The following is a 72,089-nucleotide window of genomic DNA, read 5'->3' on the forward strand; positions in this document are numbered from 1 at the left end:
ATAACATAAATATAAAAATTTAAAATTTTACTTTCCTTTATTTTTTAAGTTCATCAATTAACGCTAAGCAAGTAACAAGACATTTCTAATGATCAAATTTATTCTTTTATGTACAATTTTCTCTCTCTAGGTTGATATTTGCTAGTTTTAGACAAAACTTTTGTCAACAAGCATTTTTAGTTTTGTACTTTTGAGCACTTTAATTAAGAATATTATAGTCTATGACTCCATGCACTAGTTAGTATTCAAACCGAATAAACCAAAGTTACCGAACCGAAAGGAGAAAAACTGAACCATACCGAATTTAATTAGGTACGGTATTGGTATAGCATTTTAAGAAACCGAATACCGAAAATACCGAACCGAAATGTCTAAATATCGTACCGACCGACCGATGAACACCCCTAGCTTCATCGATCCTCTCAAATTTTTTATCTTGTTGAAGGTTTATAAATCATTTTCCCCAAAGATCGAGCTTACCTCATCTCGGTTCGATATGCTTATGAACCTGAATCATTTGCTGAAGCCTCCAAATCTGCAAGATTTCTTCCTTTGAAAATTCTCCCAATACGTGGGGTTTCTTATCTTGTTTGGTGACATACTCAATCAAGTTTGCAAATTTTTTGTGAAAGGTTAAATTACACTGTCTTCCGTCAAACTGATTAAAGGCTTGCCTTATTCTTGTAGTTGCATTGTTCTTTGAAGCATTGGAGTTCTTTATTGTGACGTGTACAGTCACACAAGGAGTCTTGGCCGGAAAACACCATTTCCGACGAACTTTCTTCTCTTCTTTGCTATTTAGTCGCATATGATGATACAAATACATTGTATTCTATACAAAGTCACTCAAACACATTGTATTTTTGTATAAATATTTTTTTTGCTTGTATTTATATATTTCGAAGGTCTGTATTTTTTTAATACAGCTGAATGCATGATATAAATATTGAAATATACTGAATACAAATATTAACATAGAACTATAAACAGTGAATATATTTAATTTTAAAATACAGTAAAATTCAGTAAGATACACTAAATACAAGTAGAAATACAGTGAATACAACCAATAAAATATATTGAATACAACAGTACTAACATGTATCAGGAACAACTAAAATATTGTTAATATAAATATATTTGAATACACTGAATATAAAATAGTGAATATTGTAAATACAAATATTGAATCTAATGAATGCAACATTAAAAAAATTGAAACACACTAAATACAAAAGTTAAATACAACAGTTATATACAACTGAAAAATCATTCTAATTAATTGCATTAATGAGGCATGTTAGAATTGATTTTGTTGAGTTATATCAGGAGTGTATCATGTTAATTGATATTATTTCGCTATTAGACAGCTGGACAGACCTATTTTTAAGGTGGTTGTCGTTATTGTATTCATGAATATATGACGTGAATACAACTGGACTGCCGGAATTTTAGGTGCTTTTTGCTATTGTATTCATGAATACAACATCGTGAATACAACGAATATACTACCGTAATAACTGAATAGTAACTATAAGAAGTAATTATATATATCTGATAGCTATAAGAAGTTAATAGCCACTAAATAATAGTGATTTTCCTCTTAATTTATAGATGGTACAAAATAGAGAAATTTTCATAAAGCACTATCTTTTAGTGGTAATTAGCTATCTATAGATACCATTTGCTATATTACGGATTGTAGATACATTTTCTGTTGTTATAAGATGTATTAGATGCATTTAAGCTATTGTATTCATGAATACAATAGCAAAAATAGATGTGAATCAGGGAAGTCCAGCTAATCAGTTGTCGTATTCGAGTGTATTCGACTGTATTCATGGCGTGAAACATGGGATTACAGCTGGATAAATTATGTATTTGAGTGTATTCGTCTGTTTTCATAGCGTGAAACATGAGATTACAGCTGGACAAATTATTGTATTCGATTGTATTCACGGCGTAAAATAGGGGATTACACTGTTTTAAAACGGAAAGCGAATCAATTAACATAATAGACTCCTAATATAACTTAACAAACTCAATTATAACACACAAAATTTGTATTTCCAGTTATAAAAAAGATTCTCAACTGAAAAACACCCCAAAAATATAGCAATCTTTAGAGAAATTATATAATACATCTGGATACATAAATTATATTAATAAAAAAATATGAATACATTCATGGAATATAGCGAGACAGTAAATAAATGAAATACATAGAATACAACGAGATATATTGAAATACAATGAAAAAAAAGATAATGAATACAATGAAATACATAGAAAACAGCGAAATAGATTGAAATACAATGAAAAAAAGAAAAGACAATGAATATAATGAAATACAACGAGATACATTGAAATACATTGAAAAATATTGACAGAAAATTTAAGTTACTCAGCCCTCAACTCCGTCGTCTTTGTTCAAGAACAACCTTAATATCATCTCGTTGAAACAACATCAATATCCAGTAGCTAATCCTTACAATTATTAGCTTTCGGAAGTATGTGTCGACCCTTGGTTCGAAAGCATCGAATTACCTTTCTTTCTTGTACTGAGATGGAGTTTCAACAGTTGGTTTCATTCTTGCTATTCATCTCCTTCATCTTTCTTCTAATTCAAAAATGGAGGAAATCAAAAAAGTTGCCAACTAAGAAATTTTATGGCTGATTATTACTCCCTCTGGTCCGTGGAGGCTACCTATTATTGAGAAATTTGAGGGAAGAGAGAAAAATAACACAAAGCTTATTTTATGGCTTAATGATAGAAGATGACCATAAATAGATATTTGGATATAAAAAATCAAAAGATAACTATGGAATATAATTTTTTAAAAGGGTATTTATTTAAAATAAATAAGGTATCAGCCTTTTCTATATGAGTTAACTAATCCTACAAAATATGGGCCCATATATGGAGACATGTATATCTAACAACTTACAAAATTTAAAATTTAAAGACCTCAAATGAAACTTAAAAATCAAATGATTGCTCTCAAGTATCATTTGAGTTTGAAATGATAAATAAGTTTGAGTGGGCTATCTTTTATTTCGCGGTCCTTATATATTAATTTCCGCACTATATAGTAAAGATTAAAACTTCGAAATACATAAAATCAAATTTACTTCGAGCAAACAAGTCTAAGGTAATAGAGTTTGAAAAAAAAGCATTGGAGATGTGGAAAACTTGTGTGTAATTTATATTTCAAAATAAAACATTGGTAACCAAATCAGGTAAGATTCCAACCACTGGCTTTACTAAGTGGGCGTTTGTACGTAAGAATTGCAAAATTTCGAAAACGGGAAAAAATAATTTCAAGTGAAAATAATATTTAAAAATTAGAGTTGTGTTTGGATATGAATATAATTTTGGGTTATTTTTAAATTTTTGTGAGAGATTTGAAGTGAAAAAATTGAGAAAACAACTTTTTGAATTTTTTAAAATTTTCGAAAAAATTTTGAAATTCATTGTCAAGTAAAAATTAAAAAATTGATGCCAAACACTAATTTGAAAAAAAGAAAATTTCCGAAAAAAAGTGAAATATTTTTATGGCAAAACGGCCCCTAAAGTTCCTTCTCACATTCGCAGTTCAGTTATGCAATTCACGTACTTCGCACCAAATCATAGGAAAGAATTTTTCAAAAAAAAAAAAAAAAAAGAGGAAGTCCCCGTGGCATCCTTCTTTTATCTTATGGGTGTCTAACGGATGGATCGGGCCGGGCCGGATTGGGTAGGGAAAATTAGTAACCTTACGGGTTGTGGTCCGGGCCAGTTACGAATTGGGACGTATCGAATTTAACGGGTTCGGATTCATTCGGGTAAAAAATGAACCGTAAGGGTTACGGGTACAAGGGGCCGGGTTAGTTTTTTTTTTTTTTTTTTTTGTATTTTGTATAACTATTGTAATTTATATTAATATAAAGTAAAAATATAAAGAATACAATGTAGATAGAAAAAAAAAATTGCACTTATAAATTGCAAGTTCTACATTTATTTCAAAATTCAAATTTACAAATTGAAAGGTTTACATTTTAACAACAAGTAAATTAACGAAAAAAGAATAAATTCAAAGGTTTTGCATTGCCTTAGACTCTAAAACCTTAAAAAATAAATAAAATAAAAATGAAATATAGCTTTTAAACCGGGCCGGGCCGGTTAACCGGTTCAACAGTAATTTACGTTGACCGATCCAGTTAACCGGTTGACAAAATGTGAACGGACCAAATCCCCAACCCCTTTAATCCAGCCCCACCCGGTCCTCTTGTACCGGTCCGGACCGATTTCGATTTTAACCGGTTTGGACCGGTCCGGAAACGGGCTGACCTGGCCCGTTAGACACCCATATTTTATCCTCTCAAATTAGCAGTTGCAATGAAACGGCTCATAATACTGTCGCATTAACCAGCCGTTGGATCGGAATCCTTTAAACAAACCCTACTCAGGTTAAATCATCACCATGGTTAGCTTGGGTAGATCGGCAAAGAATTTGCTAACTACATGCTTATACTTTATATTATTTACACGGATACCCTTCTCCTTCTCCTTGCTATAAATTTAGGCTTTGAGACACGCTAGGTTTGCCAAACTGAAGAGCCTAAGGGCCCTTTAGAAGAAATCTATAGAAACAAAATTTGTTTATTATAGATTTCTTTTACCAGCTTCCTTTTTCTCTTTTTCTTCTTCCAAAAAATTATAGTCAAAAAAAATCTTACTGTCTTCAATGGCGACATCTTCTAGAAGATCAAGCGGACCGGTTTTGCCGATTAGATCGGCCTTCCAGAGGTCTATCTCACCGACTGGCCGGTTCTGCAACTCAACGACAGTGACTGATACGTCAACGTTTTCGTCATTTGCTTCTTCGACGAGTTCTAGCTTTTGCTCGTCTAGTTCCACAGGTATTTTCCATCGATCGGCGTCTCCGACGCGCGTGAACCTTCACGGTTTTGCTCCACTGGCTCCTACGCCTTCTGTTAAATTTTCGATCGACAGATCTATATCTCCTCATCGTTCGATGGCGGTTTCTTCCCGAGATCAAGTAGTTCGAAAGCAGAACAATAATCCGCTGACAAAACTTCCAAAAAGGACGTGTATGTGCTCTCCTACAACGCATCCTGGCTCGTTCCGGTGTAGTTTGCACAAGAATATGAATACTGCTCCGTCGATGTATTCGCCTAGCCGATTGAATGCTCGGCGATCGGCGATGACGAACTCGCTGGTTCGTATTGGTACTGTTGAAGGAGATCTAGTGAAGCGTGCTTTAGCAGCTCTTATACGGCCTTCGTCGCATCATCAGAGGCGTAGAGCCGATTTCCAACCTCGTCCCAGCCGGCTTTCCAGGATGTCCAAAGCTGAGGATCTGTGATGTTGTGTTTAGGTTACAGGTTTGATTTTTTTATATAGGTATTTGAAGCTATTCAGTTGAGAGTTTCCGGCGATGGCGTCAGATCCCGGCTGCGGTTTTTATAGTACTCCGGCGAATCGAAGGCCCTGGAAGTTTTGATACTCCGGCGAAGTTGAAAAAACAACAAAAATTCTCCCTTGTACATATGATTTGCAGCAACTGATTGCAATCAAAGGACTTTTTGGACTTCTTTTTTTCGACATCCATTTAAACAAAACACTAACTAACAAACGAACTATTGATTAAAATGAGTTAAAAATGAATTTGATGTATTTTGAGCAATTTGTGTACGAATTGTTGTGTAATGGAGAGTTGCGTGACTCGTTTGGTTTTGTCTACGTTCGCAGCTTTTGTTTATCCCGTCGTGCTTGCCGTTCACCGTGCCGTTATGCTTGCCGTTTACCGTCCGTTTGCCGTGAATTGCGTTCGTCGTCATCTTTGCGTTGTGTTTCTTCCGAGGTATACCTTTTACTTCTTATTTTATTTGTATTTGGTTATTTGTATTTATTTTATTTATTTGTTTATTTATTCTTAATCTGTTAGTTGGATATATTAATTCTTTTTTCTCTTTTGGTTATTTGGCAGGTTTGGCTTGATTGATTCAAGTCGTGGAGTTGAAGTTTGATTATGGACTTGGACTTGGTGTTTATTTATACCTTCCATTAAAGGTGCACTATTTCCTTTACGTTGTTTTCGGAGCGAGGGACGGTGTTTGCTGGACATTTTAGGATCTTGAAATGGACTATTTTTCAAATGGACAATAAAAAGATCTTAAGATAAATACGAAAATTATAAAAGTAATTAAAGGAATAGAATATTATACTAGAAATTAAGTTGGGGAATACGAAGTTTTATGAAAGCAAACACTAGAAGATGGGAGACAGGCTGGCTATGCATTGGAGTGTGTGGCCCATATTGGACACAACTGGTTCTTACAATGCACTTTTCTAAAACTGGTGTGAGGAATAATAAATGGGAAAGGGAAAATGATTGAGCGGCCAGAAAAAGAAATGATTGAGCGTGAGGTGGAAAAGTTTTAGAAGAATCAGAAGATTATGAAAATTTACACAAAAAGGTTGCACAAGATGTTTGCAAATTTTTTTGCTTTTATAGTCTACACTCTGCACAGAAATTGATACCCCCTTTCATACAAAGGTTCAGTAAGATCTTGTTGAGCTACCCTAGTTGAAATATCCGTTTCACAATGAATGTATATATTTTAGGGTGAAATAAAAAATTTAAAGTGTTTTTGTAAATTTAAAAAGTTATTTCTTAAAAATTGAACTTCTTTTTTAAACGAAGGGAGTAGTAAACTTGAACTAGCCTTTTGCTGTGCATTTTTGCACGACTAATTAATTCGATCTTTCTGAGAAGCTAAACATAATATGAGAAGCTAAACATAATATTGTGCATAGTTTGGTCGTGAAACAATCTCATCTCTTCATTGTACATTAATTTATCTCTAAATAAAAATTTATCTTACATTAGACACAATTTGATAGCAGTAAATTTGTTACAGATTAGATCATATGTTAAAAACCGGTGTATTACTCCAGTAAATAGTAACCATGAATAGATAGGGGGCGTTACATATTTCCAATTTTAACAATACCACTCTTTGTAACACGAAAATTCCTATTTCTCTATGTTTTAAGCATTTGTCTATTTTTTTCTAGCTATTATAGTGGAGCATTTTAAGGCCGAATAATCAACACTTGGACACTGACAAAATTACACTTTCTACATCTAAGTAAAACTAAGATCATGCGGTAAATAAAATTTGAACACTTGTGTAAATCTTGCGCTACTAATAAGATATGAAATTGGAGAGACATAGTAAACAAAATACGGCGCATTAACTTGATTCTTGAAAGCATTTTTCTCACAAGTTTGACAAATAAAATGTCAAAGTACTTGTTTACATTGTCCAATACGCCGTTATAATTGGACATTTCAAAGGAGCATGTTTAGAACGCTTCAATGAAATCACATTTCAGCTATTTATTATTCCAAAAATCTTATCGTCATAATAGAAGAAGAATAAATTTTAAATCTCGACCACCAAGAGGGTATTGGATCGGAGGATTGATTCCCTTGATGGCTTTATATATCCACCGACAAGATGCCTTTAGTTCGAGCTCTGAATAGGAAAAAATTTAATTTGATATGAATTCGATTTAGTCACGTCAATTAGTTCCAAATAAAACATTGTCTTGTTATAAAATAAAGACGTAAAGTAAAGACAAGTATAAAGAGAAACTGATATATTATTCGAATTCAAACTGATGTACATAATGAACTGAAATCTCTTCTATTTATAAAAGAAAGGAAGCTTCTATGTAAGCTGCTACTATACTAGATATGGATAATCTTCTACTGAGAGCAATGTTTATCCATAACGGAGTACTGAAAGGATAAGCTTATTATACCCGATATGGATAATCTTCTACCGGGGGTAATGTTTATCCATAATTGGGTACTGAAAGGATAAGCTTATTATATCCGGTATGGATAATCTTCTACCGGGGGTAATGTTTATCCATAATTGGGTACTGAAAGGATAAGCTTATTATACCCGGTATGGATAATCTTCTACCGGGAATAATGTTTATCCATAACTGGGTACTGAAAGGATAAGCTTATTATACCCGGTATGGATAATCTTCTACCGGGGGTAATGTTTATCCATAATCGGTATCGAAGTGATAAGCTTCTTCAGGAAGCTTATTTCCAATAGAGTACTTAAATAGATAAACATATTTACGGTGGAGTCCCATATGGATAAGCTTCTTCAGGAAACTTATATACAACGGAGTACTAAATGAACATCCATAATATAATATATTTATAACACTCCCCCTTGGATGTTCATTAAAAGATATGTGCCTCATTAAAACTTTACTAGGAAAAACCACGTGGAAAAAAACCTAGTGAAGGAAAAAGAGTACACATATTTAGTAATACGCATTGCTGGCTGCCTCATTAAAAACCTTATAAGGAAAACCATGTGGGAAAAACCTTAGTAAGGGAAAAAGAGTACAACGCGCATTTTATTCCCCCTGAAGAAAACCTTATTTCAAATATTTGTGTCTCCGCATTCCAATCTTGTATACCATATTTTCAAAAATTGATGTTGGTAAAGACAATCTGTTGGATTGTCACTTGAACTAATTTGATGCACATCAATGTCACAATTTTCCTGAAGATCATGTATGTAGAATAATTCTGGTGAAATGTTCTTCGTTCTATCTCCTTTTATAAATCCTCCCTTTTATAGTGCTATGCATGAAACATTGTCTCCGTATAATATTGTGGGTCTTTTATCACATTCCAACCCACATGTTTCTCGAATAAATCACTGATCTCAATCATATGCACTCTCTGCTTGCCGGTTTGAAATCGAGCTTTATGGGTATCGGATAAATAACCTGCATCTGCATTACCAATATGATCTGCACCACTTTTGTTAGCATTAGCAAGATAAATAAGTGCACCATCTACACCGAGATAGAGTATTTCAGGACCAAGGAGCTCCTCATCCTCTTCTAGAGGTTGGAACGGATCCTTATTCACTTCAAGTGATTGAATATTCATTGGTGTACTTAATGGGTACACTTTGTCCATGTAAAAGTATTTTTAAGACCCTCTTGGAGCTCTTCCGGAGTTCCAATAATATTTATGTCACCAACATAAACAACAAGTGTAACAAATTTTGATGACATTTTCTTTATAAAAATACATGGACAAATAACATAATTTATGTAACTTTCTTTCAGCAAATATTTACTGAGGTGATTATACCACACGCGCACAAATTGCTTTAAACCATACAAAGATCTTTATAATTTGATCGAGTACATTTCTCAAGACTTTGAATTATATGCTTCAGACATTTTCAATCCTTCAAGGACCTTCATATAGATTTAGCCAAATAAGTCATATAGGTTAAGACTTGTATCTAAATGGTATGACATCTTCAAGTATCTGGACTGCTAGTCCGATCCTCACAATCTTTTACAATATTGTGCACTATATTGTATTAAATATATCGTCGACGATCATTTTGTGTCAGTTCCGAAGCGACATAACTTGTGGAGATCTCATCACTTTCTTTATTTTCAGGTACCTGAACTTTTTCGGGAGTTTTATGAAATGTTATGTCGTGGGCTCTTCTAGAGCTTATTTCCTCCTCATTATGATCATTTTGATCATTAGCTCCTACTATTTTTCAAGGATTATTACCTTTGGAACCGATTGGTCTACCACGCTTCATGCGGAAAGTAAACTCTATCCTTCAGGGACTTAATTTTAATAGGAGCATTTGCAGCTGAAATATGATATTTAATTTTGGATCAGCAAATGCTTCTGGCATTCGACTTGAATTATCTTCTAAGTGAGGATCATGATAATTCGATTCATATAACATATTTTTCAACTGTTTATTTCATCCCCCAAATGTTAGATAAACTAACATATATCCCCAATCATCTTTGGGAAACATATCTTTGTGTATTATGGTAGAGAAATTAATCATATACCACACAACAAAAGATAGTAAAAATATTTGGTTTCTGATCCTAAACCAATTGTGAAGGGAGGACTTATCATATATTGTTGATCTGATGCATACAGGTGCTGCTATTTAGAAAATCTTAGACCAACACATGAAGCTTTGTTCTCATAAGCAATGGTTTAGTCATTAATAGGAGGTATTCAATGCTAAACCAACTTGGATATAAACCAGCATTATCAAGATGAACTGTCTTGATTTCATAATCTGAAAATTATGCTCTTAATCGAGAAAAGCAATTCCAAATGCCAAACTGCAGGTTGACAATAATTACACATGTAACCATCTCATATATGCACCTATAAGTGGTTTACATGATAGGTGAACGAGCCCATATTCACCTTTTATATATTTCAGAATCAGGGATCTTAGTCCCAACTTTAGCTGGTATAATCAATTCATTATGAGAACAAGCAACACATGAGAATTCCTGAAGAATCTTCTAGTTCTTTAGTATATGCTTATCTGAATTCTCAAATAGCTCATTTAAAAATGGCAAATGAAAACTTCAAGTTTATCATGTCATGTGCTATCTCTTAGTAAACTTCTGGTTTACTATGGCATAAACTTTTGCTTTAGTAAACTTCTGGTTTACTGTGATACATAATATAGTACAAATTAAAGAATAAGGCGGGTAACTTCTCACATACATATTCTTTTACCCCCTATGATTGTGAAAACATGAAGATTATCAATCTTCCAATCATTTGTAGTCTCAATATGATAGCCATTTGTATTAGTAAACTTCAGGTTTACTACAACATATGTTTTGACCATAATCATATAATATGAATGACATATTTGTATATAAGCTCTTCGAGAGCCTTTATTTATTATCCACAATCTAATATTTATCTGGCACTACTGGTGTCATGTATTCTTTAGGCAAATATTTAGCTCTTCAGGAGTTGTTGATACGTTTTGTACTATCAAATATTGCTCAGACACTGCTGGTGTCATGAGAGAAAATCACAATCAAATTAACAATGTAAAACAATTGTTTAAGCACACGAAAACTCCTCTTCATAATATTTTTCCACTTCAGGAGGCAATTTCAATTGTGTTACTTCTTCGCAAATTTAAAATACGAAATATTGAGTATATATTCTCTCAATTATATTAACTCTTCTGGAGGTGAATTGTAATGTATTCACATCAAGAGCGCGTTCATATTTACCCAACTTATTAGTATTGTCACATTCACTTCAGGGAATGGATTAATATTATCAAAAGTTCTCATCCTTCAGGAAATCGAACATAATTATCTGAATGCGCATTAATCACATCAAATTGTGATGCCTCAACCTCTTTTAAAATATTTACTACTTCAGGAGCAAATCGAGGCGTGCATTTAATATAGATAATATTTATGTAGCTTATCTTCAATTGTAACCATAGAAAGCCTAAATAATCACTTCTGGTGATCATAGGTATATACCACTTCTGGTAGTTAACAAAATATAGTTACAATGAGATATATGAAATATAACCACTTCTTGTGGTTGTATATTTCTTGCAAACTATGCTAGAGTTTAAGTTGATCTAATAATGTTATCCATATTCTTCAAAATGACATAAACAAGATATATTATAATAAACATCATTATCAAATCATAATTTTTTTTATGTACAACAATTACATAACCATACTATCTATTACAAATAACAAAAATTAAAATATTTACATTTCTACAGATTCACCACCGATTATATGACTTGTTTCTCCTTCTGGGAGTGCAAGGTAATCAGTTACATCCAAATGCATGAAGTCTAAATTATCTTTAGAAATAAAATTTGCTTCAGCATTTTTCTCTGTCTTCTTTAGGGAGGCTTGATAAAGCTCAACCAGGTGCTTTGGCGTACGACAGGTACGTGACCAGCGCCCTTTTTCTCCACATCTATAGCATGCATTTTCTGCATTTGGTGCGTGCACCGCTTCATGCTTTTGTTCCTTCCTTTTCCACTGCTGGTGGTGAGGAGTGTTCTTTGGTGCATTATTATTACCATGATTAGAGTTTCTTTACCGACCACGACCATGACCACGACTGGGGCCACGATCTTTTCCACGTTTAGCCTGGTGGAAGTTCGTCTCATTCACTTCAGGGAATGGACAAGAACCAGTAGGTCGGCTTTCATGATTTTTCATTAATAGTCCATTATGTTGCTCGACTATAAGAAGATGTGAGATAAGTTCAGAATACTTTTTAAATCCCATCTCTCGATATTGCTGCTGCAGGAGCATATTCGAGGCATGAAAAGTGGTGAAAGTTTTCTCCAACATATCATGATCAGTAATATTATCACCACATAACTTCAATTGGGAAATAATTCTGAACATAGCAGAATTATACTCACTGATAGATTTAAAATCTTGTAGCCTTAGATGAGTCCAATCATATCGTGCCTGTGGAAGAACGACCATCTTCAGGTGGTCATATCTATCTTTCAAATTATTCCACAGTATGACTGGATCTTTAACAGTAAGATATTCCATTTTCAGGCCCTCATCAAGGTGATGGCGTAGGAATATCATTGCTTTGGCACGGTCTTGGTTTGATGCCTGATTTTTGTCTTTGATGGTGTCTGCCAGACCCATCGCATCAAGATGAATTTCAGCATCAAGCACCCAAGACATGTAGCTTTTGCCCGATATATCCAGGGCTACAATTCAATTTTAGAAAGATTTGACATTATTTAGGAAAAGAAAGTTCTTACCTCAGATACTTTCAAAATATTTGCTCGAGATGACAGAGTCTCGTGCTGATAACGTGTTATAAAATAAAGACATAAAGAAAAGACAAGTATAGAGAGAAACTGATATATTATTCGAATTCAAACTGATGTACATAATGAACTGAAATCTCTTCTATTTATAAAAGAAAGGAAGCTGTTGTGTAAGCTGCTACTATACCAGATATGGATAATCTTCTACTGAGAGCAATGTTTATCCATAACGGAGTACTGAAAGGATAAGCTTATTATACCCGATATGGATAATCTTCTACCGGGGGTAATGTTTATCCATAACTGGGTACTGAAAGGATAAGCTTATTATACCCGGTATGGATAATCTTCTACCGGGGGTAATGTTTATCCATAATTGGGTACTGAAAGGATAAACTTATTATACTCGGTATGGATAATCTTCTACCGGGGATAATATTTATCCATAACTGGGTACTGAAAGGATAAGCTTATTATACCCGGTATGGATATTCTTATACTGGGGGTAATGTTTATCCATAATCGGTATCGAAGTGATAAGCTTGTTCAGGAAGCTTATTTCCAATAGAGTACTTAAATAGATAAACATATTTACGGTGGAGTCCCATATGAATAAGCTTCTTCAGGAAACTTATTTACAACGGAGTACTAAATGAACCTCCATAATATAATATATTTATAACATGTCTAAATATATCCAAATTCTTAACCAAAGCTTTATTGCGGCGGAGGTTATGTGCGGTTAGAATGGTTGCCTGTCTGGTGTAATCATTTGATAGGCTTTAGAGCTCCAATTATAGTCCATAAAGACTAGCGTTATAGATGGGAGGTGGTTGTGAATTCTTTAAGTACCATATATATGTTTAGTTCCTGTTTAGCAACGTGGTAGATTTGTAGTAATGTGAATCCAACAAATAAATAGAAGTCACGTAGTGCTTCTCACTTCACATAATTTATTTTCGGCCACATATTTATGTAACGTAAATAGATTAATGAAGATAGTCAAATTTATGTTTTTCATACTTGCAGCAACTTTTCAATCTTATAGCTTCATAAATGCTATTATCAATAATCAAATCACTTGTACATGACTTTTATCTTACAGTATCATAGGTAAAATGTCTGACACCAGTGTTCATAATCTGTTTCCTTCTCACTAAATAGGCAAATTCGTAAGCAGGAGGAGTAAAGAAAGAGGAAAAATTCACCCACTCTGTCATATATTCTAACCTTACTCTGTCATATATTCCAACCTTTTCATCTATCTCCAAGAGTTAGGACTAAATATTAATTAAAAAAAATTCTAACTCTTCAACCATACATGGAAGTTCTTTCATATGGGTTTTTATATCATTCTTCTTTATTTTGACTTCTAAGCTTTGTAAAAGGACTTTGACTGAAGTTTAAAAATTGTACCTTTGAAAGTCAAATATAAGCAAGAAGCAAACATAAAACTGCCCCAATAAAGTGAACTATAAAAATATAAGGCTTATAGGCCCACAATAATCTTCCAAAGACTTTAATTCCAGACCAGTTGCTTTGGATGGCCTATTCAAAATTGAAAATTTGCTGGCTTAGCCGACATTGTGTAAGCAATAAGGCAGCTTTTCTTCGAAGACGTTTTCTTTGCTTGTGGGGCACTCAACTTTAGGCAACTAAGGAAAGGAAGGGAAGCCAGAAGAAATGGGTTGCAACATAATTGTTTGGTTTGAGCAAAGAAAGAGAAAATAAAGTGCCCCCAAGTAACCACACAAGAGAAAATACATTTCTTTATGGACCCACCATTTTATTTCAGATAGTGATATTCTTGGGCGCTTGGACATAAGAATCCTTAAAAATTCAAGTAAAAATAGTATTTGAAAATTAGAGTTGTGTTTGGATATGAACATAATTTTGGGTTGTTTTTGAAGTTTTGTGAGTGATCTGAATGAAAATTTTAAAAAAAATAGCAGTTTGGAGTTTTTCAAATTTTCGAAAAATTTCAAAATTCATCTTCAAGTGAAAATTGAAATGTTTATGGCCAAATACTGATTTCAAAAAAACGTAAAACAAATTTCGAAAAAAAGTGAAAAAATTCTAATGTCTAAACGGGTTACTCTTGTACTTCCTCTCTTGAATTGCCAAGGATGGCAAGCTTTTGCCTAAAAGAATTGAAGATTATATTGTATTCATGTCTTAATTATATATGCATTAGTTATTCCATAATGATAGTGGTATAAAGTTATATTAAAATTAGTGTATAACTTTATACAAGGATTAACTATACACTAAGGAGTCGTTTGGTATGAGTATAAGAAGGTATAAGAATGGTATAAAAATTTAATACCACCTTAATATTCTGTTTGGTTAGCAAACCAGGTATAAGTTATCCAAGTGTTAATTTTAACATCGGGATAACTTATACCTTATAGAAGGTAGGATAATTAGCACCGGTATAACTTATACCTTCTTAGAAATTATGCAATTGTCATTCTTAATGCAACATACCAAACAATGAATAAACAACAATCCCAACATAACTTATTCCAATATAACTTATACCGGCATAACTTATATCGGTATAAATTCTATTCGAACCAAACAACCCCTAATAGAAAAGATAAATCAAATATTATATAATCATTACAACTCTTTTATATCATGGTTATTTATTTCTATATATCAAACTAAACGACTCCTTAAGGTTGCCGAAACAATGAAACAACTTAAGGATGGGAAAAAAATCAAAATGCTTAGCCTAGTGCTCACCGTTTTCTTCTCAATTTCTTAGTGTGATCATCTATCTCCTAAATATGTCATGACAAATTGGTGATAGTCAGAGTTGAATAGATTTTACTTAGGTTACCGAGTGCATGTGTATGTAATACTTTAGATTCAAACTATAACCCACATTTACATATAGGTAAACATATTTATATCGTTATATTAACTTTGCATATGAAGGAGAGCTTTGGAGCAACAATAAAGTTGTCTTCATGTGACCTATGCAGGGGCGGAGCTAGAAGCCCGACTATAGGTTCAGCTGCACCCAATAACTTTTGCTCAAATATTGTATTTGTGTTAAAATTTTTTAATACGTATTAAATATGTACAAAAATTAAACTTAGAACCCAGTTATTAGCAGTTGAAGTCGTCGTTTTAAAATTCAGGACCCGTAAAGTTGCTATCCTGGCTCCGTCTCTGGACCTATAGGTCACGATTTCGAGCTTTGAAAGCAGCCATTAATACTTGCATAAAGGTAGATTGTCTACATCACAGCTATTGAGATACTTTATACACCGAACTGCTCTTTATACTAAATTTGCATAGACCCGCCTCTGATAACCTTAATGGCTTATTACAGCTCGATCTTATCAAGTTTCCCAAAAAAGGGAAGAGGAAAGAAGGGGGTGGGGGGTGGGGGGAGGAGGTTATCTTCTGAACCTTTCATGTTTATACTAAAAATCTACTTTTGCTTATGCATAGTAAATACTAAATACATTCAATGTTTAATTTGACTAGACTGATTTTGTGAGCTCCAGTGATTTGCTCCACTCTGTATCTAGTTGTCCTGGGCTTTTTACTAGCTATTTATTCCCTTGGCAAACCTAGTGCGCCATGTTACATCTGGTCTGCAACAAATTAAAATATTGCAAACTTCTGTAACTGCTATCATACATTTTATATCTTGTTTGGCTTGAATTATTAACAATAACTTGAGATCTTTTTGTTTAGACCAAAAAATATGAAACTTCGGTTAAACTAATTGATTAAAAAGATAATGGGTTAATCATAGTTAAATATAATAACTTCATATCCAAAATTGGCCTATGGGGGTTACGCAGGACAGTGTCGGAACAGATTTAATGCAATATGTATTAAATGTTCAAGGTCACTAATGGGGTGAGAATAACAAGCATTAAATAACAATAAATAGCACTAAATGTAAATAAGGAGAATGATTCGCCCAATATTGAATGAGGCGGATGATTCTTCCTTCTGACAATGATGTATGACAAATAACTATGAGAATATTGGAGACTTTCTCGGATCTGATGTGAAAAGTGTAGAATAAACAACAAAATGAATCTCTTTAGAAAGATAATGTTTGTATCTATATAGAGAGTCAACTTTTCAAGAGAGTTCTTATCAGAATTAATAATTATTGTCTTTCACCTTATCTCTCTTTCTATTTATATAAGACATACTCCTCATTAGCCCTAAAAGTACAAATACAGAGAATATCTAATGGAATATTCTCCTAAAAGACCCTATTACAAAACTAGCCGTTACTGTTACTCTAAGCATTTGACCTCGGCCATGATCGACTGCTCGGCAGTAAGTTCTATTAATCATTAGTCGACCTTGGACAAATCACTTCTAATAGCACCTCTTGTATTGGGTTCCCTTAAGTCATATTTTGACCCATACAGTTAGTCCCTCCGCTTATCGAGGTTGTCCCTCGGACGACTTGGATGAGCGGACTTCGCTAGTCGTAGTTGAGAGATTTTAGGTGGGCAAGTCGAGCAGTAACACTCATGACGAGGTGATAACGTGGCGCTTCGTGTGCCACAATTTATCGTTAAGTCGGTTTAGAATGACGTCATGACATCATGCGTCATTATTACGCATTTTCCCGATGCGTTATGTCATTTCCCGCGCCTCTGCCGTGTTGATATTTGAGCAGTGGCGACTGGCATTTTCGATTAAGGTGCCTGGATTACCTATAAATAGGGATAGAAACCATCTACTTGATCATTTGTGTTTCCAAGCATTCGAACCTCTATATCTCTATTCTTCTCCAGTATTCTTGATTTCGTTGTTTCCATTTTCATAGCCCAGTTTTCCCTGGTTTTAGCAATTTCTGCTACTCTTAACCCCCTCTGTGTAATTCTTTCACATATAAACAACTAAAGATGGTTAATGCATCTTCTACTTATGGAGGGACCTCTGACCCGATTCTATTGGCAGTGAGCAACCCCCTCATGACGATGGGGCTTCCATTGTTGCAGAGGATGAGAGCTTCCCCACCGTAGACGAAATAATCCCTCGCAAGGAAAAGTCTAGGTCAGACTTCTCGAAGCGGCCCGAGGACGATCCTGAGCCCGTAGATTCTGAAATGGACGTGGCTGTCCTTGCTGACTTTAAGGCCAAGTTTAGAACCCCGGCCCACATCGACATGGTGCCGGCCGGCCGTGATGTAGTACAGGTTCACCGCACTGGATATTGCGCATTCTACGTGTATCCGTTCCTTGTAGGCTATTCTCTTCCCCTTCCCTCATTGGTGGAGGAATTCTGCCGTTATTACGACATCTGTCCAACCCAGCTTTCCCCTTATATCTACAAGCTTATCCTCATGTTGATAAAGTACACGGAACTGGCTAGCCGCGGGATCTCTATTCGCCATCTAGTGCATCTCTACGCACCCAGTTTCCATAGGGGGGCAATGTTACACCTTCGTCACTGTGGAGGCAAGAGTTTGGTGGTGAAGATGGACGATAAGGCCAATCGTCGGTTCTGGTTTAACTTTTTCTACATCAAAACCAAGGACATAGTGACAAACACTAATGGATTTCCCGAAGCGTGGAACTATGCTCATAAGTACCTCCGACGAATGTTCATTTCGCTTATTTTGGTGGTAGTGTAATCGTTCCATTTTATGTTTTGTTTAGACGAGAAAGATCCCCCTCCATTGGTTGCCGACATTCACGACTGGGTCAGTCAGGTCTTGCCTTATACGGTGGTGATCCATGAATGGCCGGCTTTCCATAAGAAATTTGGGCCTAAGCCCTCAACGACTGGTGAGTTGCTTGCTTGATTTTTTGTTGCTTCGGCCTTTAGGTCATCCTTTTCTTTTTTGTATCGTAGGGGTTGACTTAACCCTACTTTTGTTGTTATGTCAAAGAGCATCGAGGAGGACAAGGGCTACTACCCCCACATTCCGCCAAATGAGTGCTGTGATGGGGTCTTCCCATGCTATGACTGCAGATCAGTCTGCTCAGCCAACCACTTCTTTTTAGCCTCCGATATTGTGCGGACCTAGTCGACCATCGACAACCCCAACAACAGAGACTCTAGTTCCGGTCGTGCTAAATTTGATAGACGAGTTATCACCGAACGAGGAGTACTCGATTACGCTCAAGAAGAGGAGGGTGGATATCAGTGATGGGGTTGTTAGAGCTGCAAAATCTACAAGGAATGACTGTGAGCTGACCACTGCTGTGTCGGAGGGCGATGTGGGTTTATCGACTGCAACTTCGGTTTCTATCGGGGTTGTGGAAGATGTTCCTTTGCCTTAGGTCGCAGTTGAAGTTGGAGGGCCATATGAGGCTGCGGACGCCATGCTGATGAACGAGCCATCGTCCTCGGGGCCGGTCGGCATTCCTTCGTCGGCCAAGGAGAGATCAAAGGACATTGTCGAGGATGGTTATGAAACCGGTTCTGATGTTGACCCCAAGGAGATGTGAAGGTTCAATGAAGGATTCACCCGAGTGGAGGTGAGGTTGGAGGGGTCTTCTCGTATCATCGTAATCCCCATGGACTATGATTTGCTGGTGAACACAAAGTACGTGGTCCCCTCCTTGGGTCCACTCTATTCTAATATGGAGGGCAGGACCCTAGCGACGTTCAATGATGTCGCCCTATCGTCGGGCATAGCCGGCCTCGCCCTAAGGGTAAGTTTTTACGATTTTCCTAATATCTGTGCCTTGTAGCTTTTTCTCTTTTTTTAGATTAACTTTCTCTCTTTTGCTCTCTTTTTTAATGACCATTATCTTGGATATTGAGAGTGCTCACCGTGAGGAGAGTCGTAGGTCTACTTTTAAGAAGATGGAAAGAAAGTACTGCGAGTACCGCAACAAGCACCGCGAGATCTGTAGGCAGTTTGGTATGAGTGATAATTTCCAAGATATTAGAGACGAGCTGAAGCAAAAAGATGATGAGCTTGTGAAGGTCATATGTAAGTGCAGCGAGCTTGAGGGTGCGCTCAGGGACAAAGAAGAAGAGCTCGAAGTGAGCAAGGGAGTTGAGGCTGAGTTTGCGGATCTTCAGACACAAATTGTATCTCTGCTGGCTGAGCTCGAGCAATGTTCGACCAAGGCTGACGCTTTGAATGACAAAGTCATCAAGAAGATGACCGAGTTAGAGAAGAGTGAGTTGGCTCGGTTGGCGGCTTTGACAAAGGTGGCAGCATAGGAGGATGCAGTCTGCATCCTCCGGTCTGAACGTGTGAATGATATGGAGACGACGACATTCAGGGAGGAGTGGCTTGATGAATGGATTGGGGGCTAGAGAAAGAGGTCTCGAACCTTGGTGATCAAATTGTCGCTCTCGAGGCCGAGAAGACGCAGTTGTTGGCTCAGCCGTCCTCCTCTCACACTTTTGCTTACCCCGATGTTCCGCGGGATTTGTATGAGAAGTGGATCCATACCGAGGACCATCTAGACACATTCAAGAATTTGATGATGACAGGGTAGAGTTCCTAAGGATGATTTTAAGGATGCTCGTGCTATGGCAAGTGCAGCTCGGGTCGCCTGTGGTTACGATCCTACTACGCCGGGGCCTGATTATGCCAAAAAAGATTGACGGGATTGAACAGGGTGCTTGGTATGAGGACGTATACTCTGATGGCGAGGGCGATGGTGGAGACGATTCTGCTAAATAGTCACGCCTTTGTAATTTTTGTGTTCCCTTTTACGAGCGTCTGTTCAGCTTCTGTAGAAAATATATTTTTGAATGTGGAATGCTATTTTTGCTGTTTGTTTCTGAATCTTCTCTGTTTGGTATTGTATGTTTTATCCTTTGGTCGCCTTGACTATAAGGACTTTGGATTTAGTCTTGGCCGGGTCGAGTGTGGATTAATTCGAACGAGGTCGAACATAACTTTAGTTAATTCGGACGAGGTCAAATATGAGTTAATTCGAGCGAGGTCGAATGTTACTTTAATTAATTCGAACGAGGTCGAATGTGAGTTAATTCGAGCGAGGTCGAATGTCACTTTAATTAATTTGAACTAGGTCGAATGTGAGTTAATTCGAGCAAGGTCGAATGTCACTTTAATTAATTCGAACGATTCGAATGTGACCTAATTCGAGCAAGGTCAAATGTCACTATAATTAATTCGAACAAGGTCGAATGTGAGTTAATTCGAGCAAGGTCGAATGTCACTTTAATTAGTTTGAACGAGGTTGAATGTGAGTTAATGCGAGCGAGGTCGAATGTCACTTTAATTAATTTGAGCGAGGTCGAATGTCACTTTAATTAATTCGAACGAGTTCGAATGTGAGTTAATTTGAGCAAGGTCGAATGTCACTTTAATTAATTCGAACGAGGTCGAACGTGAGTTAATTCGAGCGAGGTCGAATGTCACTTTAATTAATTCGAACGAGATCGAATGTGAGTTAATTCGAGCGAGGTCGAATGTCACTTTAATTAATTCGAACGAGGTCGAATGTGAGTTAATTCGAGCGAGGCCGAATGTGAGTTAATTCGAGCGAGGTTGAATGTCACTTTAATTAATTTAAACAAGGTCGAATGTCACTAACTAATTGATGCAGCGTTGTTTCGGCAAAAACATGGGTGAACTTTATGTATTTGTGTGCTTTGCTTATATAAATTAGAGAAATAATGTTTTCCGGGCTGTCATTCCAGTCTCAGTCTATCTAGTCCCTTCATTGGTTGACCTGGAGAAATATTGAGAGGTTGGGAAATGAACTGATTAGTCTGCATCCTCATCTGTTCATACTTTAGCTTGAAATGTCCTCCTTGTCGCCTCATTAAAAACCTTCCCGAGAAAACCGAATTGGGACAAAACTCAGGTGAGGGAAAAAGAGTGTGGCTCAGAGAATATTTTTCCTTAGAAGTTAAAGTACTTGAGGTGGGCGATATTCCAGTTGTTTGGTAGTAGTTTTTCTTCCATCGTTTCTAGTTGAAATGACCCTTTATCTGTTGCTACCGCGATTTTTGTATGGGCCGTCCCAATTCGTTCCCAGCTTGCCCTCCTGCGGGTCTTTGCTTGCCTGTGTTCTGGCCTTGAGTACGTAGTCCCCGACTTTGAGTGGTCTGACCTTGGCTTTTTTTGTTGTAGTAGTATTTTGCCTGTTATTTTTGGGCGATCATCCTTATGTAAGCCAATATCTCTCCGTTCTTCGGCTATGTCGAGGTCTTGCTTCTGCTTTCGTCATTCCTCAACTCACTTTTATGGGAGTATCTCAGACTTAGTTCTCCGACCTCGACTGGTATTACTGCATCAGTCCCATAAGCTATTGAGTAGGGTATATCTCTTGTGCTCATTTTTGGCATTGTGCGGTATGCCCATAGCACTTCTGGTAGTATTTCCGGTCATAGTCCCTTGGCGTTCTCGAGCTTTTTCTTCATGATGTTCAGTATTGATTTATTGGAGGACTCCGCTTGCCCATTTCCTGGATGGTACAGAGTGGAGAGTATTCTTTTGATGTGCCATTTCTCGAAGAACTCGACGATCTTTTTCCCGGTGAATTGGGGTCCCTTGTCACAACTAATATCTTTAGGGAGGCCGAAGCGACACACAATATTCTTCCATATGAAGGCGATTACTTCTTGATCGCGTATCTGGCGAGTGCTCCTACTTCTACCCACTTGATGAAAGGCCAAGGTATGCATTCGCCCAGATGTCCATCCCCCACTTGATGAAAGGACAAGGTGAGGTGACTGAGTGGAGGTGCTTGCCTGCTTGGTGGATCATAGGGGCATATTTTTGGCATTGCTCGCATTTTCTCACGAAGTCAGCGGGCTCTTTTTTCATGGTGGGCCAATAATAACCTGCCCGTATGAGACATCTAACCAGAGCCCGATTGCCGGAATGAGCTCCGAGTGGCCTTCGTGGACTTCTTCTAGAACGCGTCGGGTCTGGTTTGGGCCTAAACATTTAGCTAGGGGGACGCCATACGTCCTTTTGTGTAGGTCATCGTCTATGATGTTGTACCTGGCCGCTTGCATTTGAAGCTTCTTGGCTTCTTTTTTATCATCTGGAAGCACACCCTCCTGTAAGTATGTAACAGTACGGCTACGCCAGTCCCAAGTTAGGTTTACAGTCCTTACCTCGATTTGATCTATCGATGAGTGGAGGAGGGTGACCACATTTCCTTCTCCAGTTATGCTTTTAGTGGCTGCCGCTAATTTGGCGAGGTCGTCTGCTTCGATATTTTGTGCTCCAAGGATCTGGTCGAGCTGGCATTCGTCAAATCGGGCAACATCTTGCAGATCTCGGCCTGTTATTTTTGTAACCTTTGCTTCTTGATCTGGAAAGTCCTTGTGACGTGGTTGATGACAAGTCGAGAGTCACAGCGTAGGACGACTCGCCTCTCTCAGTACTTGAGTGCCATCCTTAACCCTGCAATCACGACCTCACTCAGTCTCATTGTTAGTCAAGTCCGGGCACCTTATGGGCTGGCGAATTACTTCGCCTGTTGGGGAGTACGAGTCCCAGTCCGGACCCTGATACGTTATAGGCACCATCAATATACAAAATCCATAGATCCTGTATTTGAAAGCTGGTGTTGGCGGCTTCTCTTTTGACTTCATGCATTAATTTTGCTCTGAAGTCGGCGACTAAGTCGGCAAGTACTTGCGACTTTATTGCCGCTCGTGGTTGATATGTGATATCACGTTCGCTTAATTTGATGGCCCATTTGGCCAATCTTCCCGATAGCTCGGGCTTATGCAAAATACTTCTTAAGGGAAAAGTCATGATTACCAAGATGGGGTGGCATTGGAAGTAGGGTCTAAGTTTTCGTGAAGCTACGACAAAGGCCAGGGCTAATTTTTCGAGGTGGGGTACCTCGTCTCGGCGTCAACTAAGGTTTTGCAAATGTAATAGATGGGAGATTAAGTATCTTTATTTTCTCGAACCAGGACCGCACTCACCACCACTTCGGATACGGCCAGGTAGACAAGGAGGCGTTCTCCAGGTTCTGCTTTGGAGAGTAGTAGGGGCGATGATAGGTAGCCTTTAGCTCCTTCAGGGTGTCAAAGCAATCAAAGGTCCATTGGAGAACGTTATATTTCTTGAGTATGCCAAAGAACTTGTGGCACCTGTCGGACGACCATGAGATGAATCTCGACAGGGTGGCTATACGTCCGGTCAGCCTTTAAACCTGTTTTTTGTTAGTTATGTTATCTAGTATCTCCTCTATAGATTTGATTTGGTCAGGGTTGACCTCGATGCCTTGTTGTGATACTAGGAAGCACAGGAATTTCCCTGAGGTCACGCCGAATGCGCACTTTTCAGGATTCAATTTCATTCCTTATCGCTTGAGTATGTCGAAGGCCTCCTTCAGGTGATCGATGTGATCCTTTTTCCTTTTGTACTTGACCAACATATCATCTATGTAGACCTCCATGGTTTTGCCGAGATCTTTGTCACCAACCTATGATACGTCGCCCCCGCATTTTCAGTCCGAAAGGCATCACCCTGTAGCAATACGTTCCTTGGTGGGTGATGAAAGTGGTCTTCTCCTGGTCTTCCTCCTCTATTAGGATCTAGTTATAGCCTGAGTATGTGTCTAGAAAGCTTAGCAGCTCGTGCCTGGCAATTGCGTTAGTGAGCTGATCGATATGGGGTAGCGGAAATGAGTCTTTTAGGCAGGTTGTGTTCAAATATGTGAAGTCCATGCACATCCACCATTTTCCGTTCTTCTTTTTCACCATGACCACGTTGGCAACCCATTGGTGGTATTTTGACTCCCTGATGGAGTCATTTTCCAGCAGCTTTTTAACCTCCTCGTAGACTACATCATTTATTACAGAATTGAACTTCCGCCTAATTTATCTTATCGGGGGGTAAAATGGATCGACATTCAGCTTGTGTGTCGCTATCTCCTTTGGGATACCTGGTATGTTTGCATGGGAAAAGGCAAACAACTTTGCGTTATTAGTTAAGAAATGATGAAATTTACCTGGTTCCTGAAGCTTGTGGTCGATGTAGGCTTTCTTGCTGTGGTCGTTATCATCAAGTTGGACGAGGTCAAGGTCTTCTATGGTTGATCCCGTGGCTTCTATGATTTTGGGGTCTTTTATCACATCCTTCCTTTAATCACTGCTCGACCTCGACCCTATTGATTGTTATGCTTCTTTGGCTTTGCCCTTCATTTGTTGGGTGTATGTACAATCCTGGGCGATGTGATAGCATTATCAGGAAGTGCATTGTTCTCTTTGGATGCTGTATACCCCCCATGGGGTGGGAAATTTGATGACTTGGTACAAGGTGGAGGGAATAGCCTTCATGGCATGTATCTAAGGCCAACCTATTATGGCGTTGTACGCCGTGTCCTGATCCACGATGTGGAATGTGGTTTCTAGGGTGATGTCGCCGGCGAGGATGGGGAGTGTGATTTCTCCAGATGTTCGTTCAACTGTATTGTTAAAACTGGTTAGTGTGATGCAGCGTGGCACTATCTTATTCTCAAGTTTCATTTGTGCAAGTAATCGAGGGTGGATAATGCATGCGCTGCTCCCATCATCCACTATAATTCATCTCATATTTGTATCTAATATGCGTAAAGTGATAACAAGAGCATCATAGTGAGGAAAAACCAAACTGTGGGTATCTGACTTATCGAAAATGATACTTTTTTCGAGTTCGTCGTACTGTTCATGAGTGATTGACTGTTTGAGTTTGTGGGTGGTGGTGAACTTTACGCTGTTGATTGATACGTCATCGCCCCCTTCGATGATCATTTGAATGGTTCGAGTTGGAGAAGGTGGTTTAGATGGGCCCTGGTGCTGTTCACGTCCTCGAGCGAAGTTGGCTCTTTCTCGGTCGCTCAACAGCTCTTTCAAGTGCCCCAGGTGAAGCATGTTCATGGCCTCTTGTCTTAGAACGATGCGGTCCTCGATATTATGGCCTCGTTCCTGATGGAATTCGCAAAGGGAGTTTGACTTCCTGGTGCTTGGGTCGGACCTCATCTTCTGTAGCTTCTTCACCTTTGGGTCGAGCTTCTCCAATGTGTAGACTATTTCTGAGGGTGGAACACAACAATTGTGAGCAGATAGTAAGGGAGTCATACCTCTCTCGTTTCGGTGAGTCCCTGTTTTTGGCCTAGATGGGCTTTTGTTGTGGTAAGAAGGCGACATGATGGCGCCTTTGACGTATGGTTGATGTCTTTCTCAGTTGGGTCGGGGACCTACTAGATCCCTTCTATTGTCATTTCTCCGATCCTTTCTGGACTCGGCTTGTACTGAGGTCAGCCGTTGGGTTGGTCCATTTAGGTCGTCTTCGTCAGCTCGAACTTCGGTGCAATAGGCAATGTGTATTTCGTCCCAAGTGGTTGGGGGATATTTCATGAGCCAATGCAGTAGCTTTCTGGTCGCCCTTGAATCACTTCTGTTCGACCCGTTCTAGAAAGCTGCCACAACCATTCCTTCGGATACATTTGGTAAGGTCAACCTTACGCGGTTAAATCGAGCGAGAAAGTCTCTCAGTCCTTCTCTAAGTGATTGTTTTGTAGAAAATATATCATTCACTCTTGTCTCCGGCATGGGCCGTTACGAACCTGTCGTCCATCTCTTCGAATGTTTCAACGAAGCACGCAGGCAATTGTGAATACCAAGTTAATGCACCCCCGGTAAGGTTTTTGCCAAACCTTTTTAATATGATGGAGGATACTTGCTCTTTGGTGAGGTCGTTGCCTTTTACTGCGGTGACATAGTGAGTCACATGATCCTCAGGTCTGTCGTACCGTCATATATTTTTAGGTACAGAGGCATTTTGAAGGTTTTGGGTATGGCATACGGTGCGGCTTCATCAATGTAAGACTGCTTGATAAACCGACCGGTGTCTCTTTTTGGTAAGAGTTTTGGGGCGCTTGGTATTTTGTCTACCCTTTCTTGATGCTCTTTCATTTGGTCTCGAAGCATTTTGTTTTTATTTTCCATATCTTCCATTATCCTTAAGATGGTTGTGAGGGTGTCATTTCTACATCATTAACATTGTCAGTGATACTTGTTGCGAGCAGAGGGGGCCGTCCTGTTCGACTGCTGTTGATGAAATACATATGCTTGCACCCTCCCCGATCACCTTTTGAGCGGGTTTGTCAAGGATGCTGGTCAACGTATTCGTCAGCCAAGTTTCGAGCAGCTTTTCCACCACTGGTGGTGCCACTTTCGTTGTGGACGTGGAGGCTCTTTTACCGTGGGAAGTTTTGATACTACCATGAGAAGGGGTGAGCCCCTTCGCTTGGGTGAAGCATTTGGCGTTACGTCCTCACCCTCCGTTTCAAAGACCTCGTTGATGGTATTTAGGAGGTTGGTGGTGAGATAGGCTACCGCCTTGATCCTTCCTACTCCATTACCTGCCATGTTAGATCTGTTTGCATAAAAAGGTGTGGGGTTTTGTGTTTTTTTAGTTATAGATCTGAAGGAAACTAAAACTTTGACTAAGAAATCCCCACAGACGGCGCCAAATTGTTCGACAAAAAAATAGGAACCTTTACTTAAACTAATTGATTAAAAAGATAAGGGGTTAATCCTAGTTAAAAATAATAATTTCAGATCTAAAATCGGTCTATGGGGGTTACGTAGGACAATGTCAGAACAGATCTAGTGCAATATGTATCAAATGTTCAAGGTCACTAATGAGGTGAGAATAACAACCATTAAATAACAATAAATGACACTAAATGTAAATATGGAGAATGATTCACCCAATATTGAATAAGATGGATGATGCTTCCTTCTGACAATGATGTATGACAAATAACTATGGGAATATTGGATACTTTCTCGGATATGATGTGAAAAGTGTAGAATAAACAACAAAATGAATATCTTTAGAAGGCAAATTACATAAGTTGCCACCTGACTATGTCCCAAGTCCCCCTTACACACTTTTTGTGGACGATAATAATATTACACACGCAACCTTTCTAAAGTGTATCAAGTACACACCTCCTTTGACCAGGTCTAAGCGTGTATAACACAAAATGGTAGAAGCGCGTGGAGCCTGGACAATATAAGTAGACGACTTCTGACTTTAATCAACGACCATAAACAAATCCCAACGACTAATTTTAAAAGAATAAAAGGGCCATTAACCCATTTCTTCTCAAATTGGACCCATATTCACCTTCTTCTTCCTCCTTGAAAGCTTGAAGTTGCAGAAAATTTCTTCTTCTTGATCTTCTTATGCGTTTTTCTGTTGCCAATATTACAATCTTCTTCTATTTCTTCCTTTTCTTTGTCGACATAAGGGTTCAATTTTAGGGTTAGGGGAAATGCATAATCTGAGAAAATTTTATTATTGTGGTGAAGAAGCTGTGGTGATACAGTCATGGAGTGTTGATAATCCGGGTCGTCGATTTTACGGATGTCCATTTTATGAGGTAAATATCAATTGTACTTTCATAATCGATTTTATATTCCTTAATAATTTTTTCTCTTCGATTTTTAGAGGGAAAGTTGCTCGGGATGTAGTTTCTTTGTGTGGCTTGATCCCCAACTCCAGAACACTTGAAAATTGTGATTTAGGGCTGCTTAAGAAGAAGAGGGAATTTGATGCATTATTGAAAGAAAATAGGAATCAAAGAAATCGGAGAAGATTGTGTGTGCTGATCTTAATTGTAATTGTATTGAAGTTGATTGTGTTTGGTAGTTCTAAAGATTGCTATATAATGTAAGAAAATGAATGAAGCTCTTTGGTAGATGTTGTATGCCTTTGTTAGAAATGAATGAAATTTTTTGCATCTGTTAATGTTGTTTTGTTTGTGGTTGTTGCTATGTGACCTAAAAATGCAGATAATAGAGTGCTTACACAGTTATATAGTGGCTGAAATTGCTGCCTAAAATACAGCTCAAATGCTGAAATACCAAAATAATAACACTAAAGAGAAGAATCTGCCCAGAAATTTTCAATTTAAAACACATTTCATCATAGAGTAATGGTGTTCATTATAGTCACCTAATAGTAGCCTGCCTTAACAAAAATATAGGTTGACATCTTAACAACATACCAAAGTAACAGCAGGCTGCCTTAACAAAAGAACAACATTCAATACCCCACTAAGCAGCAGTTCCAAAATAACCTATTAGCAATTCCAAAATAACTTAATAGTCACAATAACAACATTCGATACACAACTACATATATGTGTTCTTGGATGGCTGGGATAATGAACTTGCTTGACTTAGATTGGAATGGATGTAGCAGTTCTGGAATGAGATGCAGCAGTTCTTTCAAGTTGTCTTCTAGTAATGGCTGGTCTACCATTCCATTTTACTCCACTTGTTGGCTTATAGGCACATTCATGAATATCTGCCGAGGACCTCTTTTCACCATCATGAGAAATCACTCTTGGTTTACCTCCACCAGACTGCCAAAACAGAAAATATTTAGTGAAGTTGTTAAAGCAAACAAAATATAAAGTTAAGTTTGAAGTACTTACAGAAAAACTTGTGAACCCACTGCTTGATTGAAACAGCCCGAACCCAGAACTTCTAGTTCCTCTTCCATTACCTCTTCCTATTCCAGGGGCAGAAGTAGTTGAAGCTGAAGGTGTATTACTTCCCCTACCTCTACCAGTTCCTCTTCCTTTGCCAGCATCAACAGGGGCAGTTGAAATTGAAGCTCTAGGAGTAGTTGTTCCTGTTCCTCTTCCTCTGCCTCTTCCTCCATATCTTTCTTTATATGAAACATTTGCAGGAGTAGAATCTGCAGGCCTTGGTTTCTTGGGACAACTCCTTTTGCTGTGTCCATAGCCACCACAGTTTGAACATGTCATCTCCATACCCCTTCTTGAAAGCTTTCCAGACTTAGGATGTGCAGTTTCTTCTCTTCTTCTTTGATCTGCCAGACATCTTTGTAATTGGTGGGGGTTCAATTGGTGGATTGGTAGATGTTAGCCACATTTGAATATGCCTTCATATTAGTGGATTTTTGGTACCAGTGAGATATGTAGTTAATTGACTCAATGTTCTTGAAATGCATAGCAGCAATTGCATGAGCACAAGGGATACCCTTTAGCATCCATGACTTGCATGTACAACTTTGAGCTTACATATTCACACAGTGCTTCAATACCACTCTTAATGAGGTATCCTCAACCTCATAGCCATATTCACCATTCCACTTGATTGTACACCTCACAGACTGGGCCATGTTATCCTGGTACACTTTCATAGCAATTGGGGATATATCACATATCCATGTATCTGTAAACTCCCTCAACTTTCCTATTCTCTCCATCATCTTCACTCTGATTTCCTCCAACATTGTGATGATTGTCTTGTCTCTAGCAGCAGGTATCCAAGCATTAAAGGTCTCACACATATTGTTGTCAATTATATCACATTTCCTATCACAGTTGAAGTATGCTCTGCACCAGGTTTCCTTGTTATACCTCAAGAGGCTCTCACATATCCCATTCCCAAGCATATTCAAGCTATCCAGGTGGAAATCCAATTCTGCCACACATGATGCTCTAGCACACCTGCAGAAGTTGTTTCTCCTCTCTAATCCTCTCTAATCTTTGGACCAGTTTGCTAATATATGTCCGGCACACCACCTATGTTCACTTTCAGGCAACACTTCTGATACAACTTTAAGCAATCCTTGTAACATAAGAAGAATATATTAGTTGCCAACAGAAATAGAAATAAGAAAAATTAAATATTGACAGGAATGAAATCACCTTTTGCATATCAGACATGATAGTGAGATAATTTCCATCTTGAAGCTCCAAGTCATGAGTCACACGTTTCAGAAACCATGAAACTGTTCTCAATCTCTACAATGGCCCAAGCAATAGGGAACATCTGATTGTTGCCATCCTTTGATACTGCTACAACCAGTTGACCCTTACATATGCCTTTAAAAAAGCATCCATCAAGGCCAATTATCCTTCTACAACCGTCGGACCATCCTTTTTTCATAGCATAGAAGCACACATAAAATGAATCCAAGACAATCTTGCCTTCATCTTGATCATGTACCTTCACAACACAAGTTGTACCTGTATTTGTCTGTAATAGAATATATCTATAATGATAGTCTCTTGAACTCAGCATGCACATCACCTATTATCTCCTTCAGAATATTTGCTCTAGCTCTATGGACTGTAGACCTACCAACATACATGTCTAGTCCATCCTTAATGAGTTTCTTTAGCTCCCAAGCTTTCATAGTTAGTTGAGACAATCTAATCCCTATAATGCTTTGCAAGGTATCTGGAGTTGCAAAGCTTGTTTTTATTTGTTCTGTAACACTTGAGGACAGGACAATACTTTTTTACCTTAAAACTGTTGGATCTACCATCTTTGCTTGCAGCCAATAACCATTGACATTTTGAGTGCATGCATTTTACCATTACCCTACCAGGTTCATTAATATAATTTCCAATTTGAACTCCTTTCCGAATTGCATACTTAGTAACAACCAACCTAAAATCATCAACACTCTCAAATATCAGCCCCAAATCCCAAGTTATTTTCTTGATAGTTGGATCAAATATCAGGGCTTTCTTTCTCCTCTTGGCAGACATTTTCTCCTTATATTCTTCATCAAATTCATCTTCAACAACTAATGGAAAACTTTCAGCATCAGAAGACCCAAAATAAGGCTCATCTATCCCTACTAAGCCTTTGTACCTATTTTGATTGCTACCATTTCTTAATTTATCAAAACCAATATCAACCCCTACATCACCCAGGTTAATACCACCCATATCTTTTGGCCTTTCAGACCTTTTCCTCCTATATTTCCTCAGTTCATCCCTACACTCTGCAAATTCTTCATGAACATCAGATCCATAATCATTATCATCAGGAACATGTAAATCTACTCCATCACTCTCATCACTATCAAGATTATCAAAGTCTGATTCATTCTCATTGTCATTGTAAGCACGTGATTTTTGCTTCACGAGCAATCACTCCCAAAGGAAAACAAAAAATAATAGTGACAGATGACCCCGCAGTACAAATTTTTCATGACATGTATTGCTAGTCATTTGTGGGTCTGTCCATTTTTTGCATTTTATCATTATCAAACAAAATTCAAAAATATGTGTCATTAAAAGAAAGTTCAAAATATATATATGCATCGTTCGTTCTAGGTTGTGATTTAACTTACTTAAACATTTTAATTTGGTATGATAATTACGTTGAAGTGCTATATTGTTATTTGTTTTAATTTGTTTTATTATTTATTTTGTTTTGTTATTTTTCATTTTTTTCTCTTTAAATTAGAAAACAAAAGAAAAAGAGTTGAAATCAATTTGGGCCCAAAAATAAGACAAAAACAGGCCCAAACTAGCACTCAAATCCGGTCCAAACCAGGCCTGCCCTGACCACCTCCCGAAACGACGCCGCATCATGCGTCTGATCTGGGCCGTTCAAACTCTCGATCCAACGGCTCAGGATCTCTTTCAGCAACCCATTTTCAAACCCGACCCAATAACCGGTCTGACCCACCCCTCACTTAAACCAAACGACCCCGTTTAACTACCAAACGACCCCGTCTCATTTCTCACCCTCAGATCCAAGCCGTTGAGATCATCTGATCTAACGGCTCAGATCCAATCCCATAGACCATATATAAACCTTCCCTTACACCCACGCCCCCTAAACCAACACCCCACCCCTTCGTCCCCAAGCTCAAACCCGGACCTCCCATTAGAAACCCTAGCCACCCCCGTCTCCCTCGCCATTAAAGCCGGCGGCATGGACGCCGGTGGCCACCTCCTGAACACCCTAGGACCACCGCACTCTCCTGAACGTGGATCTACTATCCATTTGCCTCGAATCACTTTCGTTCGTCTCGAATCTTCATTTGAAGATTTGAGTCGAACCCGAACCTATGCCAAGTTACCCCATCTTCATACCAGACACTCCCCTGACCTTCTTCGTGACCAAACCAAGCTTGGTTTGGTCCGAATCTACCCACAACTCCCTAAAAATCAGATCTGGAGATCCAAAACCTAGAACACTAATAGCCTTGGAATCCGGCCGGTCTTAACAAGGGTTTGAGGTCTAATAGACCTTAATCAAGGTGTTCTCATGTGAGAACACCCTGATTAAAGTTTGTTCGGCCTCAAGAGTTCGAAGTTGAGTCAGATTTGGGTCATTTTGATTTCAAACTCTTTTGGTAAGTTTTCCTTTCTTTTGTTTTAGTTCTAATTAAGTTGTCAGCATGTTTCGTTGTGTTTGTTTGTTATTTTGTTATTTTTCATTCGGATTTCTTCCATCTCTGTTAAAGGCCTTTTTATTTGGTCAATTGTCTTCTGTTTGTGTTCTGAATATACCCTGTGATATGCATGCTCATCAATTAGATTAGTCGTCAAACGAGTTTAATTCATATAAGTTCCCAGTGTTTGAACAAATTTGTCTGAAGTCATTCGGGACTCTATACGTGTTGTTTATATGAACGATTGGACAGCATGTGCTGTCAGATTATATTCCTACTGCCCATACTTTGGTTAAATAAACAAGTGATTAGTACATTTTAACAACAAAAGAGAGAGGGGCTGTCAGGGATTTGATGGGAGTTTTGTTTATTTAAAAGAAGTGAGTGGAAAAACAACGAGGGAGGGGCAATTTTGAGTTGTAAAACAGACTGTAAAGTGTTAAGGTTAGGCTATAAAAGAGGCAGACCTTCCATTAGAAAGGGGGTTCATTTTTTTTGAGTCTGTAGAGATCTTGGGAGTAAGAAAAACCGAAAAGGAAAAACAGAAATAAATTTCAGAACATTGTGAATGAGTATGGTCTAGAAGAAACTGTGCAAGAGTCCAGTTTGATCAGGTTTTCTGTGGGGTTTTGTTTTTCCTGTTGTCTGCCAAGCTTCCTTGTGGTCATTGGATTTCTGTTGCTGTTACATTCAACATTCTGGGCTGTTGTTTCCTACTCTGTTCTTTTTCTGGGATTGTTCATTTGTTGCTCGAGTCCTTGCTGAGCTTCACCATTATTGGCTGATTGTTTGTTGCTGTGTTGTTGCTGTGAATCTGCTGTTGCTGTTGTTTGCTGTGTGCTACTCAGCTGATCTTTTCCTTCTTCTTCTGTTCCTCTACATCAGGTACACAACCAAGGCACTATTAAATGTAATCGGAACATTGAGCATGAATGCAAAAAAGGAAAAGACTTGAAGTTGATTTTCATACATATATTGTTATATTAGATATCATGTATTGTATGATAATTTTCATTCTTGTGTTGACAGTCGAAGCAGCTTGTATGCCTAGTGTATATCAATATAAGTTAGCTAAATGGTAGTTTACATATGTATGCTGATAGGTGATAATATGCTCAATAAGATAGGTTGCATCTCAGATTTTAGTTTACTTTGCAGTATATGTTGTAATGTATGCAAACTGTACATCATGGATTAAGTTCTTCCTTTTTAGATTGATGGTCTCCTACAACTAGTAAACCACCTGTTAAGACAAAGAACATCAAACTTGCAATCTCAACCTCATAAAGGTCGAGTTCAGGCCAAAACAGGCCAAGCCGGCCTGCTTCGAACGAACAGTGGCCCAGGTCTGGCCTATTGCGCATGGGCTAGATTTGGGCCCGTGATTATTTGTTCGGTAGATTGTACACGCAGCCTCACTTCTGATTTTCAAGCTTTTTTATGTTGTTATAGATAACTTGCAAGCACATAATTAACTAGGGCTATCTACTATTTTCAGCTAGTAGAGACAAACGCGACAAGAAACGTAGTTGCTATAGGATATCCTTTTAAAATAAAGACGAGATGAGCCTCGACAAAATAAAGAAAAAACGTACAAATTGCGGGGCCCTCGTTAAATGTATATATTGAAGCATTCAGTCCCCAAGGTGGGTCATTTAGCAAATCTCATGACCCTCCCAGAATAATAACGCGATAGTCTCTTTAAGCGCGTACTTAATAAACCTTACCTTCTTAAACTCGGGTGCACATTTATGTGACCCAAATCCAAATCTCGACGGATTCGAAATGTATTTCTAATCACGGGTACATTGATTGTGACGTGGTTCGAGAGGCATATCCATGACGTCGCAAATTCCTTTTAAAAGTAGAACGAGACGAGCCTCGTTAAACAAAAATGTACACAACTGCGGGGCCCTCTGACTGTATATATATTAAAACACTTAGAATTCGGGACAGGCCGTTTAGCGAATTTTTCGGCCTTTCCCAAAACAACAATACGCTAGTTGCTTTAGGCGCGTCTTAATAATTTATTCTCCTTAATTCGGGTGCACATTTATGTGACCCAAATCCAAATCTCAACCGAGTCGAAATATGTCAACAACCACGGGTGCATTGATGTAGCGTGGTTCGAAATATGTTTTCACGACGTTGCAAGTCTTATAAAATAACAGTAAATGATAAAAGCGGTTAAAAGTTAAATTTTGCACATAAGTTCACTTGTATAAAATCAAATAATCAAGCCGAATATAACAGTTGAACGACCGTGCTAGAACCACGGAACTCGGGAATGCCTAACCCCTTCTCCCGGGTTAACAGAATTCCTTATCCGGATTTCTGGTACGCAGACTGTAATATAGAGTCATTATTTTCCTCGATTCGGGATTAAAATTGGTGACTTGGGACACCCTAAATCTCCCAAGTGGTGACTCTGAAATAATTAAACAAATCCCGTTTCGATTGTCCTTTAATTGGAAAAACTCCCCTGCGCCCCTCGGGCGCGGAAAAAGGAGGTGTGACAGCTCTGGCGACTTTGCTGGGGATCGGTGACCCAGAACCACTGGTTCAGGGTTAAGAATTCGAGCTTAGTGTAATTGTTATTATTTGGCTTTATTTATTATCTGATTTTATTACATGTTTTGAGCGTAATGTGCTAAATGCTGCTTTACTGCTTTGATATTGTTGGAACTGTACATACAAACTGTGCCGAAACCCTTCTCTTCTCTCTTGAGGAGTGCACGCTGGTCGTGACTTCTTTCTGTTAGTGTCATATACCAAAATAGAACGAGGATTCGGAGGAGTTGCAAAATCGGATGGCCTTTTGGTTACCGGTACACAGCTCCCATCCTTGGCCCAAGTCGTCCGCTCGGGTAAGCCAGGTCTAGAACAAATACCCAGGTTATGAACTTAGTATAACAAAGCCGCATGCCGAATCCCTAGTAGGAACATTTATTTGCATCATGTGCATTTGACTTAGGGGACTCAACACAGGGGTTGGGTCCGTCTAGGACTAGCAACCTGATGTGAAAAGACCATCCTGCTGCATCCTGCTTTCTTTATGCATTTACTTGTTTCAAGGCTTGCATGCTGACCGGTTTTTGAATAACGGATAAGGAGATAATTATTTTTGAAAGATCAATACCCAGAAAATGGTTAAAACTCTGCCAGAATTTTGAAAAAAAGAAAGAAAGAAAATGTGTGTCTTATTAATTTGTTTTAGTAAGGGTCTTTGATTCATTTCTAAGAGAAAAATAGCGTGTCTCCAAAATTCGGCTTATGCCTGAACTACGTCAGTTCGATTCTCGCAGGGTGCAAGATACGTAGACAACCCCCATCGGGCTCAACTTGTTTTTCAAAATATAGGTACAATCCAAATAACGAAAGTTTTTAAGGTAACATCGTACTTTTCAGAAACAACCAAAATTTCGTTTTTCTAGAAAAAATAGTGTGTCAATTTGTGTATTTGAGTCCAATGAGTCTGGATCTTTGCTTAATCACCCCAATAAACATGCAGAATGAGCATGAGTCCAAGTTTGCCGGTAACAGTTAGAAGCAAAATCCCCCTGGAAGTGCGATTATGGTGGGAGGATTTGGAAAAGTCAGAGCAAGACAAGGTCAAACTGCACCTGGGAGGTTTGGTTGATTTGTTGAAAGTCAGGCCTCGGTGCGACATCATAAAGGCTTTGGTTACATTTTGGGATCCGGCCCACAACGTGTTCCGTTTCTCAGATTTTGAACTCACCCCAACCTTAGAAGAAATGGCGGGTTACATGGACGTCACTGAAGGTTTGAGACACAAATACCTGATCGCTCCAAGGGCTGTGAATTCACACAAATTCATGGATCTGTTGAAGATAAGCAAAGGAGTCCCATACGCTGAACTGGATAGAGGTTTTTCTACCCTACGATTCATATACCAGAGGTACGGGAGCAAAGGAGGATTTAATGATCCAGAAAGTGGTATTTGCAGCAGGGGAAATCTGGTAAAATGGAATGAGCATAGGCGGTTCGCTTTTATGGTGGCATTTTTGGGCCTTGTGGTGTTTCCCCGAAAAGATAGAAATATCGACCTGAAGGTGGCTGGAATCGTCAAAATCCTGATTACCAACGATAAAAGCATCCTTGCTCCTATGATAATGTCAGAAATATACCGAGCCCTCACGGCTTGTAAAGCCGGAGCAGACTTCTTCGAAGGGTGCAACTTGTTGTTACAGATGTGGATGATCGAACACTTGTGTCACCATCCTCAGTATATGCGCTACATGTCTACAAATGGGGGCTGCATCGAGGGTTATAGCCTAAGGGTTTCAGGTTTCCGATCACCGGGAGGGTTTGAAGAATGGATATCCTATCTCCGGGTTATCACCGCAGACCAAATAAACTGGACTTTGGGTTGGCTTTCTGTGGAAGAAATCATATACATGCCCGCCACTGGTCCTCACTTCCTCTTGATGGGACTCAGGGGTATTCAACCTTATGCCCCTTACAGGGTAATGAGACAGTTGGGAAGATGTCAAGTACTACACCCGGACGAAGATCTCAGCACTTATGCGGTCGAGGTCAGCAGTGACGGCCAATTTCCTGAAAAGACAGTTCGTTTCATATGGAGTGAATGCCAGTACTTGACGGCGAATACCCGGGTAAATGATGTGTCTAGGGGTGAAGTCTCGCCGGCCTATCTCACTTGGAATAACAAGAAGAACATTGCGAAACGGCCCACCAAACGGCCTCACCTCCAAGAATTTGTTGAGTCATCGCAAGAACAATGGGACTGGCTCGCAAGAGAAGAAGGTTACCTGGTTGAAATCAGGAAGCTGAAGCGACAAGTTGAAAGGATTGTATTCGAAAACAACGTGCAAGTCGCCCAAGAGCAGGCTGAAAAAGACAAGCTAGCCCAAGAGAACCAAACCCTGAAGGCCCGCCTTCGACAAGCCAGTAAGAATAACATCAACCGACAGAAGCGCTGCTCCGACGAAAGATTGATAGCCAGTTTGAGGAATCAGGTCATCCAGAGCCAAGAAGAATTAGACCAATCAGAGGCTTGCATAGCAAGGATGAGGGTCAAATGGGCAGAAGGTACAATGGCCCGGAGGAAGCGCCTACAGCAAGTCATGAGGAATTGTGAACTGAGCGTCAAAGCAACAAAGGAAACAAATTCTGCTCTGCAAAAGCGGATCTTCAAGCAAACTCAAGATGCCCAAGCCGACCGAAGACGCTATTACAATGCAATGACAAGGATGGAAAGGCAAATGGATATGTTCCAGGATCAGCTCGCCACCAATGCACAAACGCTAGGATTGAAAAGCCGACAGATAAGGCAATTGTTCGCAGAAAGGGACAACATTCGAGCAAGAATTGACGAAATCGGGCATTACATCTACCTAAAATGTTTGGCATGCGAGCAAACACCTCGGGAAACCCTCATTTCTTCCATCATGGGCTGCGTCCACCGGATTATGAACGAGTTGAAGAGCTTGCAAAGAGACCTTACACCTAGGGCCGCGAAAGGGCCGAAAGATGCCTCGTGGGTCCCTAAGTTGGAAAATTAGTTGATCGAGTCCTGGTCGTTTTGTTTGTTGTTTCCCCATATGTTGTTTTCTTTTCCTCAAACCAAGTTTGAAACCGAGGAGTCTGTACTATTGCTATTTTGTTTGAAGTAATGTGTAATAGCAAATTTTGATAATGAAATTAAGTGACTCCGGAAGAATTTCTATGTGTCTTTACTTTGAGGCAGAACTACGCTTGGTCTGATTCACGCGGGGACGTGATACGTAGGCAATCCCCATAAGATTCGACCGCTTTTAATAAATAAAGAAAAGAAAATGTAAATAAAATAAAACGCAGGGTTTCGCAAAATACTTTAAAGAGACGAATGAGCAAACCAGGATGACGCATGTTGTTTGAAGCAAAACATGTAGAAACGGTTAACTGCCTAGGTGCATTGCATCCTCTATGTGTTATGATTAAATCTGTTAAGCTCTAACGCTAACAAAGTTTGTTGTTGTCTGATATCAGACAGTTAGTGGTTAAAGAATTCTGGCAACACATTCATACCAAACCAGATCCAAAGGACCGGTAGCAACAAGCATGACTACTTCGGAGAATAGCAACGAGGAAGAAAGGCCGATGAGCCAGTTGTTAAAAGAAGCAATGGAAAAGATTGAAAGGATGGGACTAGAAATGAATGCAATGCAACTAGCCCTAGCCAAAACCCAAAAGAGCCCCGAAACACTAGGACACATGCCGGAGTACCCTCACTCTGGCCCTTCCACAAGCCGCCCAAATCCCCTCTATCATCAAGAAAGAAGCCCTCATGATTCCCAAGCTCCACCACCCCATCAACCTCTCCCAACACCCAACATTCCCATTTTTGTGGGACCTACATCAGCCCCTTTGCAGAGAACGACCAGTGAGCCATTGTTTCAGGCTCACGATACCCAATACTATCCCCCTGAGCCTACATTCCATGCACCCGAACCACAAGCTTACAATCCCCGTTTGGAAGTACCGGCAGAGATTGAGAAGCCGGTTAAGGCCCCTGAACAGGATGAAGTGTTGAGAAAGTTCAAAAGCCTGGAGCAATCCTTCAAGAACTTGCACGGGTTGGGCAATCAAGTCAGCGTGTCATACAAAGATCTGTGCCCTTTCCCAGACGTCCAACTCCCGGCTGGGTTCAAGATGCCCAAGTTTGATTTATATGAAGGGCACGGTGATCCCATGGCACATTTGCGGGGATTCTGTAGCAAAATGAGAGGGGCAGGAGGCAAGGACGAGCTTTTGATAGCTTATTTCGGCCAAAGTCTGAGCGGATCTGCACTGGAATGGTATACCAGGCAGGATTTCAGCAGGTGGTACACGTGGGATGATCTGGCGCAGGCTTTTGCAGGTCATTTCCAGTACAATCTGGAGATAGTCCCTGACCGTCTCACGTTATTGAGAACTGGGAAGAAACCCGGGGAAGGTTTTCGCGAGTTCGGGTTCCGCTGGAGAGAACAAGCAGCTAGAGTCGATCCTCCCATGAGAGAGGGAGAGATGGTGGACTATTTTTTGCAGACATTGGATCCAACCTACTTTGGTCACTTGGTGACAACGGTTGGAAAATCTTTCAACGAGGTGGTCAAAATAGGGGTCATGATAGAAGAGGGTTTGAGGTCTGACAAGATCTTGAACTATTCGGCACTCAAGGCCACAACCCAGGCCATTCAAAACGGCACGGGAGGTGCGTTGAGAAGAAAGAAAGAAGAGGTTGCCACGATTGAGGCAGGCAGTTGGTCCAGGGCTGGCAGGCCACGCTACAACCAACCCAGACCTCACAGGTCAGAATACCCATACAGCCCACCACAAAATTTCTATCCACCTCGAGAACCACATTGTTCCTGTACACCAAGCCCAGGCATACACTCAGCCTCCGGTTCGCCCACAATGGCGCGCACCGGCTCCCCAGAACATATATGCACCACCACAAAACACCTACCCTCCACCAAGGGCATATAGAAACCCTTCAGGGGCAGGCTTCCGGGGAAATCCAGATGCTAGGAATGACAGGTTGCGGAAGCAAAGAACCTTCACGGAGCTGGGAGAAACCTACACCGCTTTGTTCCACAAGCTGTGGCAATTGGGTTTGGTTAGTCCTGTCCAGACTCGAGAACCAAATCCCCCACCTCAGAATGTAGATCGATCAATCAGTTGTGAATACTGTTCAGGGATGCTCGGGCACGATACCGAGAAGTGCTGGAAGTTAAGGCATGCCATACATGATCTTATTGACACCAATAAGATCGAGGTCCAGACACCGGAGGCTCCTAACATCAACCAAAACCCACTGCCAGCGCACCACGAAACTCACATGATTGAGTTGGTGTGTGAGGGAGGAGAATTAAGAAAACCCTCACAAACAGTGATGATGATCCAGGCCGCCCCGCAAGAAGTCTTAACCAATGGAGGAACGAGTGTACAGTCGCAGGGAGGAGGCATCAAGCCGGTAGTGATATTGGGAAAGAGCCCGTCCTCCATGACAAGCAAGCCCGAGCCAAGCAAGTTGGTAATACTAGGGATCCTGCCCACACCGGCAGTCGTGTTGAAAGGGGTATGTAGAGAACGGGTGACCACAAAGCCTGTGGTCCAACTGCCGATGATTGACAGCAGGGCTGTGCCTTGGAAATATGAAAAGGCAGTGGTGACGTACAAAGGAAAACAGGTGGAAGAAGTCAGTTGTGAAGCGCAAGGGCTGACTCGATCAGGTCGATGTTTTGCTCCGGTGGAGCTAAGAAAAACCAACCCAGTGGCAACCAAAAAACCTGTGTCCGAGGAAGAGGCCGAAGAGTTCCTGAGGAAGATGAAAGTACATGACTATTCTATGGTCGAACAGCTGAGAAAAACACCGGCCCAGATCTCACTGTTGTCGTTGCTGATCTATTCTGAGGAGCATCGTCGGGCCCTGTTGAAGATACTGAACGAGGCTCATGTACCCAGTGAGATTTCTGTAAACCACCTGGAAACCATTGCCAGCAAGATCTTCGAGGTGAACAGGGTAACATTCTCAGATGATGACCTGCCGATGGAAGGTACAGAGCATAACAAAGCTCTATACCTAGCTGTCAAATGTGAAGACTCGGTGGTAACTCGAGTATTGGTGGATAACGGCTCAAGCGCCAATATTTGTCCATTATCCACCCTGGACCAGTTAAAGATTGACCGTGGATGAATCCTGGAGAATAGCATCTGCGTCCGGGGGTTTGACGGAAACGGAACAACCATTGTGGGGGATGTTGTACTTAAACTGACCATTGGGCCAGTCCTGTTTACCATGGAATTCTAGGTGTTAGATGCCACAGTTTCTTATAACCTGCTGTTAGGACGACCCTGGATTCATGCAGCCAAAGCGGTGCCTTCCACCCTACATCAGACGGTGAAGTTCGAGTGGGAAAGACAAGAGGTCGTGTTGCACGGCGAGGATACAACATTCACCATGGGCGGAACCATTGTACCTTTCATAGAGACCACTGATGACAAAGGTCCTTGGGTCTACCAGATTTTCAATACAGGGTCGGCCAACAAAATTTCTGAAGGAGAAATCATCTCACACCCTAGGGTAGCTGCCGCAACAGTCATGATGGTTTCAGAAATGCTGGGAAACGGATTCGTGCCGGGAAAAGGCCTGGGAGTCGAGCTTCAAGGGATAGTCCAACCTATCTCCCTTCCTAAAAATCTGGAAACTTTCGGATTGGGGTTCAAACCAACCGCAGCAGACAGGAAGCAGGCGCGAAAAATGAAGAAGAGAGTCTGGTTTCTGCCTAAACCAGTACCACGCCTCTCAAGGTCTTTTGTCAAAGCAAGTGCCAAGGGGTCACCGGTCCCAAAGATTCGAGGACCTTTGATCGATATAAATGAAAACCTGAATCAAAGTTTTGAGAGGCTATTTGCGGATGTCAATACGGTGGAAGCTGGAGAAGGTTGCAGCAGAGCAGAGATACAATTTGTGGGGCCTGAGGCCAAGACCAACAATTGGACGGTTACTCCTCTTCCTGTCCGAGGGGAGTCTTGGTAGTAGGCTTTGATTAATGTTTTGTTTGTTTGTTTGTCCGGATTATTCAAGGGTGTAATCCAAATTTTTACTTTCGTTTTTGTAAAAGTGTGAACCCTTTTATCCCGCAATGTTTAATAAAGCTCTTTTCTTTTGTTCCATTTTAATTTTGTTTTGTTCTTTTTCTTTCTGAACAGTTCTCTTTTTACTGGTTCTAATGACATGGCATGCACAGCGGATCTTCGACCTAGTCTAATAAATCAATCTGAAACCGACTCAATGATGCAAGAGGTCGTTTGTGACGATGCATTTGAATGTGACGAAGGTGAAGCCTTCGAAGAAATAAACCGAGAATTGTGCCAATTTGAAGAGAAACCCAAGCCTAACCTAAATGACACCGAGGCTGTGAACCTAGGGAACGCTGATAACGTCCAAGAGACCAAAATTAGCATCCACATTGAGCCGAATGTCAGAGCAGAATTGATCAAAATTCTCAGGGAATTCAAAGATGTTTTTGCCTGGTCATACGATGATATGCCTGGATTAAGCACCAATTTAGTGGTTCACAAATTACCCACTGACCCGGCATACCCTCCGGTCAAGCAAAAGCTAAGGAAATTTAAAACAGAAATGAGTGTAAAGATCAAAGAAGAAGTGATTAAGCAGTTGCAATCGAAGGTCATTCGGGTCACTCGGTATCTCGAGTGGTTGGCCAATGTGGTACCAGTCCCAAAGAAGGATGGAAAAATCAGGGTGTGCGTTGACTACCGCAACCTCAACAAAGCAAGTCCCAAGGACAATTTTCCGCTACCCAACATTCATATCCTGATCGACAATTGCGCTGGGCGCGAGATCAGATCCTTTGTGGATTGCTATGCGGGTTATCATCAGATCCTAATGGACGAGGAGGATGCTGAGAAGACAGCGTTTATTACGCCATGGGGAACCTACTACTATCGGGTAATGCCGTTCGGATTAAAGAATGCTGGGGCAACATACATGCGAGCAATGACTGCTGTGTTTCATGACATGATACATAAGGAAATTGAGGTGTACGTCGATGATGTGATCATCAAATCTTGGCGTCAGGAGGACCATGTGGCAGACCTAAGGAGATTTTTCCAAAGACTCCGAAGGTATGACATCAAGCTTAACCCGGCCAAATGCGCATTCGGGGTTCCATCAGGAAAGTTGCTAGGATTCATCGTCAGTCGACGGGGGATTGAGTTAGACCCATCCAAAATTGAATCCATCCGAGATTTGCCACCGCCAAGGAACAAAACAGAGGTAATGAGTTTGCTGGGTAGACTCAATTACATCAGCAGGTTCATCGCTCAACTCACAGCAACTTGTGAGCCCATATTTCGGCTGCTGAGAAAGGATGCTGCGGTAGGTTGGACGGCAGAATGTCAGGAGGCTTTCGACCAAATCAAAGGGTATCTGTCTAATCCACCCGTATTGGTCCCGCCTAAGCCCGGGAAGCCCCTAATTCTTTACCTGACGGTCTTGGAAAATTCATTTGGTTGTGTGTTGGGGCAACATGACGACACAAGAAGGAAGGAGCAAGCCATCTACTATCTTAGCAAGAAATTCACAGTGCATGAGGTCAAGTACACTCAACTCGAGAAAACATGCTGCGCCCTAACTTGGGTAGCTCAGAAGTTAAAGCACTACCTGTCTTCATATACTACTTATCTCATATCCCGCTTGGACCCATTGAAGTATATCTTTCAGAAACCTATGCCCACGGGAAGGTTGGAAAAGTGGCAAATTCTGCTCACAGAGTTTGATATCATCTACGTAACGAGGACGGCCATGAAAGCCCAAGCACTGGCAGACCATTTGGCAGAGAATCCCGTTGATGAAAAATACGAGCCCTTAAGAACGTATTTTCCTGACGAAGAGGTGATGCATACGAATGAGTCGGAATTACCTGAGGAACCGGGTTGGAAGCTTTTCTTCGATGGAGCTGCAAACGCAAAGGGGGTTGGAACAGGAGCAGTACTCATTTCTGAAACAGGACGGCATTATCCTGTTACGGCTCAACTACGCTTCTGTTGCACCAACAATATGGCCGAGTATGAGGCTTGCATTCTGGGTTTGCGCCTGGCTGCTGACATGGATGTCCAAGACGTCTTGGTCTTGGGAGACTCGGACCTCTTGATACATCAAATTCAGGGAGAATGGGAAACACGAGATCTAAAACTCGTACCATACCGACAATGCTTGCATGATCTGAGCAAGCAATTTCGATCGGTGAAGTTCAAACACATCCCGAGAGTTCACAATGAGGTTGCGGATGCCTTAGCCACCTTAGCATCAATGCTGCACCACCCTGACAAAATGTATGTTGATCCTCTACACATCCAGGTCCGTGATCAGCACGCCTACTGCAATGCCGTAGAAGAAGAAGCAGATGGCAAAACCTGGTTTCATGATATCAAGGAATACCTCAGGATGGGGATATATCCGGAACATGCCTCTGGAGACCAAAAAAGAGCCCTTCGGCGTTTGTCGAATGGTTTCTTCCTCAGTGGGGGAATATTGTACAAAAGAACCCCGGATTTGGGATTGTTGAGATGCATAGATGCCAGTCAAGCAACGACGGTTATGGCTGAGGTACATGCTGGAGTTTGTGGACCACACATGAGCGGGTATGTGTTGGCAAGAAAGATCCTTCGAACAGGGTGTTATTGGCTCACCATGGAACACAACTGTATCACTTTCGTGAGGAAATGCCATCAGTGCCAGATACATGGAGATTTGATTCATTCTCCGCCAACAGAGTTACATACGATGTCAGCACCCTGGCCGTTTGTAGCATGGGGCATGGATGTCATTGGGCCCATCGAGCCAGCAGCATCCAACGGTCATAGGTTCATTCTAGTGACCATTGATTACTTCACCAAATGGGTTGAGGCTAAAACCTTCAAATCAGTAACCAAGAAGGCAGTGGTGGACTTTGTTCACTCCCATATCATCTGCAGATTTGGGATCCCAAAAGTGATCATCACGGATAACGGGGCGAATCTTAATAGCAGCTTGATGAGAGAGGTATGCCACCAATTCAAGATTACACACCGCAATTCCACCCCATATCGTCCTAAGGCAAATGGAGCAGTCGAAGCAGCCAATAAGAATATCAAGAAGATACTGCGAAAAATGGTGGAAGGGTCCAGACAATGGCACGAGAAATTACCCTTTGCTTTGTTGGGTTACCGCACTACCGTCCGGACTTCCATAGGCACAACTCCCTATTTGTTGGTGCATGGAACTGAGGTTGTGATACCAGCGGAGGTCGAAATTCCGTCCCACCGAATTGTCGCTGAAGCCGGGTTGATGATGATGAATGGGTCCAAGCTCGATTGGAGCAATTGAGCCTAATAGATGAGAAAAGATTGGCAGCAGTGTGCCATGGTCAGCTGTACCAGAAGAGAATGGCAAAAGCGTATAATAAGAAGGTGCGCCCCAGGAAGTTTGAAGTAGGGCAGCTGGTATTGAAAAAGATCCTCCCACATCAGGTCGAGGCAAAAGGCAAATTCGCCCCAAATTGGCAAGGGCCTTATATCGTGACCAGAGTATTGTCCAATGGTGCTTTGTGTTTGACAGATGTCGAAGGTAGATGCGTCGACATGGCTATCAATTCAGATGCAGTCAAGAGATATTATGCGTAATTTCTTTAATTATGGCAATTTTTTTGGTTGGTTTGTTTGTATTTGGCATTTATTGGATAATGAGATGACGGAGGCAATTCTTTCTTCTATCCAAACACGTTTAACCCTTGCTTCCCCCTTTGAGCCTTAAGTTATTCTTTCAATACCCTTCTTTTGGAATCACTAATGGGAAAGATATGAAAAAAAAGAAAAGAAAAGAAAAAGAAAAAGAAAAAGAAAAAGACATGAAAAAATGAAAAGAAGGAAAAGGAAAAAAAAAAGATAAAATCACAAGAAATACAAAACCGTGGGAACTACGTTTGACCTGATTCCTCAAAGAGGATACGTAGGCGCCTCACGGCTCGGTCATAGTGTGCATCATAATAAATATAGGATGCATAATGTACATAGTGTGCATCATAATAAATATAGGATGCATAATGTACATAGTGTGCATCATAATAAATATAGGATGCATAATGTACATAGTGTGCACAATATGGCACAATGTGCGTAATGCGCATAGCTCAACATAAGTGTAAAGAAATAAAATTCCCCAAGCAAGAAATCTGGGGCAGAGGTTATGTTTTAAGTTCCAACAAAGATTTGATTCCTAAAGTTGTAGCACATCACCTTCAAGTTGTTTTTATTTTTATAAGCCTTTCTTTAACCCCACACCAAAACCAACATCAACATCCAAAAGACCTCCCGATCAATGTTCGAGAGATGCCAAGTCCGGCGAATAAGGCCGAGAATAATACACTGATCCCCAGCAAAGAAGAGGATCGTAAGACTGGAAATGAATTGATGGTCAAGGGAATCTCCAGAAAGGAGAGACGTATCTACAACACCCCGATTTCCCGAAAGAAATAAAATGAGAGAGTCTTATCGGTGAAGACCTTCACAGGCACCGAGAGGCGATGTAAGATGAGGGATATGAAATGAGAGAGTCTTATTGGTGAAAACCTTCACAGGCACCATAAGGCGCCGGGAGATGAGAGAAATGAGAGAGTCTCATTAGTGAAAACCCCTCGAAGGGAACTATGAGGCGACAAGACAGATCAGCAAAAGCTACAACATCCGAATCGGACACTCATTTATCATCCCCAGCAAGTCAGACCATCGGGCAAATCGATTGATACAAATAGACTGGGTCGGGAATCTATGGTGCACGTCATGATCACGGGGACCAGTCATGTCCTCCAGATAAGTTCTTTTGAGTTTCTCCTCCCCACCAAATATGGGTTCAGAAAGATTTTTTCCCTCAAGCTTTTATTTTCTCTTCCTAAAATTTGTCTTGAAAAGAATTTTTCAAAGCTTACTACCAGAAACCGGAGGGGAATTCACCCAATGCAAGGACCGTGCCCGGCAATTTTGGAGGGAGTGAGCTCCTAAAGGGAGTGGTTTCGGGAGTTAAAAGCAGACTCCCACAGAATATGCTTCAAGAGAAAGCGGAAAGGGGGATTAATTTAAAGCCAATCCCCAGCAGGCTAGAGACCCCCAACAGGCAACTTTGCCCGCCAACCAATTATGGGGACATAGAGCAAGAAAAGGGGAAGAGAGGGAAAAATCATCCGCCAGAAAGGCACCCTCTACCACCACGATCAAAACTAACTAAATCCTTTTATCTGCTGCAGGAAAACAAAGAATTGATAAGGGCAACTAAACGCAACGCCAGGGGAGTCACCAAAAACCGGGGCAGAAAATTTTCTGCCGATTGTCGAAAATTTTCTCGGAAGAACGGGGAAGCAATTTTAATACTTTTAAGTTCTAGGTCGCCCACAAGTATAATGCGGGAATACTTTAAGTTCTAGGTCGCCCGCCAGTATAATGCGGGAATACATTTAAGTTCTAGGTCGCCCACCAGTATAATGCGGGAATACATTTAAGTTCTAGGTCGCCCACCAGTATAATGCGGGAATACATTTAGGTTCTAGGTCGCCCACCAGTATAATGCGAGAATACTTTTAAGTTCTAGGTCGCCCACCAGTATAATGCGGGAATACATTTAAGTTCTAGGTCGCCCACCAGTATAATGCGGGAATGCTTTTAAGTTCTAGGTCGCCCACCAGTATAATGCGGGAATACTTTTAAGTTCTAGGTCGCCCACCAGTATAATGCGGGAATACTTTTAGGTTCTAGGTCGCCCACCAGTATAATGCGGGAATACATTTAAGTTCTAGGTCGCCCACCAGTATAATGCGGGAATACATTTAAGTTCTAGGTCGCCCACCAGTATAATGCGGGAATACATTTAAGTTCTAGGTCGCCCACCAGTATAATGCGGGAATACTTTTAAGTTCTAGGTCGCCCACCAGTATAATGCGGGAATACTTTTAAGTTCTAGGTCGCCCACCAGTATAATGCGGGAATACATTTAAGTTCTAGGTCACCCACCAGTATAATGCGGGAATACATTTAAGTTCTAGGTCGCCCACCAGTATAATGCGGGAATACATTTAAGTTCTAGGTCGCCCACCAGTATAATGCGGGAATACATTTAAGTTCTAGGTCGCCCACCAGTATAATGCGGGAATACATTTAAGTTCTAGGTCGCCCACCAGTATAATGCGGAAATACATTTAAGTTCTAGGTCGCCCACCAGTATAATGCGGGAATACATTTAAGTTCTAGGTCGCCCACCAGTATAATGCGGGAATACTTTTAAGTTCTAGGTCGCCCACCAGTATAACGCGGGAATACATTTAAGTTCTAGGTCGCCCACCAGTATAACGCGGGAATACATTTAAGTTCTAGGTCGCCCACCAGTATAATGCGGGAATACATTTAAGTTCTAGGTCGCCCACCAGTATAATGCGGGAATACATTTAAGTTCTAGGTCGCCCACCAGTATAATACGGGAATACTTTTAAGTTCTAGGTCGCCCACCAGTATAATGCGGGAATACATTTAAGTTCTAGGTCGCCCACCAGTATAATGCGGGAATACATTTAAGTTCTAGGTCGCCCACAAGTATAATGCGGGAATACATTTAAGTTCTAGGTCGCCCACCAGTATAATGCGGGAATACATTTAAGTTCTAGGTCGCCCACCAGTATAATGCGGGAATACATTTAAGTTCTAGGTCGCCCACCAGTATAATGCGGGAATACATTTAAGTTCTAGGTCGCCCACCAGTATAATGCGGGAATACATTTAGGTTCTAGGTCGCCCACCAGTATAATGCGGGAATACATTTAAGTTCTAGGTCGCCCACCAGTATAATGCGGGAATACTTTTAAGTTCTAGGTCGCCCACCAGTATAATGCGGGAATACATTTAAGTTCTAGGTCGCCCACCAGTATAATGCGGGAATACATTTAAGTTCTAGGTCGCCCACCAGTATAATGCGGGAATACATTTAAGTTCTAGGTCGCCCACCAGTATAATGCGGGAATACATTTAAGTTCTAGGTCGCCCACCAGTATAATGCGGGAATACTTTTAAGTTCTAGGTCGCCCACCAGTATAATGCGGGAATACATTTAAGTTCTAGGTCGCCCACCAGTATAATGCGGGAATACATTTCAGTTCTAGGTCGCCCACCAGTATAATGCGGGAATACTTTCAAGTTCTAGGTCGCCCACCAGTATAATGCGGGAATACATTTAAGTTCTAGGTCGCCCACCAGTATAATGTGGGAATGCTTTTAAGTTCTAGGTCGCCCACCAGTATAATGCGGGAATGCTTTTAAGTTCTAGGTCGCCCACCAGTATAATGCGGGAATACTTTTAAGTTCTAGGTCGCCCACCAGTATAATGCGGGAATACTTTTAAGTTCTAGGTCGCCCACCAGTATAATGCGGGAATACTTTTAAGTTCTAGGTCGCCCACCAGTATAATGCGGGAATACATTTAAGTTCTAGGTCGCCCACCAGTATAATGCGGGAATACATTTAAGTTCTAGGTCGCCCACCAGTATAATGCGGGAATACTTTTAAGTTCTAGGTCGCCCACCAGTATAATGCGGGAATACATTTAAGTTCTAGGTCGCCCACCAGTATAATGCGGGAATACATTTCAGTTCTAGGTCGCCCACCAGTATAATGCGGGAATACTTTTAAGTTCTAGGTCGCCCACCAGTATAATGCGGGAATATTTTTAAGTTCTAGGTCGCCCACCAGTATAATGCGGGAATACTTTTAAGTTCTAGGTCGCCCACCAGTATAATGCGGGAATACATTTAAGTTCTAGGTCGCCCACCAGTATAATGCGGGAATACATTTCAGTTCTAGGTCGCCCACCAGTATAATGCGGGAATACTTTCAAGTTCTAGGTCGCCCACCAGTATAATGCGGGAATACATTTAAGTTCTAGGTCTCCCACCAGTATAATGCGGGAATACTTTTAAGTTCTAGGTCGCCCACCAGTATAATGCGGGAATACTTTTAAGTTCTAGGTCGCCCACCAGTATAATGCGGGAATACATTTAAGTTCTAGGTCGCCCACCAGTATAATGCGAGAATACATTTAAGTTCTAGGTCGCCCACCAGTATAATGCGGGAATACATTCAAGTTTTAGGTCGCCCACCAGTATAATGCGGGAATACATTTAAGTTCTAGGTCGCCCACCAGTATAATGCGGGAATACATTTAAGTTCTAGGTCGCCCACCAGTATAATGCGGGAATACATTCAAGTTCTAGGTCGCCCACCAGTATAATGCGGGAATACATTTAAGTTCTAGGTCGCCCACCAGTATAATGCGGGAATACATTTAAGTTCTAGGTCGCCCACCAGTATAATGCGGGAATACATTTAAGTTCTAGGTCGCCCACCAGTATAATGCGGGAATACATTCAGCTCTAGATTTTGGAATCAGTCACCCCACTTGAAGACGGAAGGTTACAACAGAGAGCCCCAAGCAGGAAAAACAATAAAATCCCCAGTGCCAAGAAGCAGAAGGCTGCAAAAGCAAGCGCACATTCAAAAGGAAGAAGGAACACGTCTTAGAAGAAGCAGTTTGAGAACGCTATGGCATGCCCAACATAACAATTCTGATGAAAAGCCATACCACTGAAGAAACCATTGAAAGATTTAAAGAAGAAAGCCATGTTCCCAGCAAATCAAGCAAAGTGATGAGAACTGACATTCAGAAAAGGTGAAGGACCAGCATCATCTCGAAGATCACAAAATAAAGGCGTCAGAGGAAAGCGTTAGCCGACAAGAAAGCAAGACAACAAGAACAAGTTGGAGATAGATGAGATCTCATACTCTAGCTTAACTTCTTGTTTTTCCTTTCAAGATCAATGTAACAAGGAGATCAGTGAGCGGTAGCATCCTACAGCAGCATGCAACAGAGCACAACAGCAGCAGGCACTACAGTCACACGGTAGTCCCAGCTACCAAAATTTCCCGAACTACATTGACCTGATTCCTGTTCAGCCCAGGATATGTAGGAAACCTCTGAAGCAAAGGTTCGGTCAAATCTTTTTCAAAAAAATGCTTCGCACGGAGTATTCGGACGGGCAAAAATCACTCGCTTTATCTTTGCGCGAAAACCCTTCGTGTCTTCGTGCAAAGAGGGGCAGCTGTAAGCACGTGATTTTTGCTTCACGAGCAATCACTCCCAAAGGAAAACAAAAAATAATAGTGACAGATGACCCCGCAGTACAAATTTTTCATGACATGTATTGCTAGTCATTTGTGGGTCTGTCCATTTTTTGCATTTTATCATTATCAAACAAAATACAAAAATATGTGTCATTAAAAGAAAGTTCAAAATATATATATGCATCGTTCGTTCTAGGTTGTGATTTAACTTACTTAAACATTTTAATTTGGTATGATAATTACGTTGAAGTGCTACATTGTTATTTGTTTTAATTTGTTTTATTATTTATTTTGTTTTGTTATTTTTCATTTTTTTCTCTCTTTAAATTAGAAAACAAAAGAAAAAGAGTTGAAATCAATTTGGGCCCAAAAATAAGACAAAAACAGGCCCAAACTAGCACTCAAATCCGGTCCAAACCAGGCCTGCCCTGACCACCTCCCGAAACGACGCCGCATCATGCGTCTGATCTGGGCCGTTCAAACTCTCGATCCAACGGCTCAGGATCTCTTTCAGCAACCCATTTTCAAACCCGACCCAATAACCGGTCTGACCCACCCCTCACTTAAACCAAACGACCCCGTTTAACTACCAAACGACCCCGTCTCATTTCTCACCCTCAGATCCAAGCCGTTGAGATCATCTGATCTAACGGCTCAGATCCAATCCCATAGACCATATATAAACCTTCCCTTACACCCACGCCCCCTATACCAACACCCCACCCCTTCGTCCCCAAGCTCAAACCCGGACCTCCCATTAGAAACCCTAGCCACCCCCGTCTCCCTCGCCATTAAAGCCGGCGGCATGGACGCCGGTGGCCACCTTCTGAACACCCTAGGACCACCGCACTCTCCTGAACGTGGATCTACTATCCATTTGCCTCGAATCACTTTCGTTCGTCTCGAATCTTCATTTGAAGATTTGAGTCGAACCCGGACCTATGCCAAGTTACCCCATCTTCATACCAGACACTCCCCTGACCTTCCTCGTGACCAAACCAAGCTTGGTTTGGTCCGAATCTACCCACAACTCCCTAAAAATCAGATCTGGAGATCCAAAACCTAGAACACTAATAGCCTTGGAATCCGGACGGTCTTAACAAGGGTTTGAGGTCTAATAGACCTTAATCAAGGTGTTCTCATGTGAGAACACCCTGATTAAAGTTTGTTCCGCCTCAAGAGTTCGAAGTTGAGTCAGATTTGGGTCATTTTGATTTCAAACTCTTTTGGTAAGTTTTCCTTTCTTTTGTTTTAGTTCTAATTAAGTTGTCAGCATGTTTCGTTGTGTTTGTTTGTTATTTTGTTATTTTTCATTCGGATTTCTTCCATCTTTGTTAAAGGCCTTTTTATTTGGTCAATTGTCTTCTGTTTGTGTTCTGAATATACCCTGTGATATACATGCTCATCAATTAGATTAGTCGTCAAACGAGTTTAATTCATATAAGTTCCCAGTGTTTGAACAAATTTGTCTGAAGTCATTCGGGACTCTATACGTGTTGTTTGTATGAACGATTGATTGTTATGTGTTACGATTAATATAGTCGAGTCGATATATGTCGTCAATTAGTTTCAATTGTTAATGGTAACAACTTGATTCGTATTGCTTATTTCTGTTGTGATCGTATTTGAGTCCCATTAGGAACTGAATTGTATTGCCTATTGATTTTGTTCAAATTGAATTAAAGAACATCTAGGGGAAAGGTTATAATGGCAGATTCAGACTTTGATTTTAAAACACGATGCCATTTGGTTTAGACCGTGGGCAGCATGTGTATGGTTAGCTTTAAGGAATTAAAATAATTGGACAGCATGTGCTGTCAGATTATATTCCTACTGCCCATACTTTGGTTAAATAAACAAGTGATTAGTACATTTTAACAACAAAAGAGAGAGGGGCTGTCAGGGATTTGATGGGAGTTTTGTTTATTTAAAAGAAGTGAGTGGAAAAACAACGAGGGAGGGGCAATTTTGAGTTGTAAAACAGACTGTAAAGTGTTAAGGTTAGGCTATAAAAGAGGCAGACCTTCCATTAGAAAGGGGGTTCATTTTTTTTGAGTCTGGAGAGATCTTGGGAGTAAGAAAAACCGAAAAGGAAAAACAGAAATAAATTTCAGAACATTGTGAATGAGTATGGTCTAGAAGAAACTGTGCAAGAGTCCAGTTTGATCAGGTTTTCTGTGGGGTTTTGTTTTTCCTGTTGTCTGCCAAGATTCCTTGTGGTCATTGGATTTCTGTTGCTGTTACATTCAACATTCTGGGCTGTTGTTTCCTACTCTGTTCTTTTTCTGGGATTGTTCATTTGTTGCTCGAGTCCTTGCCGAGCTTCACCATTATTGGCTGATTGTTTGTTGCTGTGTTGTTGCTATGAATCTGCTGTTGCTGTTGTTTGCTGTGTGCTACTCAGCTGATCTTTTCCTTCTTCTTCTTCTGTTCCTCTACATCAGGTACACAACCAAGGCACTATTAAATGTAATCGGAACATTGAGCATGAATGCAAAAAAGGAAAAGACTTGAAGTTGATTTTCATACATATATTGTTATATTAGATATCATGTATTGTATGATAATTTTCATTCTTGTGTTGACAGTCGAAGCAGCTTGTATGCCTAGTGTATATCAATATAAGTTAGCTAAATGGTAGTTTACATATGTATGCTGATAGGTGATAATATGCTCAATAAGATAGGTTGCATCTCAGATTTTAGTTTACTTTGCAGTATATGTTGTAATGTATGCAAACTGTACATCATGGATTAAGTTCTTCCTTTTTAGATTGATGGTCTCCTACAACTAGTAAACCACCTGTTAAGACAAAGAACATCAAACTTGCAATCTCAACCTCATAAAGGTCGAGTTCAGGCCAAAACAGGCCAAGCCGGCCTGCTTCGAACGAACAGTGACCCAGGTCTGGCCTATTGCGCATGGGCTAGATTTGGGCCCGTGATTATTTGTTCGGTTGATTGTACACGCAGCCTCACTTCTGATTTTCAAGCTTTTTTATGTTGTTATAGATAACTTGCAAGCACATAATTAACTAGGGCTATCTACTATTTTCAGCTAGTAGAGACAAACGCGACAAGAAACGTAGTTGCTATAGGATATCCTTTTAAAATAAGGACGAGATGAGCCTCGACAAAATAAAGAAAAAACGTACAAATTGCGGGGCCCTCGTTAAATGTATATATTGAAGCATTCAGTCTCCAAGGTGCGTCATTTAGCAAATCTCATGACCCTCCCAGAATAATAACGCGATAGTCTCTTTAAGCGCGTACTTAATAAACCTTACCTTCTTAAACTCGGGTGCACATTTATGTGACCCAAATCCAAATCTCGACGGATTCGAAATGTATTTCTAATCACGGGTACATTGATTGTGACGTGGTTCGAGAGGCATATCCATGACGTCGCAAATTCCTTTTAAAAGTAGAACGAGACGAGCCTCGTCAAACAAAAATGTACACAGCTGCGGGGCCCTCTGACTGTATATATATTAAAACACTTAGAATTCGGGACAGGCCGTTTAGCGAATTTTTCGGCCTTCCCCAAAACAACAATACGCTAGTTGCTTTAGGCGCGTCTTAATAATTTATTCTCCTTAATTCGGGTGCACATTTATGTGACCCAAATCCAAATCTCAACCGAGTCGAAATATGTCAACAACCACGGGTGCATTGATGTAGCGTGGTCCAAAATATGTTTTCACGACGTTGCAAGTCTTATAAAATAACAGTAAATGATAAAAGCGGTTAAAAGTTAAATTTTGCACATAAGTTCACTTGTATAAAATCAGATAATCAAGCCGAATATAACAGTTGAGCGACCGTGCTAGAACCACGGAACTCGGGAATGCCTAACCCCTTCTCCCGGGTTAACAGAATTCCTTATCCGGATTTCTGGTACGCAAACTGTAATATAGAGTCATTATTTTCCTCGATTCGGGATTAAAATTGGTGACTTGGGACACCCTAAATCTCCCAAGTGGCGACTCTAAAATAATTAAACAAATCCCGTTTCGATTGTCCTTTAATTGGAAAAACTCCCCTGCGCCCCTCGGGCGCGGAAAAAGGAGGTATGACAGCTCTGGCGACTCTGCTGGGGATCGGTGACCCAGAACCACTGGTTCAGGGTTAAGAATTCGAGCTTAGTGTAATTGTTATTATTTGGCTTTATTTATTATCTGATTTTATTACATGTTTTGAGCCTAATGTGCTAAATGCTGCTTTACTGCTTTGATATTGTTGGAACTGTACATACAAACTGTGTTGAAACCCTTCTCTTCTCTCTTGAGGAGTGCACGCTGGTCGTGACTTCTTTCTGTTAGTGTCATATACCAAAATAGAACAAGGATTCGGAGGAGTTGCAAAATCGGATGGCCTTTTGGTTACCGGTACACAGCTCCCATCCTTGGCCCAAGTCGTCCGCTTGGGTAAGCCAGGTCTAGAACAAATACCCAGGTTATGAACTTAGTATAACAAAGTCGCATGCCGAATCCCTAGTAGGAACGTTTATTTGCATCATGTGCATTTGAATTAGGGGACTCAACACAGGGGTTGGGTCCGTCTAGGACTAGCAACCTGATGTGAAAAGACTATCCTACTGCATCCTGCTTGCTTTATGCATTTACTTGTTTCAAGGCTTGCATGCTGACCGGTTTCTGAATAACGGATAAGGAGATAATTATTTTTGAAAGATCAATACCCAGAAAATGGTTAAAACTCTGCCATAATTTTGAAAAAAAAAGAAAGAAAATGTGTGTCTTATTAATTTGTTTTAGTAAGGGTCTTTGATTCATTTCTAAGAGAAAAATAGTGTGTCTCCAAAATTCGGCTTATGCCTGAACTACGTCAGTTCGATTCTCGCAGGGTGCAAGATACGTAGGCAGCCCCATCGGGCTCAACTTGTTTTTCAAAATATAGGTACAATCCAAATAACGAAAGTTTTTAAGGTAACATCGTACTTTTCAGAAACAACCAAAATTTCGTTTTTCTAGAAAAAATAGTGTGTCAATTTGTGTATTTGAGTCCAATGAGTCTGGATCTTTGCTTAATCACCCCAATAAACATGCAGAATGAGCATGAGTCCAAGTTTGCCGGTAACAGTTAGAAGCAAAATCCCCCTGGAAGTGCGATTATGGTGGGAGGATTTGGAAAAGTCAGAGCAAGACAAGGTCAAACTGCACCTGGGAGGTTTGGTTGATTTGTTGAAAGTCAGGCCTCGGTGCGACATCATAAAGGCTTTGGTTACATTTTGGGATCCGGCCCACAACGTGTTCCGTTTTTCAGATTTTGAACTCACCCCAACCTTAGAAGAAATGGCGGGTTACATGGACGTCACTGAAGATTTGAGACACAAATACCTGATCGCTCCAAGGGCTGTGAATTCACACAAATTCATGGATCTGTTGAAGATAAGCAAAGGAGTCCCATACGCTGAACTGGATAGAGGTTTTTCTACCCTACGATTCATATACCAGAGGTACGGGAGCAAAGGAGGATTTAATGATCCAGAAAGTGGTATTTGCAGCAGGGGAAATCTGGTAAAATGGAATGAGCATAGGCGGTTCGCTTTTATGGTGGCATTTTTGGGCCTTGTGGTGTTTCCCCGAAAAGATAGAAATATCGACCTGAAGGTGGCTGGAATCGTCAAAATCCTGATTACCAACGATAAAAGCATCCTTGCTCCTATGATAATGTCAGAAATATACCGAGCCCTCACGGCTTGTAAGGCCGGAGCAGACTTCTTCGAAGGGTGCAACTTGTTGTTACAGATGTGGATGATCGAACACTTGTGTCACCATCCTCAGTATATGCGCTACATGTCTACAAATGGGGGCTGCATCGAGGGTTATAGCCTAAGGGTTTCAGGTTTCCGATCACCGGGAGGGTTTGAAGAATGGATATCCTATCTCCGGGTCATCACCGCAGACCAAATAAACTGGACTTTGGGTTGGCTTTCTGTGGAAGAAATCATATACATGCCCGCCACTGGTCCTCACTTCCTCTTGATGGGACTCAGGGGTATTCAACCTTATGCCCTTTACAGGGTAATGAGACAGTTGGGAAGATGTCAAGTACTACACCCGGACGAAGATCTCAGCACTTATGCAGTCGAGGTCAGCAGTGACGGCCAATTTCCTGAAAAGACAGTTCGTTTCATATGGAGTGAATGCCAGTACTTGACGGCGAATACCCGGGTAAATGATGTGTCTAGGGGTGAAGTCTCGCCGGCCTATCTCACTTGGAATAACAAGAAGAACATTGCGAAACGGCCCACCAAACGGCCTCACCTCCAAGAATTTGTTGAGTCATCGCAAGAACAATGGGACTGGCTCGCAAGAGAAGAAGGTTACCTGGTTGAAATCAGGAAGCTGAAGCGACAAGTTGAAAGGATTGTATTCGAAAACAACGTGCAAGTCGCCCAAGAGCAGGCTGAAAAAGACAAGCTAGCCCAAGAGAACCAAACCCTGAAGGCCCGCCTTCGACAAGCCAATAAGAATAACATCAACCGACAGAAGCGCTGCTCCGACGAAAGATTGATAGCCAGTTTGAGGAATCAGGTCATCCAGAGCCAAGAAGAATTAGACCAATCAGAGGCTTGCATAGCAAGGATGAGGGTCAAATGGGCAGAAGGTACAATGGCCCGGAGGAAGCGCCTACAGCAAGTCATGAGGAATTGTGAACTGAGCGTCAAAGCAGCAAAGGAAACAAATTCTGCTCTGCAAGAGCGGATCTTCAAGCAAACACAAGATGCCCAAGCCGACCGAAGACGCTATTACAATGCAATGACAAGGATGGAAAGGCAAATGGATATGTTCCAGGATCAGCTCGCCACCAATGCACAAACACTAGGATTGAAAAGCCGACAGATAAGGCAATTGTTCGCAGAAAGGGACAACATTCGAGCAAGAATTGGAAAAATTCGAGCAACAATCGAAACAAATCCCGTTTCGATTGTCCTTTAATTGGAAAAACTCTCTTGCGCCCCTCGGGCGCGGAAAAAGGAGGTGTGACAGTCATCCTCACCCTCATCATCATCTGATTCACTATCTACTTTACTCTCTTGTTCTCTTGAAGGTGCAGGAGCAGGCGAAGGTGCATGAGCAGGGGCATGGGTAGGTGTAGGTGCAGGTGTCGATTCAGGTTTAGGTTCACTATCACTATCTTCTTTTTCTTCTAAGACAACTGTGCTCTTAAAAGCTCCACTATTACTCCCACCAACCCCTTGACTAGCCTCATTTATGTCAACAACATTTAAAGGGGCAACATGAGTCACATAAATATCTAAGGTATTCCCATCTTCCAACTCAGTACAAATGTCTAATATATCATTGTTTGTGAGAATATTTACCAACTTATCTGTCCTATCCATTGGACAAATATACAGCTCAGCCATATTTTTAAATTCATATAATGTAGTGTAGTTCATCAGTTCAATAAAAGATAGTAAATCCACATCTACATCTAAAGTCAATTTTGACTACCACCCACATAATGAGAAAAGTTACCAGGATCTAAGACCCCATCATGGTATCACTTGAGTGTAATCAATTTAAAAGACATTTTCTGCAAACAGACAAGAGGACAAATGAATTGACTGCAACATGCAACAATTGAAAATAGAGAAATACAGATGAAATACAAAAGTGGAGATAAAGACAAGAGCATATCACATAGTTCAAAGCAATGCTATTACAATAATCACATAAACCCTAACTTTATACACGGTTTGCAAATACAAAGTAAATCTTTTTATAAAAAACTATCTGTAAAGGCAACAACACGACAACTTAAAAGTAATATTGACAATGACAAAAGGTTCCCCTTTTAAAAATTTCGAAAACCCTAAAGCAAATAGAAGAAATTTTAAAAAAAAACCTAGGTTCAACCCACCTACTACTAAAATAAATGGGTAATACAAGGAGAAGAAAATTACTAACCTAAAACCGCATAAATCCACCTCCATTACAAGATGAAAGCCTTGATTGAGATAGTCGCTAGAATCGCCTTCACCAGAGCTCCTTCGAGACGTATCGAGAAATGAGAGTTAATTTGAGGTAAATTAGTTTTAACCCTTTCTAACTGATGGGTCGGGTAGGGTCGGGTTGGTTACTATAATATAATGGGTTAAAATTATGTGGGTCAAGTTTATAAAGTAAAGTCAAGCGCATGAAATACACAGATGAACCTTTTTTACAGGAACTGGTTAAAAGAGCTGTGTACAAGATACACTTTAGAAAGCTTGTGTGTGTAGTGTTGTTATTGTCCACGAATAGTGTGTAAGGGGGATTTGGGCCAAAGTTTAGGTGGCAACTTATGTATTTTGCCTCTTTAGAAAGGTGTTGTTTGTATCTATCTAAAGAGTCAACTTTTCAAGAGAGTTCTTATCAGAACTAATAATTATTGCCTTTTACCTTTATATGGGACATACCCCTCATTATCCCTAAAAGTATAAGTATAAAGAATATTCAATAAAATATTCTCCTAAAAGACCTTATTAAAAAACTAGCTGTTACTGTTGCTCTAAGCATTTGACCTCAGCTATGATCGACTGCTCGGCGATAAGTTCCATTAATCATTAGTCGACCTCGGACAAATCACTTCTAATAATACCTCTTCGTGCCGAATTCCCTTAGTCAGATTCTGACCCATACAGTTAGTCCCTCTGCTTATCGAGGTTGCCCCCGAATGGCCTGGATGAGCGTACTTCGCTAGTCGTAGTTGAGAGATTGTAGGTGGACAGGTTGAGCAGTAACACTCATGGCAAGGTGATAACGTGGAACTTCGTATGCCATAATTTACCGTTAAGTCGGTTCAGAATGACGTCATGACATCATGTGTCATTATTACGCATTTTTTCGATGCGTTACGTCATTTCTCGCGCCTCTCCGTGTTGATATTTGAGCATTGGAAATTGGCATTTTCAATTAAGGTGCCTGGATTTCTTATAAATAGGGATAGAAACCCTCTACTTGATCCTTTGTGTTTCCAAGCATTCAAACCTCTCTATCTCTCTTCTTCTCTAGTATTCTTGATTTCGTTGTTTCCATCTTCATATCCCAGTTTTCCCTGGTTTTAGCAATTTCTACTACTCTTACCCCTCTGTGTTCGTAATTCTTTCACATATAAACAACCAAATATGGTTAATGCATCTTCCACTTCTGGAAGGACCTCTAACCCGATTCCATTGGTAGTGAGTAACCCCCTCATGACGATGGGGCTGCCATTGTTGCAGAAGATGAGAGCTTTCCCACTGTAGACGAAATAATCCCTGAAAGGAAAAGGCTAGGTCGGACTTCTTGTAGTGGCCAGAGGACGATCCTGAGCCCGTAGAATCCGAAATGGACATGGTTGTCCTTGCTAACTTTAATACCAAGTTCAGAATCTTGGCCTACATTAACCCGGTTCCGGCCTGCCGTGATGTGGTATAGGTTCACCGCCTTAGATATTGTGCATTCTACACATATTCGTTCCATGTGGGTATTCGCTTTCCCTTCCCTCTTTGGCGGAGGATTTTTGTCGTTATTATGGCGTCTGCCCAGCCTAGCTTTCCCCTTACATCTACAAGCTTATCCTCATGTTGACAAAGTACGCGGAACTAGCTAGCCGTGGGATCTCTATTCACCATCTACTGCATCTCTACATGCCCAATTTCCATAGGGGGACGATGTTACACCTTCATCACTGTGGAGGAAAGAGTTTGGTGGAAAAGATGGATTATAAAGCCAATCGTCGGTTCTAGTTTAAAATTTTCTACGTCAAGACCGAGGACGTAGTGACAAATACTAATGGATTTCCTGAAGCGTGGAACTATGCTCATAAGTACCTTCGCCGAATGTTCATTTTGCTTATTTCAGTAGTAGCGTAATAGTTCCATTTTCTATTCTCCTCTTTTTTTATTCAGTCGAGATAGAGCCCCGTCCATTGGTTGCAGACATTCACGACTGGGTCGGTCAAGTCTTGTCCCATACGGTGGAGATCCGTGAATGGCCGGATTTCCACAAGAAACTTGGCCCCAAGCCCTCTGCAACTGGTGAGTTGCTTGTTTGAATTTTAGTTGCTTCGGCCTTTAGGTTGTCCTTTTCTTTTTTGTATCGTAGGGGTTGACTTAACCTTGCTTTTGTCGTTAAGTCGAAGAGCATCAAGGAGGATGAGGGCTCCTACCCCCGCGTTCCGCCAAACGAGTGCCACGACGGGGTCTTCCCATGCTACGACTGTGGAGTAGCCTGCTCAGCTGACCACTTCTTTTCAATCCCCGGTATTGTGTGGACCTAGTCGACTGTCAATGTCCCCAACAACAGAGACTCCGGTTTGGACGTGCTACATTTGATATACGAGTCATCACCGAATGAGGAGGACTTGGTTCTGCTCATGAGGAGAAGGGTGGATGTGGCCAAGACGGGGCAATTAGAGCTACAGAATCTATAAGGGATGGCCATGAGTCAACCACTACTACGACGGAGGGTGATGTGGATATACCGACTGCACCTTCGGTGTCTACCGGAGTCGTGGAAGATGTTCCTTTGCCTGAGGTCATGGTTGAAGTTGGAGGGCCATCTGAGGCTGCGGATGCTGTGTTGATGAACGAGCCATCATCCTTGGGGCCGGTTGGCGTTCCTTCATCGGCCGAGGAGAGAGCAAAGGGCATTGTTGAGGACGGTTATGAAATCGATTTTGACATTGACCCCGAGGAGGTGCGGAGGTTCAATGAAAGATTCACCCGGGTGGAGGTGAGGTTGGAGGGGTTTTCTCATACAATCGTGATCCCCATAGACCGTGATCTGCTGGTGAACACAGAGGACGCGGTCCCCTCCTTGGGTCCCCTATGTTCTAATACGGAGGACAGGACCCTAGCGACATTCAATGATGCCGCCTTGTCATCGGGCATAGCCGGCCTTGCCCTGAGGGTATGTTTTTTGATCTTCCTTCTAACTCCTTGTATCTCTCTCTCTCTCTTTCTCTTTCTTTTAGACTGACTTTCTCTCTTTTGCTGCTTTTTTACAGATCATTATCTTGGAGATTTAGAGTGCTCACCATGAGGAGAGCCGTAGGGCTACTTTTAAGAAGATGGAAAGAAAGTACCGCAACAAGCACCGCGGGATCTTTAGGCGGTTTGGTACGAGTGGTAATTTCCCAAACAATCAGAGACGAGCTGAAGCAAAAAGATGATGAGGGTGTCATTACCTGTATCATTAACATTGTGAGTGATACCTGTTGTGAGCAAATGTGGGTCGTGTTGTTCAACTGTTGTTGGTGCAACACAGGTCCTTGCACCCTCTCCGATCGCCTTTTGACCGGGTTTGTCAAGGATGTTGGTCAACGTATTCGTCAGCCAAGCTTCAAGCAGCTTTTTCACCGCTGGTGGCGCCTCTTCCGTTGTGGACGTGGAGGCTCCTTTACTGTGGGACATTGTGATACTACCATGAGGAAGGGGTGAGCCACTTCGCCTAGGTGAGGCGTTTGGTGTTACATGTTCACCCTCCATTTTAGAGACCTCGTTGATGGTGTTTAGGAGGTTGGTGGTGAGATCAGCTACCGCCTTTATCCTTCCTACTCCGTTACATGCCATGTTAGATCTGTTTGCACAAAAATGTGTGGGGTTTTTCATTTTTTAGTTATAGATCTAAAAGAAACTAAAACTTTGACTACAAAATCCTTATAGCTGGTGCCAAATTGTTTGACCAAAAAATATGAACCTTTAGTTAAACTAATTGATTAAAAAGATAAGGGGTTAATCCTAATTAAAGATAATAACTTCAGATCTAAAATCGGCCTAGAGGGTTATGTAGGACAATGTCGGAATAGATTTAATGCAATATGTATTAAATGCTCAAGTTCACTAGTGGGGCAAGAATAACAAATATTAAATAACAATAAATCATACTAAATGTAAATAAGGAGAATGATTCACCCAATATTGAATGAGATGGATGATTCTTCTTTCTGACAATGATGTATGACAAATAACTATGGGAATATTGGAGGCTTTCTCGGATCTGATGTGAAAAGTGTAGAATAAACAACAAAACAAATCTCTTTAGAAAGGTGTTGTTTGTATCAATCTAGAGAGTCAACTTTTCAAGTGAGTTCATATCAAAATTAATAATAATTGTCTTTCACTTTATCTCTCTTTCTATTTATATAGGACATACCCCTCACTAGCCCTAAAAGTATAAGTACAAAGAATATCCAATGGAATATTCTCCTAAAAGTCCCTATTACAAAACTAGACGTTACTGTTGCTCTAAGCATTTGACCTCGGCCATGATCGACTGCTCGGAGGTAAGTACCATTAATCATTAGTCGACCTCAGCCAAATTACTTCTAATAATACCTCTTCGTGCCGATTTTCCTTAGTCAGATTTTGACCCATGCAATGTTCTGTTACAGATAAACTATTGGATAAAAAGTAGATAACAAATGTAAACAATGGAGCAATGATGAAAAGAGGAAAATTCTTTTGTGGAGGAGATATCGCGGATACAAGATTCAAAGCTTTATGTCACAAACTATATATGCACATTGCAGGAATGAAAATATTCTGGAGATCAAACTTCAATGGCAGAATGAGTAAAGATAGAGAAGAGGTTTAGAGAAATTGGAAGACATTAATAGCATGTTTGGTCGTACTTTTTGGCCAAAAGTACTTAGTGGCCAAAAGTTCTTTTTTTAAAATTAAGGTGTTTGAGAAAGTTTATAGAAGTAAAAAAAATATTTTTGTACAGAAGTAGAAGCAATTTTTGTGGAAAAAAGTAATTTTTCCTCAAAATAATATTTTTGAGAAACATACACTTAGAATCACTTTTTCAAAGCTTGGCCAAATACTAATTGCTGCTCAAAAGTGTTTTAAATTAATTATTCAAACAAATATTTTCTTTAAAAATACTTTTCAAAGTAAGCTGATTTTAGAAGAACAACCAACCGGGCTATAACTTCGACAGAAATGAATAGCAATTATGGCAATAAATTACGAAGTCGTTATGGAATTAGAATGTCTTTTCTCAATAGTGTTGGACTAAAAGAAGACATCATGAACTTCGTACTGTTTTTAAGGACATACCTAATATTAATCTAATTGGAAATACTTGCAAAATTTTGTCCAATTAATTTAATGTAGACAAAAAGAGGTCATGTCCACGTGGTATAAACATATAACCATGTTGAATATAAGGATCTAAGAGCCCATTTGGATTGGCTTAAAAAAAGGCTTTTCAATAGAAATAGCTTTTAAGCTAAAAAGTATTAAGTTGGGGTTGCCCAGCTTATTGCTTTTGGCTTGTTTTAAGCAGTTTTTAACTTTGTTTAAGCACTTTTTTGACTTTGCCAAACACAAAAAAAAAATCTAAAAAGAGCTTAAAAGCTAATTTGGCCAGCTTAAAAGCCAATCTAAACACCATCTAATTCAGATGCTGGAAATTATAGGCTTTGGAGGGAATCAATAAGATGGAAATTGTTTTTGTTGTCTATGCGGTTCTCTCTCTCTCTCTCTCTCTTATTTTCTTCTTCTTTTGGTTTATAAAAGAAATGGAAAAGATGAGGAAAATGTACTACAAATTAAAGCAGTTAAAAGTGGTTGGATGAAGGGATATGAAATAAATAACAATAGGTGTGCAGGTTGTATATGATTGACCAAAAATATCAATCTTGGTTCAACCAATTATATTTAAATGGAGGAGAATTAATCTTAGTTAAATGATAACTAGTACATTTATCTGAATGGCAGTGAGCATAAGCAATAATAACGATATTCAATGATCCAAAAAGATGAAGTGTGGCATTGAATAACAATAAATGGAATTTATCTAAATAAAACGTATGAGTCACCCGAGAAGGGATGAGATCAGTGAATATTCTTTCTGACAATGATGAATGATTGATAAGCCTTTGAACATTTGGGTTGTTCTTGTATCTAGTGGAGATGTTATGCAAGAATCTTGGTAAAAAGGTTATTTTTGTGTATATGTGATAAGATCAGATTCTCTCTTACAAAGTCAATGTGTTCTTTATAAAATGAATATCCCCCTTCTATCATTGTGTCTCTCTCTATTTATAGGGAACATGTTACTAGAAACCCTAATAGTATAAGTGCATAGAATATCAACTAGAATATTCTCTTTAAATGTCCTATCTTGAAACTAGCCGTTAGAACTCTATCAAGGGTGTCTTATCTCGACCTTGATCTTTGATGACTCCTCGACCGCTACATTCATTGGTCCTTGAATCGCTTCGATACATGGCGGCCTGTGACCATCTCGCTAAGGCTATCATGACTTAAGCATGTTAGAGATAGATTTTGACCCATATAGTTAGTCCCTCCACTTATTGAGGTTGACTTCGTGGGCGAGTTCGATGAGCATATTATGTTATTGGTGGTTGAGCTTATCAAACATACTATACAGTTCATGGTTGTTGCTGCGAACGGGCGATGTGGCCCTTTACGAGTCGTATAATTCAAATTCTTCAAGTTTCCCAAGTGATTTTGCTAGGGCTACCTTATCCAAGGGTTATAATGACGTCATGACATCATGCGTCATTATGACGCATGTTCCTGATGCATAGATTCGTTTTGCATGTGACCTCTAATTAGACCTGCCGTTTCGATTCCGGTGCCAATTTTGCTGAGCCATTTTTTATTTTGATGTCGTGACTTCTATAAATAGGGATTCTCGGACTTGGCTTTGAAGTTTCATTCTTCTAACGTTTCGAAGCATCAACCATTTCTCCTGCTTTCCTCTCCTCTGAGTCTTCTTTCTTGGTTCCATTAACCTACGCCATTTTTCACTCTCACCTATTCATTATTGTTATTACTTTGAATCATGTCAAACATGTCTTATAACATCGGTGAAGGGAGTCATGTTATTCCCTTGGCAGTGGTGTTTCCCCCCATGGGGAGGAAGTTTCCTCCATTAGTAGAGGAGATAATCCCATGCAACCCTAGCTCCAAATATGATTTTACCAAATTACCAGAGGCTGCACCTGGAGATTTTCAATCAATGATGACGACTAAGGAGTTAGTGGAACTCAAGGCCAAATCTGGCTTTCCCAATCATGTCGAGTTGATCCCGACCGACAGGGACATGGTACAGGTTCACCGCCCCAGGTATTGCGCTCTCTACTCCCCTTCTTCCATTGGTGGAGGAGTTCTGTCGCTACAATGGTGTTTGTCATGCTCAACTCATGCCGTATGTTTATAAAATTATCAAGATGCTCACTAAGCTTGCCAAATTGTCTTGGGCCGAACTGATGCTGCAACAATTAATATATTTATTCGCCACTAGCTTTTATTGGAGAACGATGCTAAACCTTCACCACCAAGGAGGCAAATGCTTGGTGGTGATGATGGACGACAAAGCTAGTCATTAATTCTGGTTTAACTTATTTTTTGTTCGAACTGAGGACGTTGTGGCCAATGTAAATGGCTTTCCTGAGGCTTGGAACTACGCTCATAAGTACATTGTTTCTTCTCTTTGTTTGTTCGGTCCCCAATTCTGATTTCTTACTTTCCTCTTTTGCAGCCAATAGCTACTCTCCTTCTTTGGTCGCTCACATCTCCGACTAGGTCGAGCAACTCCTCCCCCATATCATAGGAATCCGTGATTGGCCAAGTTTTTTCAAGAGATTTAAACTTGCTCTTCCTTTGACAGGTAATTTCTTTTCTTTGACTATGGTCGTTCAACTTTCCATTGTGTGTGGATTCGTTTTTCTAACTTGATGTCTTTTTCTCAGGTAGGGGATCTTCTTAGAGGAGACGGTCTCCGATACCCTCTTTCCAAAGGAAGGCTACTGCACCGTCAGCTTCTACACCTGTCGCGACTCCTACGTCTTTTGTACCGGTCTTATCCTTAGCTACCGTAATTTGAGAGCCTGTTTCCATTCCATCTGCTGCTTTGGCTCCTCAACCTTTTTCACTAGTCTATAAGGACGACATCTCTCCTGATGATGGTGGTTTAATGCCTTGCAAGAGGAGAGCTTTGGATATAGGGGGAAAGAGGCCGGTAGCCATCGATTTGGGGGATTGTGGCTTTGCTCTTTGAGAGATGGCCATAGGGCACATCGAAGAAAGCCCCGAGGCAGATCCCGAGACCCCGCATTTGGAGAAAACGAGCATGCGTTCTGCAAGGCACATGGCTGAGGGTGAGGTACATAATGACGATCTTGCACTTCTGATACAAGAAGAGGCCTCGCCTTCTAGGTTCGCAATGGACGTCTCTTCTATAGATGATGATAAAAGGAAGGTCGTCGTTTAGGAGGACGTCATATCTGACTCAGAAATGGATGTGGACGAGTTGAGAATGATCAATAAGGGTCTCACTTAACTCGAAGTGAGGTTGGAAGGAGGCTCCTCCAGGCTATTGCAATCCTAATGGATTGTAATCTTCTTGTGAACACCGAGGATATAGTCCCCTCCCTCGCTCCTCTTTGTTATGAAATTAAGGGTACGACCCTCGAGCCGATAGACGATAGACGATAGACGACGGTATTATGTCGAATAACATTGTTGGTCTTGCTCTTAGAGTAAGTTCATCTGTTGTCCGTTATTTTCTTTATGTTTTGATTTCTTTTGTAGGCTCTAATTTCTTTCATTCATTTTGCAGACGGTTATTATGGAGATCGATATTTCTTGTCGGGAGAAGAAACGTAAAGATATTTATGTGAAGTTGAAGGACAAGTATTTTAAATGTCTTGCAAAGTATCAGGAGCTTTGGTGTCAGCTCCACGAAGGTGGCGATGTGCGCCATCTGAGGGGGGACTTGAAGGAGAGAGACGAGAAGCCTAATGCAGTGATCTCCAAGACCAAGTGATTATGCAGAGAGGCCAACTTGAAGAGTGTCAATTCAGGGAAATGTCGCCGAGAAACTGGAGGAGCTAAATAAGGCAGAGCCCCTCGGTCGAAAGCTTAGAGGAGGGCGGAGTCTCTTGAAGTGGCGAACCAAACTCTTCGCTCTGAGCGAGAAAATTATTTGTTTAATGGTGAAGCTTAAAGAAGAACTCTTGTTGAAATGATTGGAGAGTTGGAGAAAGAGGCCTCTGATCTTTATGATCCGGTTGCTGCTCTGGAGGCTGAGAAGGCCAAACTACTTGTGCAGCCTTCTTCATCTACGACTTTTGTCTTGTTCAACGTTCCTTGTGAGTTATATGAAGAGTGGATTCACACAGAGGCTCGATTAGATGTGCTGCATGAGTTGCATATTGTAGGTTCTGTTCCTACCATGGACTTTAAGGATTATCGGGTCAAGGATTGTGAGTCTCGATTTCTTGTGGTTATGTCTTGACTACGTCTCATCCCGGTGAAGAAGATGAGGATGTCGAGGAAGTTGTAGATCACCTTGAGGATGAGTCCTGGTATGATTCCATATATCCTCTAAGCGACGACGGAGAAGGCGTTGAAGGTCAGACCGATAAGGGTGTCTTGGGTCATGATGGCGGTGGCTAGCAGTAGTTTTTTGCCTTTTCTATCATTTTTGTGTATTTTTGTTGGCGTCTTCAAGAGAATTTGTAAGAAACCTTTGTTTATAAATATCAGAGTTGGTTTTGTTTTCATTTGCACCTTTCTTTTTTTTTTTCTGTGGTTTGTTTCACTTTGTGTGTTTTGCTACTTCATGCTTTTTCCGTTGTCCTTGTATATGTCAAATTTTGTTGAAATATGGTCGAGGGCTGATAGATACTATTCAAACTTGGTCAAATTTTCACCCTTTTTATATTGCGGTCAAGGGCCAATAGGTGTTATTCGAACGGGATCGAGCATAACCTTTTGTTGATTGCAGCTAAGGGCCGATAAGTGTTGTTCGAGCGGGGTCAAACATAATCTTTTTAAATGTGACCGATGGCCAATAGGTGTCATTCGAGTTGGATCGAATATAACCTTTTAAATGTGACCGAGGGCCGATAGGTGTTGTTCGAGCTGGATCAAACTTTACCTTTTTAAATGTGGTCGAGGGCTGATAGGTGTTGTTCGAGCTGGGTTGAACTTCATCTTTTGTAATGCGGCCGATGGCCGATAGGTGCTATTCGAGCGAGGTCGAAGATAACCTTTTATAATACGACCAAGGGCCAATAGGTGTTGTTCGAGTGGGGTAGAACATAACCTTTTATAATGCGACCGAGGGCCAATAGGTGTTTTTCGAGTAGGCTCGAGCTTAACCTTTTTGAAATGTGGCCAAGGGCCGATACGTGTTGTTCGAGCGAGATCGAACTTTATCTTTTTAAATATAGTCGAGGGTCGATAGGTGTTGTTCAAGGTGGGTCGAACTTAACCTTTTTGAAATATAGCCGACGACCAATAGGTGTTGTTCGAGCGGGGTCGAACATAACCTTTTATAATGCGATCGGAGGCCGATAGATGTTGATCGAGTGGGGTCGAAGTTAACCTTTTTGAAATTCGGCCGTGGGCTGATAGGTGTTGTTCGAGCGGGGTCGAACATAACCTTAACACAAGTTCTTAAAATGTAAGTTTCTTATTACTTTGTTGTTTTGGTTACATGATTGAAGAGGGTTATAAGATTTTCGGTGTTGGCTGGCGTTCCAGTCCCAGTCTCGATAGTCCCTTCATTGTTTGACTTGGAGAATATTGAGGGGTCAGGAAATAAAAGAACAGAAAATCCCTCCTTGCATACTTTGAATCAGAGTGTTCACTTTGCCAGCTCATTAAAAACCTCCTTGAGGTAACCCAAATGGGACAAAACTCAAGTAAAGGAAAAAGAGTACGACTTGGAGGACATTTCTTCCCTCAGAAGTTGAAGTATTTGATGTGGCTAACATTCTAATTATTTGGTAATTGCTTTTCTTCTATTGTCTCTAGTTGGAATGAACCCTTGTTTTCTTTGGCTATGATTTTGTATAGGCCATCCCAGTTTGTTCCCAGCTTGCCTTCCCATGGGTCCTTGTTCGCTTGAGTTTTGGCCTTGAGTGTGTAGTCCCCGACTTTGAGTGGCCGGACGTTTGCTTTCTTGTTGTAATAACGTTTTGCTTGCTTCTTTTGAGAAACCATTCTTATGTACGCCATATCTCTTTGTTCATCGAGTTCCTGCCTTCTACTATTATCATTACTAGCATCGCTTTCGTGCAAGTACCTCAGGCTAGGCTCTCCGACTTCGACTGGTATGACCGCATCGGTCTCATAGACCAAATAATAAGGTGTCTCCTATGCTCGTCTTTGGAGTAGTTCTATATGCCCATAATACTTTTGGTAGTATCTCCGGTCAGTGTTTCTTGGCATCTTCGAGCTTTTTCTTCATGATGTTTAATATGGACTTTTTGGAGGACTCTGCATGTCCGTTACCTGCTGGGTGATACAGGGTCGAAAGTATCCTCCTAACATGCCATTTTCCGAAGTATTCGACGGTTATCTTTCCCGTGAACTGGGGTCCGTTGACACAGCTGATCTCCTTGGGTAGGCCGAATTGACAGAAGATGTTCGTCCATATAAAGGTGATTACTTCTTGCTCACATATTTGGGCAAACAGTCTTGTTTCAACCCATTTGGAGAAATAGTCAGTTAAAACCAAAAGGAATCGTACATTACTTTGCCCTGCTGTCACGCCCCAAAACCAAGGGGCGCGACCGGCGCTTGACCGGGTAGCCCCAATCAAGCGAACCTGGGTGCCTTTCCTATCCCACTTGTTACCCCGCGTTTTCATTATCCGTTAACCAAGTGAAATAGCCATTTATAATTTAAACACATTCTTACGAGATTTACATAATATACATGGTTACTTAGCGTGGTTTACAAGTTACATTGCCCAAATACAAAATACATAAGTACATAGCCCACATTTCCTGTATACGGAGCCTCTAGGGATACAAAAGAGTGTTACAATACTTGCTGGTAACAAGGCTCCGACTATACCTTACGCAAATACCAAAATAAGATTTTCGGGAGGAAAAATGGCATGAGCCACGCAGGGCCTCGAGAGGAAAGAGGGGCTCACCAATACAGTTGACGGAAAGTGAAGGAGTGCTACTGTTGGTGGACTGGAGTACCTGCTATAGAACCACCTACAATCATAACACGAATGCAGCGCCCCCGGCAAAAGGGACGTCAGTACATTTGAATTGTACTGGTATGTATGAACAAACTTTACCCCAAGTAAAATCAAGAAATACATAGGTAACAAACAGTAATAGAATCAACAATCCAATGCACATGAAAGGAACAACCAAAGCCAAACAAGTTCCACAATCTCTCCTTTTCCCCTTTCAACATTATTTCATCACATCAATGGTTTCACAACTTTCACATATTTTCATTTCAATAGTGATTTCGATCACTTTTCCACCCTTATTACCTCGGCCACCCTTATCACCACAACCCACACCTTATAACTTCGTGTTGTGGCGCGCAACCTGATCCCACCGGACAATCAAATTTCACACGACAACAACAATAAGTGACAAAGAATTTTCATAACATCAATACCATTTCCATCATATGCAATAGCCCGTATACAATTTAAGTCACAACGATAATTGCCCGCGACAAGTCACGTATGATATTACCAAAGTTGTTTCAATTGCATCAATTACGATTTCTTTCCATC

The 72,089-nt window shown here is 40.6% G+C and overlaps 1 protein-coding gene and 1 long non-coding RNA gene across 2 annotated transcripts; both read left to right on the forward strand.

The window, feature by feature from the left end:
• Positions 1-4,594: 4,594 nt before the first annotated feature.
• On the forward strand, positions 4,595-5,595 carry LOC107803869 (uncharacterized). The gene has a single exon (XM_016627663.2). It carries the CDS (start codon positions 4,728-4,730, stop codon positions 5,367-5,369), a length of 642 nt encoding a protein of 213 aa, XP_016483149.2. The 5' UTR covers positions 4,595-4,727; the 3' UTR covers positions 5,370-5,595.
• Positions 5,596-27,901: 22,306 nt separating this feature from the next.
• Positions 27,902-28,405, forward strand: LOC142179534 (uncharacterized). Its single transcript, XR_012707992.1, has 2 exons — positions 27,902-28,037; positions 28,106-28,405. It is a non-coding gene; the product is annotated as an uncharacterized LOC142179534 (long non-coding RNA).
• Positions 28,406-72,089: the final 43,684 nt, after the last annotated feature.

This window comes from Nicotiana tabacum, chromosome 1, assembly GCF_000715075.1.
Source record: "Nicotiana tabacum cultivar K326 chromosome 1, ASM71507v2, whole genome shotgun sequence".
Lineage (NCBI taxonomy): Eukaryota > Viridiplantae > Streptophyta > Magnoliopsida > Solanales > Solanaceae > Nicotiana > Nicotiana tabacum.

What these genes read in the sequence shown, in the direction of transcription:
- LOC107803869 (XM_016627663.2), top strand. Translation starts at nt 4,728, where the DNA reads ATGGCGACATCTTCTAGAAGATCAAGCGGACCGGTTTTGCCGATTAGA.